The sequence below is a fragment of the Camellia sinensis genome, chromosome 3 (assembly GCF_055761805.1).
Source record: "Camellia sinensis isolate YWXY chromosome 3, ASM5576180v1, whole genome shotgun sequence".
Lineage (NCBI taxonomy): Eukaryota > Viridiplantae > Streptophyta > Magnoliopsida > Ericales > Theaceae > Camellia > Camellia sinensis.
Window position 1 is genome coordinate 24,462,190 of NC_138963.1, and position 72,089 is coordinate 24,534,278.

The 72,089-nt window shown below is 38.9% G+C and overlaps 1 protein-coding gene and 2 long non-coding RNA genes across 5 annotated transcripts; all 3 read right to left on the minus strand.

The window, feature by feature from the left end:
* Window positions 1-15,793: 15,793 nt before the first annotated feature.
* Window positions 15,794-46,216, minus strand: LOC145820841 (uncharacterized). The gene is made up of 3 exons (XR_014362867.1): window positions 45,838-46,216; window positions 45,532-45,681; window positions 15,794-16,143 (listed from the first exon to the last, which is right to left on the minus strand). It is a non-coding gene; the product is annotated as an uncharacterized LOC145820841 (long non-coding RNA).
* Window positions 46,217-54,196: 7,980 nt separating this feature from the next.
* LOC114274841 (WRKY transcription factor 44) lies at window positions 54,197-63,162 on the minus strand. Of its 3 annotated transcripts, none has more exons than XM_082917396.1 (7): window positions 62,690-63,162; window positions 62,486-62,549; window positions 60,469-60,915; window positions 60,219-60,359; window positions 55,884-56,620; window positions 55,578-55,727; window positions 54,197-54,638 (listed from the first exon to the last, which is right to left on the minus strand). In XM_082917396.1, the coding sequence occupies exons 3-7, from the start codon at window positions 60,679-60,681 to the stop codon at window positions 54,452-54,454; spliced, it is 1,428 nt and encodes a 475-aa protein (XP_082773522.1). In that variant the 5' UTR covers window positions 60,682-60,915; window positions 62,486-62,549; window positions 62,690-63,162; the 3' UTR covers window positions 54,197-54,451. The 3 variants fall into 3 exon arrangements, with proteins under 3 accessions (XP_082773522.1, XP_082773523.1, XP_082773521.1); XM_082917397.1 differs by lacking the exon at window positions 62,486-62,549 and adding an exon at window positions 61,112-61,324 and having other exon boundaries at window positions 62,690-62,888; XM_082917395.1 differs by lacking the exon at window positions 62,486-62,549 and having other exon boundaries at window positions 62,690-62,948.
* LOC145820842 (uncharacterized) lies at window positions 58,135-60,184 on the minus strand. The gene is made up of 2 exons (XR_014362868.1): window positions 59,997-60,184; window positions 58,135-59,940 (listed from the first exon to the last, which is right to left on the minus strand). It is a non-coding gene; the product is annotated as an uncharacterized LOC145820842 (long non-coding RNA).
* Window positions 63,163-72,089: the final 8,927 nt, after the last annotated feature.

A 72,089-nucleotide genomic window follows, 5' to 3' on the forward strand; every position in this document is an offset into this window, starting at 1 on the left:
TGACTCTAAACTGGCAATTGACCAAATACAGAACGGTCCCAATACCAATTCTCCATATAAAGCTCTGATTGAAGATGCTAGATTCCTGCTGAAAAGATGTGATTGCCTTCTGCGACATACACTAAGGGAGGGCAATAGATGTGCTGATAAGCTTGCAAACCTAGGTGTGGAGCAAGGTGAACATGTAGTGCTGCTGGAGGACCCTCCTGAAGAGGTGAAGAATCTGGTCATAGCAGATATGACTGGAGTTAGTGTCCTAAGAGACTAGTTCTTAGTTTAGCTGATGTATCTGTTCTTGTTCTTTCCTTTTTGTCTTTCTGAACTTCCTTTGAATCAAAAAAAAAAAAGAAACAGTGGTTTTTATGTTTCGGAAGATGATTCTCCCTAACACTTTTCTTTTTTTATTCTGGCATCATCTAAGTTTATTTTTATTCAACTATCAGAGTTAGCCAATCATTATTACCTGGTGTATCAACTGTTTGATAAAGAAGGTGTTAAATGAAATTACAACATTTAAGAGTTTTAGAGACTAAATATATTGATTTTTAAAAGGGAAAATTTTATTACAAAAGATATTTATAGACTAATTTCCATTGTTATGAAGATAGTTACTAAAAAGTCGTCTCAAAAAGTCAAAAATAAGATTTTTAGCGATAAAATTTTGAAAATATCACTAATAAATAGACTTTTAGAGACAAAATAATTTGGTCTCAAAATGATTTATTTTTTGAGACAAAAAATTTGGTCCCAAAAGGATAATAATTCATCACTAATATTTAATTTGTGTTGCTAAAAATATAATGACGACACTTTTTAAAATAAAATTATTTGGCCCTTAAAAATTAATTTTATCCCTAAATTTTAGTTTCTAAAACCTTAATTTGTTGTAGTGTGGGATCTAAATCCCCATATTTTAGGTTTTTAACACACTAAATAAGGGGAAATTATTTAATATTCTCAGAATATCACATGGCTATAGGAGTGCAACTCGGGCAGGTTCGGTCGGGTTGAGAGGTTGTCCAAGCCCAATTCAAGTTGTGCTAAGACCTGTCCAGGCCCTTTCAGGCTCGAATTGTAACCCGAGGTTGCATGTCCAAATCCGATCCGAGTTAAACCCGAATTGCCCGAATTACAAATGAATTTCAATTTATTTTTTTTTTGCAGCTACATTATTAAATTATTAAAATTTGGCTCTATTTACATTTTTTTTATTATAGAAAACAAATAATTTATATAATGTAAGAGAGATGTTACTATAGTAGTTCTTACAATTTATGAGTGAAAATAGAAAAAGTAAGATTTTATGTTATTTGTATGTATACTAATATACATTTAATATGATTTAATAATCTAAATTACTTTAATATCATGTAATGACTAATAATTTATATGTATATTTAATATTTTTATATATCTATATATGTATGATTCAGGTTGCTCAGGTTATTTGACATTTTTGCCCAAATTCGTCCAAATTTAATTCGGATTTTTGAATTTTTGCCCAAGCTCATACTGAATTTAAAAATATCTTGTCTAAGCCCTAAAAAAATTCGAGCTGGATTCGGGTTACTCGAGTTGAGTCTGCTCAAGTTGCACCCCTATATGGCTGTACTCTCTAACTAATTATCATTTACTATCCTCTCTCATATTCCCCAATCACCCAATACAATACCCCACTTATCCACATTCTTCACCAATCATAATACTATAGAATATCACGTATCCATATTCTAAAATTACCGAATAATTACTCATAATAAATAATAGTACTATATTTGTATCAATTTTGCAAGCATCGCAATTCCATGACACCACTTGACCGTGCCCCAAATGTAATAAATAATTTCCCTTAAAGTATAGACCTGTGCGGTATCATTTTATTTTTATTAACGTAATGCTATTTAAACATATTTTTTATCCAAAAAAATTCAAATAAAATGATATGTTATTTTATAATCTTTTCATTTTAAAGCAAAACATCTATCATTGTAGGGCTACAACACTAATACTCTTTCGCAATTTGGACACTTAAATTAAATTCACATATTTTTCGGTCAAAAAAAAAAAATTCACATACTTTGAATACCATCCACCAATTCTTGAATACCTAACTCACCCATCCCACAACTTACTCACAATCTTTTAAATTTTAAATACCTTCACCTAAAATTTATATGTATAGATTTAAAGTTGGGAGGAAGTGAGTCACACTCAAATTACATTTAGTTTATACATTTTATTTTCTAAATATTTTTCTTGATATGTAAAAATTCATATATTATTTTTAATTTTAATTTTTTGTATTAAAAGAATCAGTATGTTAAAAAAAATTGTTTGTGATTTGAAAAGTTTGAATTAGGTGAATTATTGAAAGTGATGATACTACTTGTCCCTGAGGAACGAGTCGGGCTAATCCACGTCTCCCACGCCGTTGTTCGATCGCTGGGCCCACTGAGAAACCTGCACAAGAGTCCAACGGGGAACGGGAGTCCCCCAGCGAACCCTCCAACGAGCAAGTTAGAAAAGAGAGATTAATGGAATGTAGAGATAGGATGATGATAAAGAACTTAACCTGCTTTTTGTCTTATAAACCTACTTATATCCTTTGTTCATCATTTCCTTGTCCACTCCGACTTGTCATCTTGTCCGAAAGTCTATGTTCTAGCTTGCCTTATTCATGGTGAGGCTATTCTGTTCTGACGTGAAGGGGTTATCGTATTAAATGCTGCAGAGAACCTCATTAATGGCTGATGTATGGTGTAATAACTCTGCAGGATCTTTGTCTGCTTACGTGGCTGGTTATTCTCTTGACAAGTGTTTAGATGCCATTGGTTCTTGGTGCAATGTTGGGTTCTAATAATGTTGGGCTCTAGTGTTTGAATCATGCACTGGGCTCTAAGTGGTGGGCCAAAACTCCTTATGGGCTTAGCCATGTCAATAGTCCCCCATTCCCAAGTGCAGCTTTAGTCTAACGAAGGGAATAAGGAAGAAGACGGGATTTATGGGTGGTCGAGTGAGAGAAGTCCGATAGGGAGGAGGGTCGACCGCGAAGGGTGACTGAGTGAGAAGACCGACTGGGAGGAAGGCCAACCGTGAAGGGTGACCGAGTGAGAAAACCGACTGGGAGGAGGACCGACCGTAAAGGGTGACTGAGTGAGAAGACCAACAGGGAGGAGGGTCGACTGCGAAAGGTGACCGAGTGAAAAGGCCGACTGGTAGAAGGGCCGACTGCGAAGGGTGACCGAGTGAAAAGAGGAAATGGCGGCGCACGGGGCTCGAAGGGCATCGGGGCACGTGGTGATGTGAAGTGGAGTAGACAGGGAAGGAGAAAAGAGTAGTGGATCGTGGTCATACACATGGCATAATCCCGTAATAAGGGAGGTAATGCATTAGCAGGAAGCGAAGGGATAGGCTAATATAGGGTGTTGAAAAGACGGGAGCGGAAGTTTTCAAAAATTTTCAAACTGGCGAAATTTAATCTCGACCCTTGGAATATAGGCAAACCGTGGACATTTTGAGTTATTCGTTTTACTTAACTTATCGCAAAAAACCAACACATCCCAGAGGTGAACTCATTTGTTTCGTGTGACATGCCTCTGTAACACTTTGCGAACTTCCTTATACCAGCGTCTAAAGCGATACGCAGACACGTAGGAGGAATGGCTCGAGATGAAGTGCCAGTCGTAAGGCTAGACTCATTGGGAGACGACGACGCAGTGGAGTTGGTGGAACAGTACCGAGCAAAGTGAAGAGAGGGAAGGGGAGATAGGCAAGCGATGCAGGCTCGCCCGGCGATGATGATCATAGCCGCTAGGCTAATTGGCCAAGTGAAGCTGGACTACTGGCACACTAAGGCGGACAAGTCTACATTTACGGCGAAGGAGTTGGAGGAGGTATGAAGAAAGTACCAAATTTTGGCGGAGGTAGAGCTGAGGTTGCCCACATCAAAGAAGAGGGCGTCGGATGCACGGCCGTCAGAATTCACGTTGTATGAGGAGGCACTGAGGGGGGGCTGAGGCTACCACTCCCCCAAATAGTGGTGGACGTACTTAACAAGTTGGAGGTGGTGCCAGGGCAGTTGATGTCGAACGCCTGGAAAATACTAATGGCTTGTGCGATCGCCTGGCCGCAGGCGACCGGAGGAGCGGTGATGACAGTAGAGGAGTTTTTCTCCTGCTACAAGGCCTTCAGTCAACAAGAGACGTGGATGACCTTGCAAGCGGTAACTGGTCGGGGTCTAGTGGCAGGCTTGTCATCTTCGATGAAGGGGTGACAGCTGAGATGGTTTTATGTATCAACGAACGGTGGGAGAGAAGTTCGCACCACATGGAAAGTCCCCACAAAATCGGTAGAGCCAAGGCTAGACGTGGAGGCTGAGAACAGGGTGAAAACGTAGAGAAAGAAGGAGGGGGTGAGGTGGGATAACCTGATCCTTCCTTCAACCCTGTTTACCCTGAGCCTGGGGCCGCAGCCGACGGAGGAGGATTTGGGAGAGGAGCTGGAGGCGCAGAAGAATGCGGAAGAGAGGAGAGCGTTCGCCAAAGCGTACAAGTATAAGGAGAGACAATTGGGGCCTGTGCCTAAACTGGTGATGAGAGAGTGGGTCCGACCGCATCCCAAACCGTTGGGAGACAAAGACCTGACTAACTTTGCTCCACTGCCGCCTCTAGTAGACCAGCTGAAGGAGAGGGGCAAACAGGAGGTGAAGGCAGTGCTAAAGAAATGGAAGAAAAAGAAGGCGGCGACAGAGGGTAGTAAGGACGCCCCTGCTTTAAAGAAGATGAAAGAGTGGAGTGCGGAGGAGGCGCCAGGAAGGGAAACTGCCCAAGTGGCGAAGGAAGGCATGGGCCCAAGAGCCCAAGTGCCAAAAGAAGACATGGGTCCAAGCGCCCAAGTGTCCAGGCGGAGGCAACGGTGGGCCCTGTAGGAGAAGTATCTCCCAGTCTTGGTGAAGGGAAGACTGGAAGTAACAAACCAGAGATAAGCGTCGCGCTGAAGACCGCCATGTACCATGCGGGCGTGTTGGCAGGTCGCTCTGCAGAACAAGGGCAGGAGGCCAAGGTAGCAACCGATCAACTTGTTAGAGTGATGAAGGATGCGACCGTGTGGTCGATGGCGCGGTTGACGGAGGCCAACCTTCTGAGAGGGGTTTGCTCAGCCTAGATGGAGGCAGCGACTTTGGCGGCTGCCCTGATGAATAAAGTAGTGTGCGCGAAGATGGAGGTAGAGCCGCTAAGGGCCCAGCTAGAAGGGGTGAAGGCGCAGCTGTAGAAACTAAAGGTAGAGATAGCGGGCTCGAAGAAGGCCGCTTGGAGTGCTTGCGCAAAGGGGTTGGAGTGTGCGCAAAGAGCAAAAAAGATGGAAGTATTGGTGGTGGTGCAGAGATATTCAGCAGAGTGTGCTGGTGTTGAGTTCCTCGCGAGCAAATCAAAGCTGGAAGCGGAACGCCGCAAGGCGGTATCGCTAGAGTTTGAGCTAGCGGGCGAGAAGAGGTAGCTAGAGCTGGTCCAACAAGCCTGCACCACCGCCAATGAGAGGTGGGAAGAGGCCCTTACCAACAACGAGGAACTGCGCGACTAGTCAATCAAAGACAAAGAAGAGATGGATCGTCGGATTGCAGAGTTGGAGAAGGCTCTAGCGGAATAAAGGGCCAAGTTGGCATCTGAGAGGGCGGCGTACCCCAAATTATGCATGGCAGCCGTAGAGGAGTTCAAGGGGTCCGCGGAATTCCAAATGGCCATTGATGCCGCGGTCCCTAGGAGTGTGGCAAAAGAGGGGGATGAGGGGGCTGGGCCGTCGGGAGCAGCCGCTAGAGGTAGGAGTGAGGAGGAAGTGATCTAAAGCTTCCAACGGTCTGGCTTTTACAAGCACGAGATGAGCCAGTTCTGGGACAGCGACTGGATGACTTTCAAGTATAAGGCGCAAGAGTTGTTCCCTGACGTGGACTTCAGCCTCGTGAAGGTAGGAAAAGACGACGTCGCCCAGACCCTCCTAGATGAGGGGGTTGAAGAGGAAGATCTCGCGTCAAGCGAGGGAGATTAGCTGTATAAAACTATTTGTTTTTGTTTGTTTGTTATTGTTATTGTTTTTTGTTAATCATGTTGTTTAATTTTAATAATGTCTAAAATATTAATTGAAAATTTGTAAATAATATACATATTTTATATTATTTGACACAAAATATTATCTATTTAAAATATATATTGTATGATACATTTGTTAAAAATTACTATTCACTTTTTGAATAATTAGGCTGATTACTTGTCATGACCTAAACCCGCCTCTATGGGTTTAGCACTGTAACCGGCTAGTAATCCGTGATTACCGAAAGCCTGTGTCATGACCCAAACCCGCCCCTATAGGTTTAGCATTGTAACCGGCCAGTAATCCTTGGATTACCGAAGGCCTCTGAACAGAATAACAAAATTAAAGGGGCTAGCGGAAGTAAATACATAAATATAGTTGTCCAATGAGCTGTGGTGACTTATATGAACAGAATATTTAAAACTTGATATACATAATCAAAAATCATTCATACATTATACCCACACACATTACAGTATTTTAAGTACAGCCAACGACATCAAATCAAGTCTTATAAACACAGAAACCACAGAACTTAAACACGGGACGCTTCGGGAACCTCCACGTGAGGCACAATGGTTGGCTGACAACGGAACACAGATCCAAACAAAATCCGTCAGGCTCGAACTCCAGAATGCTCACCTATACATATATATATACAAACAGTGAGCTAAAGCTCAGTGAATAACATTAAGGAAAAGGGGTTAGTGAACGAAATTCGAACATATCATAAGCAGAAAATTGATCATAGCATAATCATCATCCTTATATCAGAACATAATAATGGTACATCCCATAAAACACATCACAGAACGTCTTCCTGCTAGAGTAATCAGTTCCGGATACCGATTAAACACATATCACCACAATGAAGTGGCTAACGAGATCTTGTAATTTACTTGTATGTCATGGGCCCGCATTTTCATGCCGTCTCCCATGACTTGGGACTATCTATGGATGCCATAATAGATTTTAAACTTGGGATGTTCGTTCACGTAAACAGATATCATTTCAGAAATCATAGCTTATCACATTTCATTTGGAACATAATTTCATATAAACGTATCTTTACGATAACGTTACTCACAGTGGTTCTTGCAAACGGTCAATCAATCCCCGGACGTTGACCTACAAACACAAAGGCACGTAACACCAACAGATCTTATCATTACACAAGTACTTGGCAAACACGGCTTAGCTTACATTACGTTGGTTTTTGTTAATTCTTAGCTCATTGCTTAAAACACACCTACTTGCCTTCCCTTAACTTAGTACATTCATTCCTTAGTGTGTTTCTAATCCATAACCTCCTTAATATGGCTTAATTAAGGCTTAGGAATGCCTAAGATGCAATGAGGATGCCAAAACATGCCTTTGAACACTTGGTAAAATTTTCTGAAAATAAGGTCCCCGCTCGAGCGTAGACCTCCTCGCTCGAGCGGACATACAAAATGAGAGGGGACGCTCGAGCGTGACTTCCTATGCTCGAGCGACCTGCAAACTTGCAAAAAGTACTGGTTGGTCGAAATCCACGCTTGAGCTACAACTCCTACGCTCGAGCATATTGACAACATGCAAAGGGTTCGCTCGAGCGTCCAAGTGGTCACTCGAGCGGAGAGCTCATGTCTGAAAAAAAAAATACTGAGAGCTCGCATTCTCCGCTCGAGCGTAGGTTTCCTCGCTCGAGCGGATTGTAAAATTCTGGGTTTTTCAAAACAGGGTTTGAGCTTCAAAATGTGATTTTAATGGCTATACTCATGCAAAGCTTGATCAAAACACTTGGAAGGCCTTTCTAAAACACAATTACATGATCACTCTCAAACATTTAGCTCAAAACTCATAGATTTAGCAAATTTGAACTCCAAAGCTCATGTATGAAAGATTTTCAAACCATTTTCTTGATTTCTTCAAACATGCAAATGGTTGGCATGAAACCATGAATTTCCAAAACGTTATGCAATATATGAACTCACATGCTGGCAATGACTTCAAAACTCAAACTCAAAACGATAGAACCAAAGGTTAATCTCCAAGAATGCACATGCAAGTCATCTACAACCTTAAAGACCCACTTCTCTTGCCAATTTTATGAAATTGGCTTAAAGATGAGTTGAAATCATGATGCATGGGAGTTAACTGCAGAATTTAAACATAGAATCCTTACCCAAAGCTTGTTCCCAAATTATGAGAGGTGAATCTTCCTATTTCTCTTCTTCTTCTTCAAACTTTTGAGCTTTCTCACTCTCAAGCCAAACTCTCCCTCTTTATTGCTTGAATCCTCTCAGTATAAGGACTCAAATAAGCAGAAAGGAATGGTACAAGCATTCTCACACTCGGCTGAACAAACACAACTCACACTCTCACACTTTGAATACACTACACGTGCACACACATGCACTACTCCAACACACCCACAATGATTTAATCATCTACATTCAACACCACCAAGGCCTAGCACACCTTACTCTTTAATCACATCTTGGATCACTAATAGGTTTAGATTAGGCGCCAATCTTGCATTATTTAATCACACATAAGTAACCTTAATTTATTCAGGTTAGACCGAAATTCAATTAATCCAAAATAGTTCCCATCAAGGTTCAATTTAATAACATGTGATTTCCACTGAACTGAATCAATTTTTAATAAAATTCGCCACAGCATTCTAAAAATTCCAAATAACATATTAATGTAATCAATTCCAGTTTCAGATGCCGATGAGGCTTTCAATTTACATATTAAAGTGGAATTCCAAATAGATATTTCTACAAGTAACAGATAGAAAGCCAACTATTGTGCAAATTACATAATAAACCATAATTTATTTTAATTCTCTCATTAGCATCATTAATTACGGATTAGTAGCTAATTACGGATCAGGGTTATTACAGTCTCCCCACCTTAAAAAGTTTGGTCTTCCAAACACAAGTTATCTTATATCAAGGAAATGATGTCCAACAAAAATATAACTTTAACTCTACAAAACAGAAGCATAACCATATTCATGACCTAATCTCGATCTTAGCTTCGTACAGAAACAGAATCATAAATCATATACAGAGATTAGGGTTTGTAACAAAACAGAATCTTATACACATTCAGATTTTAGTCAAGAACAGATTCAGATACGTGTTCATATTCATATTCTTGTCCAGATCATACACAGATGTCACAAGTCTTGCTTAAACATACGTGGTGCATTTATTAGCACAACAGAGCAGATATAGAACAGATGCAGACATAGCAAATACAGAACAGATACAGACACGTGATGGTTATAAATAACCAGTTCCATAAAGGGACCTCCGAATCCGGGTAACAGAACAGAATAGAAGTTGAGCCTCCGTGACAGGGTCTCCGGTGCGGGTAACAGAGTGTAAACAGAAATAGGTTCCCTAAAGGAACCTCCGATACCGGGTAACAGCCAACAGATATCACATAATACCAAGAGTCACACGAATACATATCAGAGATTGGACAATTATTCATTGCACAACACATAATATTTCAGAAAACAGATCCCCTTTAGACACACAGAAAACAAAAACAGTTGAACACACTTTACTACGTTATTCTTCACATTACTAATATCAAGTACTTATTGGGGTCATAGATTTACATTATTTCCATTTTCATAAGTAATTTCCCCCGTTAAGTTACAGAGATTTGATTATTCGTTCTGAGTCATTCATCCGGTCTTTGTTCAACTTAGTTTTCAATTCGGTAATCCATTACAGTTATTCCAGGTCACCCAAAGTATAGCAGAAATACAAGGTAATTTCGTACATTAACCCCATAGCAGTAAACAAAATTCCGAAGTAATCATTCATCTGCTATTCATTAGCCTCAGTTTCCACAGATTCAATCGTACTATGTATCAATACAAAAGCAGTCATACTGATTGCGTATCCTTCCAGGTAGTCAGAGTTTATAATCAAACCAGGTTGTTGTCAACAAATTCCATTAGTTTGAAGTACAGCAACACCAAAGCAATCGTTCTCTAGTCAAACAAGTTCATAGTCATAACGATAATACCGGGCAATTAATCACATGTCATATCTACAGTATTCCAATATTCCCCGAGCACAAGTTACCAAATTTCATAATCTTATTCATATGTTTTCCCAATCAGTTATAGGCATATAGTAAGAAGCTATTCGTAATCACATAGTCTGCTGTTGACAGTTCACATTTTTCCTAAGGGTTCAAGATTGATTCTAATTCTCATTCAGTTAGTTCCCTTAGCAACACGGCCCTGTTATTCAAGCATAGCAATTCGCAATCCCTCATAATGTAATCAAATCAGATAGTAGCTCTCAATAAGGGTCTCCTCAGATCGAATCAATGAAAGTTCAATCGGGTCATATCAGATGAAAGTTCTACCCAGTCATATCAAATAAAAGTTCAAAGCATGAGTCATCAAACAGAAGTTCTCTCAGGTAAACAAAGGTCTCATCAAACCAAGGTTCTATCAAATCAGACAAAATATAAATTTTACCCCCATCATTTCAAACGAAACGCATTTGGTTCTATAGTTCATACTCCATTCACTTAGGTGCATAGTCAGTAGTTTCCACAATTAGTCTAAGTTCATCAATTCTCAAAGTTACATCAGAGTCATGTATCATAATAGTTCTAATCAAAGTATTTCAGATCATATACAATGTGGCATTCTCCAAATAAGTTTACATGTGGGTGCATAGGCATACAGTTGTCTATATCAAGAGGTAAGCGTCACAATCAATATAGAAATTTCCTAAATGAGTCTTTCATGTAGGCATAAGGTACACAACGGCGTATCACATAAAGTTTCTTGGTGGTACACAATAGCAGAGTGTTATGCAGAAGGTTCAAATCGGTCAGGTTATCAACAAATAATCATATCAATCAATCTGAGCAAAGGTATAATCATATATGTACTTGTCCAGAGTCTAATAACATTCTCAAGCAAAGGTATGCATATCCATACAAGTCCAAGCATTTTCTATAACATAGGTAATTGTTAAACATAGAGCTTCGCGGTGTCGCGCATATAGTCCGCATCAAACAGTAGATCTCAAAGGATTCATTAACCATAGTTCAACCCCATCAATTCTAATAGTACTGCAAGCATGGAAACATATATATACAAGTACGAGTCTAAAATCACTTATCATTTAGGCATTCGTTCACAATTCATAAGCAAAAGTTCGTTCCTCCAAACTGACATAGGTTCTCAATTTCAGAAATTTCGTAGGTGGCTGATTCATGTATATAATTTGAGATCACGGGTCTACTCATTCGATGATGTCAGCCAATATATAACAGTTCAGTTCAAGTCATGGCCATACAGATTTCCCAAACTATAGTCAATCATGATGTGTTCCCATGTTCAATAGTTCTAGCATAGATCAAATGGCCATACCTAACAGTTCATATTAAATTTTTGCAATACGGTACAAGGATTTAACCCAGCAAATTCTCATTATCCATAAGTCTCAACAATTCTCATAGCACAAGTAGTTCGTTATAGGGCTTCGGGCATCTCACATAAAGTTAACAAGTTTTCGAGGCAGTCAATACTAGGGCCTCATAATTCTAATAAGTCAATTGGTTCAATTAACATGTCCACAATCTATATCAAGTTGAGGAATGTACACTTTCCACACAAATTCCCATATAAACAATTGCACATAATTAAGGTAATACCTGCGTCAGTTGTTTCAGTATTCCGAGCATTTTCTAGAACTAGGGTGTAAACCCTTCCTTGCCTCTAGGTGTTGTTCGGATGAGTTCGCGAGCAAGATTTAGCCAAGTGCCATTTCTGACCAGATCTAAAACAAGCCCCTGACAAGCGGCGACAAATGCCCCAATGTTGTTTCCCACATTCTTTACAACTAGGTATACCATTGTTCACATTGCTTCCCCGGCTTTCTTTGTTCACAGTTTTTGCCCTAGATTTTTTATTCGCAGAAGTTATCGAATTACTAGTCATTTTAACCTTATGTTTCTTCTGTTTCTTCTATTTCGCTCTTTCTGATTCAGTTGATGATGTTGATTTTGATATTTTCAAGGCTACTATGTTTGCCTCGGACATTAAGGCCCTATCAAGAACATCCACGTATTTTGGCAATTTTAAGACGCCAACTCGATCAAACACATCTAAGTCAAGCCCACCTTAAAATTTCCTAGCCTTTTTGTAGTCAGTGTCTATCATGTGGGGTGCATAACGGGCTAACTCAGTAAATTTTGTTTCATATTCAGCCACAGTCATTTTGCCTTGTTTAAGTTGTTCAAACTCAGATACTTTTCTATCTCGGATGCATTGGGGAAAGTATTTTTCGAAAAAAATTTCTTTAAACCTATCCCATGTCACACCTTCAGTATCATTCCGCACTAACATCCACCATCTCCTAGCTTCTTCCTTGAGTGTGAATGTTGCCAACAAAACTTTCTGTGCCTCAGTACACGAAAATACTTCTAATATTTTCTCAGTTTCTAAAACCCAAGCCTCGGCTTTTAACAGTTCAATACCTCCCTGAAATTCCTGTGGTTTCATCTTATTGTATTTGTGTGTCAGTGTTATCATATCATAATTAGCTGGTTCAGGTACATGTATTTGCCCTTGTTGCTGTTGTTTCAGATTTTCGGTTAAGGCTTCAACCATTCTTTCTAACCGGCTAATTCTGGCGTCAGAAGATTCAGATTCATCTATATTCATTGTCCTTTCCATTAGCTACACACAACCAGGTTACTTATTAATATAAGGAAAGTTCTCACTGTTCTCACATTTTATTTCATATTAGACGCATTTATACTTTCATTTCAATTCAGATACAGTCACATGATCCTTTACTTTCATACGTTCATGCTCACATAGATTCCACATTCGGTATTGAAATTAACATTACATGTTATTTCACTTAACTTCTTTGATCATGCACAAAGGTTTCATTTCAATTCATTTTCAATAAGGATGTGTTCATAGTAGTTCACGCACTTAAACATGATGATGCAATGCCTCTATTTTCTTTTCTAGGACATCCTATAGCTCATATGGACACGTGTGTGTGGTATAACTCGTGCTCTGATACCACTCTGTCACGACCCAAACCCGCCCCTATAGGTTTAGCATCGTAACCGGCCAGTAATCCTTGGATTACCGAAGGCCTCTGAACAGAATAACAAAATTAAGGGGGCTAGCGGAAGCAAATACATAAATATAGTTATCCAATGAGCTGTGGTGACTTATATGAACAGAATATTTAAAACTTGATATATATAATCAAAAATCATTCATACATTATACCCATACATATTACAGTATTTTAAGTACAGCCAACGACATCAAATCAAGTCTTATAAAAACAGAAACCACAGAACTTAAACACGGGACGCTTCGGGAACCTCCACGTGAGGCACAATGGTTGGCTGACAACAGAACACAGATCCAAACAAAAGCCTTCAGGCTCGAACTCCAGAATGCTCACCTATACATACATATATACAAACAGTGAGCTAAAGCCCAGTGAATAATATTAAGGAAAAGGGGTTAGTAAACAAAATCCGAACATATCATAAGCAGAAAACAGATCATAGCATAATCATCATCCTCATATCAGAACATAATAATGGTACATCGCATAGAACACATCACAGAACGTCTTCCGACTAGAGTAATCGGTTCCGGATACCGATTAAACACATATCACCACAATGATGTGGCTAACGAGATCTCGTAATTTACTTGTATGTCATGGGCCCGCATTTTCATGTCGTCCCCCATGACTTGGGACTATCTATGGATGCCATAATAGATTTCAAACTTGGGATGTTCGTTCACGTAATCAGATATCATTTCAGAAATCATAGCTTATCACATTTCATTTGGAACATAATTTCATATAAACGTATCTTTACGATAACGTTACTCACAGTGGTTCTTGCAAACGGTCAATCAATCCTCCGACGTTGACCTACAAACACAAAGGCACGTAACACCAACAGATCTTATCATTACACAAGTACTTGGCAAACACGGCTTAGCTTACATTACGCTGGTCTTTGTTAATTCTTAGCTCATTGCTTAAAACACACCTACTTGCCTTCCCTTAACTTAGTACATTCATTCCTTAGTGTGTTTCTAATCCATAACCTCCTTAATATGACTTAATTACGGTTTAGGAATGCCTAAGATGCAATGAGGATGCCAAAACATACCTTTGAACACTTGGTAAAATTTTCTGAAAATAAGGTCCCCGCTCGAGCGTAGACCTCCTCGCTCGAGCGAACATGCAAAATGAGAGGGGACGCTCGAGCGTGACTTCCTACGCTTGAGCGACCTGCAAACTTGGAAAAAGTACTGGTTGGTTGAAATCCACGCTCGAGCTACAACTCTCACGCTCGAGCGTATTGACAACATGCAAAGGGTTCGCTTGAGCGTCCAAGTGGTCGCTCGAGCGGAGAGCTCATGTCTGAAAAAAAAATACTGAGAGCTCGCATTCTCCGCTCGAGCGTAGGTTTCCTTGCTCGTGCAGACTGTAAAATTCTGGATTTTTCAAAACAGGGTTTGAGCTTCAAAATGTGATTTTAATGGCTATACTCATGCAAAGCTTGATCAAAACACTTAGAAGGCCTTTCTAAAACACAATTACATGATCACTCTCAAACATTTAGCTCAAAACTCATGGATTTAGCAAATTTGAACTCCAAAGCTCATGCATGAAAGATTTTCAAACTATTTTCTTGATTTCTTCAAACATGCAAATGGTTGGTATAAAACCATGAATTTCCAGAACGTTATGCAATATATGAACTCACATGCTGGCAATGACTTCAAAACTCAAACTCAAAACGATGAAACCAAAGGTTAATCTCCAAGAATGCACATGCAAGTCATTTACAACCTTAAAGACCCACTTCTCTTGCCAATTTTATGAAATTGGCTCAAAGATGAGTTAAAATCATAATACATGGGAGTTAACTGCAGAATTTAAACATAAAATCCTTACCCAAAGCTTGTTCCCAAATTATGAGAGGTGAATCTTCCTATTTCTCTTCTTCTTCTTCAAAATTTTGAGCTTTCTTACTCTCAAGCCAAACTCTCTCTCTTTCTAGCTTGAATCCTCTCAGTATAAGGACTCAAATAAGCAGAAAGGAATGGTACAAACATTCTCACACTCGACTGAACAAACACAACTCACACTCTTACATTTTGAATACACTACACGTGCACACACATGCACTACTCTAACACACCCACAAGGATTTAATCCTCTACATTCAACACTACCAAGGCCTAGCACACCTTACTCTTTAATCACATCTTGGATCACTAATAGGTTTAGATTAGGCACCAATCTTGCATTATTTAATCACACATAAGTAACCTTAATTTATTCAGGTTAGATCAAAATTCAATTAATCCAAAATAGTTCCCATCAAGGTTCAATTTAATCACATGTGATTTCCACTAAACTGAATCAATTTTTAATAAAATTCGCCATAGCATTCTAAACATTCCAAATAACATATTAATGTAATCAATTCCGGTTTCGGATGCCGATGAAGCTTTCAATTTACATATTAAAGTGAAATTCCAAACAGATATTTCTACAAGTAACAGATAGAAAGCCAATTATCGTGCAAATTACATAATAAACCATAATTTATTTTAATTCCCTCATTAGCATCATTAATTACGAATTAGTAGCTAATTACGGATCGGGGTTATTACAGCCTGCTTGACAGTAAAGACAGTAATACAGAGTATAGGGGCTGGCAGAAGCCAAAACAGTAATAAAAGATGTCCAATGAGCTGTGACAGTCTGAATGTAAAAAAACTTTTTCGAACATATTCACATTCATAAGCAAAACATATGTACACCATATGTACAAACATTCAGAGTACAGTACAAGTCTTAAACAGTGTTACAAAACAGAGACGGAAGGATGAAACTGAGACACCCTAAAGCAGCCTTAGCTCGGTCAGACTTGGAAGCTCGAGGTGAGACACAATGGTTGGCTTGACAAAAAAGGAGTTAACCCGACTCTCCTAGCATCGATCCGGTGCCTGAACACCTACATATAAATATAAACAATAAGCTAAAGCCCAATGAATAACAAATGCGTAAAAGGGTTAAGAATGAATGTCCTTTCCGTCATTAAGCAGTCATATCAGTCATTTAGAAACCATAGCAAGTATATGTGGTACATCCAATAGCAAACAGTACAGCAGGTCTTAACAGACCGAACAGTCAGTTGATTGCCATCATAACTGTGAACAGTAATGGTTCCAAACATGGGAACCGACAGAGATCTCTGTAACAGTAGTAGTAACAATAAATTGCTATGGATACCACGGATACAGTTTACAAATAGGACAAACATTCGTTCATTAACCAATAGCGTTTCAGTAAACAGAACAGTTGATCATTCTGAAAATATTCATAATTGAACATATCTTTACAACATTATTACTCACAGAGCACTGGGCTAATAGCAGCTAATGAGCGTCCTCGAATGCCAACCCTACACAGTTACAGAACGAACACACACTAAGTTACACACTTGGGAGTCAACAACTTAGCTCCTATCTTGACTCAGTGTGGTTCTACATCAATATCCTCATTAAGATGCCTTAAACTAGGCCTAGGAATGCCTAGGATGAAATAAGGATACAAAGATGTACTTTAAAACACTTTTCAAAATTTTTAGAAAACAGGGGTCTCGCTCGAGCATGGATCTCTACGCTCGAGCGGACTGTAAACTTCATGAAAAGTACTGGATGCTTGCAATTCACGCTCGATGGACGCTCGACCTCCGCTCGAGCGTGAGACTCAGGTTCTCGCTCGAGCGGATTGTAAAACACAAGAACTTCTGGGTACATGCATTTCACGCTTGAGCGCAACTTTCCACGCTCGAAGGGAAGTGCACGACTCAGAGGGTACGCTCGAGCGTGAAGTCCTACGCTCGAGCGTGGGTCCAAAATCTGGAATTTCCAAATTCATCCCCAAGTACAAAACTCAACTTTAAAAGCCTCAAATTCGATCCTTTTGGGCCAATTTTCTGGAAAAACACTTTAAACCCATAATATAACATGTTTTGAAGATCAATTTGAGAAATCAAAGCCCAATGATGAGTCAATTGAACACCGTTTCAACTCAAAATTCAAGAACATGAAGAACAATGCAAAAATCATACATGCATGAGTTCCCATGGACTCTAATGTTTCAAAACATGACCAAATGCAAGTTTTAGCTCAAGAACATGGTGAATTCATGGGCCTCTACTAAAATATGGACATGCATGTAAGGAATTCATACAAAACAACTTCAATTTCAAGAATACGTACATGCGTGCATGAATTAAGCCTTAATTTCAACTCTTTACTTTAATTCTTGACTTAGATCACCAATTTACCATGAACCATGCAAGAAATAACTCAAATGTACAAATGAGAGGATGAAATATCTACCTTAGGTCTTGAATTCAAGGTATACAAGCTCAAATATGCAATCTCTCTTCAATTTCTTCTAGTTCCCAAGCTAAATTTGATGAACTCAAGTTCTTTCTCTCACTCTCCCCTTTCATACGGCTTGTCTAAGGAAATGGCTGAAGGAATGATGCCTCAAATACATAAATTAAGTCCTAAACAAGTTTTATAGGAAATGGCCACTCAATGCAATTTGGTAAAAAGTGCAAACTAATGTGATACAACTTTATTTAATCTAATTTAATCATTCCCAATCAAATTTAAATTAAACCTACCATAAAATCAAATAAATTCTAACTAGCATATAATACAAATCAATTTCAGGTTCGGTCGCCGATAAGGCCTTGAATTTGTAGTTCGAAACTTAAAACACGAACAGATCATTTAGCAGTCAAATAGATAGAAATGCATTCAAGCAACATACTTATGCAATCAGTTTTGGATTTCATCCAAATCAGTTACGTATCATATTCAGTCACAGTTTAGCAGTAATCAGAGGTGAGGGTTGTCACATTATTATTAATCTTTTGACAAATTTGATATTGATTGGTTGTATTATTTTGACAAATTTGGTATTAATGGGCTGTCTTCTTTTGACAAAATTGATATGGAGTGGAAGGTTATATTTAATTTAAAATGTCTACAACATATACAAAAAAAATAGTATATATGATCAGATATATTATAAATATTACTTAAAGGAATTTTACTATATATGCAAATATTTGATTAGAATATTATATAGAATGCATATAATATAAATAGAATACATCACGTGAGCAATTAAATTTTTCACACTACATTGATTATATCATATTATAATAAAACAAGAAGAAAAAGATGGAGTTATATATTATAATAAAACAAGATGGAACAAATCATTTACTTGTTTGAAAGTTGTGAACTTCGTATTAAATTGTTTACAAAAATGGTGGCTCCATGTTTGAAAAAACAAAAAAGGAAAAGAAAAAATTAGTTTTACTTTTATCTTTTTAATTATTAACATTTGCTGACTATTTAAAATTAAGGAGCGTGCTTATGTAAGCCATGACGTCAGCAGCGTGTTTATGTAAGCCATGACATCAGCAACGTGCTTATGTAACCATGACGTCAGCAAGGAGCGTCCAACGGGTATATTTTTGTATATAAATAGAAGTGTTGTGTGTGGAGAAAAATCAAGAACTTGAAGAGAAAATTTTTTGTGAGCTCCAAAATTCTGAGTATATTGTATTCTGCTCTTTCACTTTCAAATCTAAGTCTAGCCTTTGTTCTTACACTTTCATATCTACTCTTTGTGAGAGAATTATTGTAAAAGAGGGTTTAAGTACCACTTATTCTTATTCCTCATTTTTGTGAGAGATTTTGTAAGGGTAGGCATTTATTGTTAAGTGAGGCTTAATAGATAATAGGCCTATTCAAAAATCCGTTCAAACCAGTAATCCGGACCGAACTAGACCAAATCGTACGGTTTGGTTCGGTTCTATTAAGAATTGGTTCGGTTTCGAATTAAGAAATATGAGAACTGTAAAAACGGTTCGGTTAATGGATTTTACGAAAAAACCGCGGTTCGAACCAAACCGAACCGAATTTTAAAAGATATATATATATAATATCAAGTTTTATTTTTATTAATTGATTTTTTATAATTTTAATGATATTAGGATGGTATAGATATGTAATATTAAGTAATGCCTTAATATTATTAGTTTTTATCATGAGTTAAATGTAATTAGTTTGAGTAATTATTTTGCTAATATTAATAATTTATTCTTGTAAATAGAAATTTTTGGAACCGTAAACCAAATCGAAATCGAACCGTTTTTTCGGTTTGGTTCTGGTCCAGTTTTACAATTGTAACGGTCTGGTCTGGTTCTCAAAATCACATAACCGTTAGGATCAGTTCGGTTCTTGGATTTTCTCATAACCGAACCAATCCGGACCGTGTACACTTCTAATAGATAAGAGTAAGTCCTATGTCAAATCCACAAGCTTGGTGGTATATTTATTCAATTGATAGTAACGAAATTCTCAAGGAGGTTCCTTAGAGAGTGGACGTAGGCCTGGCGTGCCGAACCACTATAAATCTCAGTGCTTGATTCTCTCCCTATCTCTCTTACTTTTGATAATTATTATTTTGTTTTTATTTATTTATTAAAATTCTGAATATTGTGTTAATTTTAATATTTTGAAATTTTTAATGACCCAATTCACCCCCCTCTTGGGTTGCCTACCTGGGATAACATTTTTTTTTATTGTAATAGAGGTAGTTTCTGTAATAAATTTGTGTAAAAATGCAAGTTTGTTAATAAAACAACGAGTTTTCTTATGTATTGTTGTTGTCTTTATTGCTTTGATTTGTAAATTTGGGATGGTGAAAATAGCTGAGCGGAATTCAATAGAAAGTAGGTGTAAAATTGAAACTTGTGCGTAAATTGTGAAACTTGTAAGTAAATTGTGATGTAAAAATGGTCAAAATGGGCAATCAGGCTGACTTGTATGTTCACTAGTGAAAATGGATGACTAATGGAAATGTTAAAAATGGGCAAACCACGATGTAATATCAAATTTCGTAACAGCTGAGTAATATGAAATTTCGTAAGTAAACCATGATGTAAAAATGTTAAAAATGGGCAAACAAGCTAACTTGTATGACTAGTGAAAATGGATGGTCATGAACTTGGAGGGCTGGGACTAGCTTTGATTCAGACCGGTCGAATTCTTCATACGAGTTCTGACTAAGACTTTGAGGGCTCTGTCGCACTGAGGCTTAAGTTAACTCGGTTTGGCTGAGCTCTTCGTGCTCAGTCTGGCTGAGACTTAAGTTAACTCAGTCTAGCTGAGCTCTTTCTGCTTAGTTTGGCTGAGGCTTTAGTTAACTTAGTCTGGCTGAGACTTAAGTTAACTCAGTTTGGCTGAACTCTTTGTGCTCAGTCTGGTTGAGACTTTAGTTAACAAGTTGTTATTAAAACACGATGCAAATAATGGAGATATAAAGTCATTATCATTTAAGGCACAGCCTGTTGATCACAAGTTTACACCAATGGAATAGTACAAAAAGGAACACATAACAATGGAATAGTACAAAAACAGGAGACACCATTTCACTGGAAATAACGCTTCAAGTGCTCGGCGTTCCATGGATGGGAGAGGTCTCTACCCTCCATATCTTGGAGTCGGTAAGTTCCCGAGTGGGGTTTGGCTTTGACAACGTATGGTCTTTCCCAATTGGCCGCTAGCTTGCCCGTGGTAGGATTTTTAGTGGCAAGGGTTGCTTCACGCAAGACTAGGTCCTCTACCGCGAACTCTTGCGGTCGAACTTTGCAGTTATAATGTGTTCTCATTTTCTGCTGATACGACGCCCATCTGACAGTGGTTGTCTCTCGGAGCTCTTCAATTAGGTCTAAGTTAGCCTGACGCAATTCTTCGTTGAGTTCTGTATCCGGGTGCAAAACCCGAGGGGTCGGTAGGCCGATCTCCATTGGAATGACCGCCTCTGCACCGTACGTTAGGTGAAAAGGGGTCTCCCTAGTAGGGGTGCGAGCAGTAGTTCGATAAACCCAGAGTACGTTTGGTAGCTCCTCAGCCCAGAGCCCTTTAGCGGCTTCCAACTTATTTTTGATGATCTTTAGGAGGGAGCGATTGGTGACTTTGATTTGGCCATTGGCTTGGGGATGACTTGGGGAAGAGAAACATGGTGTAATGTGGAGCTCTGCACAGAATTTCCTACACTTGGCATTGTCAAATTGTTTGCCATTGTCCAAGACAATGGCTTGGGAGATTCCAAATCGGCACACGTTCGACTACCAGATAAACCTGGTTGTGTTTCGCTCAGTGATTGTCTCGAGGGTTCCGCTTCCACCCATTTAGTGAAGTAGTCAATTATAACTACAGTGAACTTGGTTTGGCCCCTTCCGGTAGGCAATGGACCAACTAAGTCGATGCCCTACTTGGCGAAGGGGTAGGGACTGCAGAGCGTAATCAGTTCTGTTGGTGGGGCATGAGGGATGTTGGCAAAGCGCTAACACTTATCGCACTTAAGCACAAAATCGGTAACATTTTCGTGAAGAGTAGGCCAGAAATAATCGGTATGGAGGATTTTGTGAGCCAGAGATCTTGCACCCGAATGATTACCACACATACCCTCATGGACTTACCTCATTACGTAGATCGCTTGAGCAGGACTGAGACACTTGAGGTATGGACGCAAAAATCCGTTTTTGTATAGTAGGCCGCTGATGAGGATGTAATTGGACGACCGGGCTCTGACTTTGGTGGCTTGTTGTTTATCGGCTAGCAACTTCTCACTTGTAAAAAACAGAATGATGTCTGCAGCTCATGGGATAGGTTCGTTTTGGACGAAGTGAACCTCCTGTTGGTTTGGCGAAGTAGTCGGATGGGCCAGGTATTCAAGGCAGACGCCATGGCTGAGGTCTGACTGGTCGGCCGAGGCTAACTGGGCCATTTCGTCTGCCTTGGAGTTTTCTAACCGATGGATGTGTTTGATATGGAAAGTATTGAAAAGGCAAACGAGAGGGAGTGTAATGTCCCTGTAGGCTCTCATTGTGTCTTTCTTCGCGTTGAATTCCCCCATGATCTGCTCGATGATCAATTGGGAGTCACTGAACACTTGGATATGGCTTACGCCAATGTTTCTGGCTAGGCGAAGACCTGCTACCAAGGTCTCATATTCGGCTTCATTATTGCTTGCGTCGAACAGGAAACGGAGGGCACACTTGAAGTAACTACCCTCGGGAGTGGTGAGGATGAGACTAACCCCACTGCCTTCTTTGTGGGATGATCCATCGACATTGAGGGTCCAGGAGTGGGGGTCTTCTGGCTCAGTATTGAATTGCCTTGGCGGAGGGGGCACGGTTGGAGTGGGATTGGTGAATTCCAAGATAAAATTAGCGACGACCTGTCCTTTGATTGCCGTTCGAGGTCGGTAAGAGATTTCAAATTGGCTGAGCTCGACAGACCATTGTATAAGTCTACCGGACAGCTCTAGCTGCTGCATTACCTTCTTCAAAGGTTGATCAGTGAGGACCACTATGGAGTGAGTTTGGAAATAAGGTCGGAATCGTCTTAAGGCTATGACCAAGGTAAGGGCCATTTTTTCCAACTGAGGGTAGTTTTGTTCTGCCCCCCTGAGAGCTCTCGACTAATGTAATAAACCGGACGCTGTACTGAGCTGTCCTCCCTGATGAGGGCCGCACTGACTGTGGTGTTTGATACGGCTAAGTAGAGAAAGAGGGTCTCGCTTGAGAGCGCTTGAGAGAGTAGGGAGGGTTAACCATGCACTGCTTCAATTGTTGAAAGACCTCTTGGGATTCGGTGGTCCACTCAAAGGCCTGTCGAAGGACTTTGAAAAAGGGGAGGCACTTGTCTGTTGCACGGGAAATAAAACGGTTGAGGGCGGTGACTCTGCCGGTAAGCCATTGAACCTCTTTAACCGTTCTGGGAGACTACATTTCTATCAGGGCCTTGATCTTTTCAGGGTTGGCCTCGATGCCTGCTAACTGACCATAAAACCCAAGAATTTCCAGATCCTACGCCGAAGGCGCACTTCTCTAGATTCAGCTTCGTTTGATACTTGCGTAGGGTTTCGAAGGTCTCTCGCAGGTTTGTCAGATGATCAGAGGAGAGTTTGCTCTTGACAAGCATGTCATCGACGTAGACTTCCATGTTCCGACCTATCTGGTGGTAAAAGACAACATTGACCAACCGTTGGTAAGTTGCTCCACCATTTTTCAATCCGAATGGCATAATACGATAGTGGTAAGTTCTTCTGTTTGTGATGCAGGAGGTGTGTTCCTGGTAAGCCGGGTGCATCAGAATTTGATTGTAGCCGGAGAAGGCATCCATGAAACTGAGCATCTGATGTCCGGCAGTGGCGTCGACAAGCAGATCTATGCGGGGGAGGGGATAACTATCTTTGGGGCATGCTCTATTAAGGTTGGAGTAGTCGACGCAGAATCTCCATTTGCCGTTGTTTTTATGGACCAGGACCACATTTGACAGCCATCTGGGATAGTCTACGTTCTTAATGAATCGTGCCTCGAGTAGTTTGTCTACCTCAGAAGCAATAAGGGCATTGCGTTCCGGGTGAAAGACATGCTGCTTCTGGCGGAAAGGTCAGAAGTGGGGCTCGATACTGAGATGATTAGCGATAAAGGAGGGATCGATACCCGGCATGTCGGAATGGGTCCAGGCAAATGCATCATTGTGCTCGGTTAGGAGGGCTGTGAGGTAGCCTTGGCTTGGGAGGATAGTTGGCTGCTGATCTTGGCTGTTTTTGTTGGGTTGGTAGGGTCGATGGGGACTTCAACAAGTTCTTCCACTGGTTCCCCTCTGACTAACTCGTCTTCGTCTCTGATGTCAAGTCCTTCGATGATCATAGCCTTCTTCAGCTTGACCTCTTTGAGTGAAGTGACGTAGCATTCTCTGGCCATTGTCTGTTCTCCCTTTACGGTGTCGACCCCGAGGTCGGTAGGAAATTTCATGGCCAGATGATATGTGGATGTGACAGCTTGAAAAGCGTTAAAAGACTGTGCTGCCGAGGATGATGTTATAAGCAGAGGAATAGTCAACGACAAGGAAAGTGAGTAACTTGGTGGTCTGCCGGGGATACTCTCCGATGGTGATGGGAAGATCGATGGACCCTATGGAGGTCACCCGATCCCCCGTGAAGCCGACTAGTGGGGTTTGGAGAGGGGACAATCTTTCTTCCCCGACCTTGAGCTGGCGATAAGCGTTCAGGAAGATGATGTCTGAAGAGCTGCCATTGTCGACAAGCACTCGTCTAACTTTGTAGTTGGATAGGAGAGTAGAGATGACGAGGGGGTCGTCATGAGGGTAACGGATGCCTGTGCAATTGGCTTCCGTAAAGGTGAAGGTTTCATCCACTGTTTGGGTTGTTTGAAGGGGTAATCCAATGTTGTGACTTCTTTGTTGGAGCCCTGCCAGATTTTTCTGAGTTCGGCTCGTTGGGCCGAACGGGATGGTCCTCCGCATGCAAGTCCGCCAGCAATGACTCTGATCTCTCCAACCGGGGGAGTAGGGTTGCCTTGTGCTCGGGGTTGTGGTAGAGGTTGATCATTGCCTTGGTTAGGTTACACGGGTTGTCGGGGAGGGGTATGTCGGCGGTTGCCCCTAGTAGATTCAGTCCTTGGCGTTGCTGGGGACGGGCTGCCGTGAACCGACTGAGGCGTCCCTGGCATATCAAGCTCTTTACCTGGTCTTTAAGGTTAACACATTCCTTGGTGTTGTGGCCGTGGTCCTGATGGAAACGACAATATTTTGATTGGTCTCGCCGGTTACAAGGAGACCGCGAGGGTTGTGGCCATTTCAAGTTGTAATCTCGTTGGATCTGGTTCAAGACTTGTTCCATGGAGGAATTGAGGGGAGTGTACCATTCGAACCGACCAGGCGGTCGGGTAGGTATTGATTGGTTGGCTCGAGTAGTTTGGTCGGTATACTGAGGTGCTTGCTGTGTGTATTGGGTGGTTCAAGTTTTAGATTCCTTTCTCTTCTCTCTGAGGGTTGGGTTTTTAGTTGTAGAATCTTGGCAGGCAGCCAGAGAATCTTCAGCGTTCATGTATTTTTGGGCTTTGGAAAGAAGGGTTGCCATGGAGGTTGGAGGGTTTTTGGAGAAGGAGAAAAGGAAGTCGGATGATCGTAAACCAGCCATGAAAGCCGTGAGAATGACCTTGTCGTCATTTTCCGCCACTTGCAAGGCCTCGGTGTTGAAACAGGTGACGAAGCTACATAGCGATTCCCTCTCCGTCTGACGGATGTTGAGGAGTTGAGTTACCAAGCGCCGCTGGCGCTGGGCACCAATGAAATGACTAAGAAAGGAATCACTTAGGTGTTGGAAAGTAGAGATGAAGTCTGTTGACAACTGATTAAACCAGAGTCGAGCCGACCCCTTGAGTGTTACGGGGAAAGCCCGACACATGATCTCATCCGGAAAAAGCATAGAGGATCATTAGGGTCCTATAAGTCTCCAAGTGGTCGATTGGGTCCGTTGTTCCATCGAAAGAGTCGATCAAGGGCATTTTGAACTTAGGAGGTAGGGGTTTGTCCCTGATAGAGGCGACAAATAGTAAATTGGCTGTTATGGAGGGTTTATTCTGTATGTTCTGCATGAGTCCTTGGAGCTGGAGTTTCATGGCTCGGAGTTCCGCATCCCAGATAGGAACGTTGTCACCACCAGAATACAATGGAGGCTGGACACTACTGGCCTCTCCCTCGAGAGCAATTGCTTGGACTGATGGATCTAGACCCCGAGGTAACGGGTTCATATCTTGGGGTGGGGGTCGCAAACCCTCAAAGTTAGAGGGGTGGGCTTGTTGGAAGCGATGGCTCGGGGTTCGTTTTCGGTTAGGTGGGATATCTTGTGGTGGTGGAGGAGGCACGTGGAGGTCTCGCTGAAGCAAAGCATTGATCAAGGCTTGGTTTTGTTCGGCTAGGCGGTTGATGCTATTGGTGAGTTCTGTGAAATACTGAGGTGGATTGTTTGGGTTGGGAGGGTTGGCTTGGGGGTCGGCAACGTTGTGTTGAGAAGCCATGATCTCATTGTGACCATCCACCTTGGTGGGTGGCAATGAGGAATTATCGGGAATGGGTCTCTGACAACAATGAGCACAATTGTCACACAGAGTGAAAGATTCCCACAAACGGTGCCAACTAATGATACTACTTGTCTCGGAGGAACGGGTCGAGCTGATCCACGCCTCCCACACCGTTGTCCGGTCGCTGGGCCCACTGAGAAACTTGCACAAAAGTTCAACGGGGAACGGGAGTCTTCCAGCGAACTCTCCGACGAGCAAGTTAGAAAAAAGAGATTAATGGAATGTAGAGATAGGGTGATGATAAAAAACTTAACATTCTTTTTGTTTTAGAAACCTACTTATATCCTTTGTTCATCGGCCTTGTTTGGTAGGGCTGTGGGAAAGTGCTTGTAGCTTATACCTCAACAGTTTATAGCTTATAACTATGAACATAAGCTGATTTCTGACTTATAAATTAAGCTTCTCCTACCCCACTCAAAGAATAAGCTGATTTCTAACTTACAAAAAGCTATAAGCTGCATTGTTAAGCTAAACCAAACACATCAAAATAGCTTAAATTAAGCTGAAAGCTGAAATAAGCTGAAAAAAAAGTTGTACCAAATAGGGCCATCATTTCCTTGTCTACTCCGACCTATCATGTTGGCTGAAAGTCTATGTTCTAACTTGCCTTGTTCATGGTGAGACAATTCTGTTCCGACGTGAAGGAGTTATCGTATTAAATGCTACAGGGAATTTCATTAATGACTGATATGTGGTACAATAACTCTGTATAATCTTTGTCTGCTTACGTGGCTGGTTCTTCTCTTGACAAGTGTTTAGATGCCATTGGTTCTTGGTGCAACGTTAGATTCCAGTAATGTTGGGCTCTGGTGTTTGAATCGTGTGTTGGGGTCTAAGTGGTGGGCCAAAAGCCCCCTATGGGCCCAGCTATGTCAGAAAGTGACTTAAAAACTAACTTATTGACTTTTAATTTATTTGAATCACATCACTTCTATGTTTACACGTCTTTTCGTAATGAATAAAAAAGTCAATTTATGTAACATTTTCATAGACAAATGTAACATTTTCATAGACAAATGTGATTTATTTTATATAAATTCTAATTTAAAATTTTAAATACCCTAATCGAAATTCCTAGAACGGCCACAGGTCATAACAACTTAAAATTGCAAAAACACGTTATATTATTCTATATGATATTTATGTATAAAATTCTATCTGTGATTCTGTAGATCATTTTTCTTCTTGTATTGGTTCATGTTAGATTCTGAACAATTTTACCGATCTTAACAAATTTGAAACAAGCGCTCCATTGGGAGTTCACTTATCTGTTTGGAAAATACTTTATAAATTAATAATTTGTTCAAACTTTTCTCGTGTTATGCAATAATAAAATTTAAAAACTGAAATAGGAATTAAACACTCCTAAAAGGAATTAATTGATGTTAGCTTATGAATTCTTGGCTCATTGGATTTGTCAAGGAAATGAATAAAAATAAAAGTAAAATAATTAAATTTTCTTTTTGCGCTTTTTTGGCTGGCCTAGAACTGGAAGTGGGAATGCTGCTGTGCAACCAGCGTAGCAGCGGCTGCTGTGCAGTAAAATGGACTTATTTCGGAGTCTATTTTAATAATTCGAACCGTTTAAATTTTAAAATATATCAAGTAGAAGATGCCTGCATAAAATCAAGTTAATAAGGTTGGATATTTATATGTCAAGAATAATGAGCCAATAAAATGCAAACATTCACCATGAAACTTTACCTCTTTTATGTTTCCTCTTGCATCCTTCTTCTGTTACATTTGCGCTATATTTGAATCTTGAATTTATCAAAGAAAAAGCAGATGCAAAAAATTTAGCTTTTTTCACTTTATTTTCTTCTATATCTTATCCATTTTGTTTTTCTTTTTCTTCACAAATTCTTAATCCAAACATAATCATTTAAAAAAAATTAAAAATTGAGTTGTTGACCAGCCTTTAGCATTTGTGTGATTTTAGCACTAGTTATGCTCCCCAAAATCTTACTTTCGTAGTATTGAAAATTGTTATTTTATAGACATTAAAATCTTGTCTTTATTAAAAATCCTATGCGTGTGTTGGTGTCCATTGATATTGGTAGATCTTAAATTAAAAGAATTGATATCCAAAAACATGAATTGAATTTTGGTTTGGTATATAGTATTGAATTTTGTAGAGGAAACCATTATAATAATTAGATATGCATGGTTCTTTAGATGGAGGGTTTTTTTTTTTTTTTTTTTTTTGGCGGTAGGTAATCAATAATTCATTGACAAATATATACAAAAAGAAAAAAGATATTTTTTACTAACATCCGTTCACTTTCTTCTTATTTCGGAGGTGGATCACTTTCTTCTTATTTCGGAGGTGGAGGCGCTGCTGCGCTGGCGGTTGCTATGTAGTAAAATAGACTTATTTTAGGACTCATTTTGATAATTCGAACCGCTCACATTTTAGAATATATTGTGTATTTGTTTGGACGGACTGGATAAGGGGGGATTGTAATCTATCAGATTGTTGGTCCTGAGATACATTGTTCCGAGACTATTTGGTTTAATTGGATTTGTATCTTATGTTTGTTTAGTCGTGGGATTAGATATCTAGATTGGACTATTTTTAGTGAATCCAATGTTTGGTTAGACGGACTGGATAAGGATAAATGTTCAAAAGACTATTTTACCCTTGTAATTTATAATTTTTATTTAATATATAATTTTAAATTTGTAATCTATAATTTATAATTTATAATTTATATTTTTTAATTTATATTTATATAATTTGTAATCTATAATTTATAATTTATATTTTTTATTTAATATATAATTTTAAATTAACGACAATAAAAAATAATTTTATTTAATATATAAATTAAATTTTCAACAACACTAAAAAAATTAATTTATAAGGCCATAATTTATAATTTATTATTTTTAAATAAATTTAATTTATAATTTATATTTTTTATTTAATATATAATTTTAAATTAACAACACTAAAAAAATAATTTAATTTAATATGTAAATTTAATTTTTTAACAACACTAAAAAAATTTAATTTATAAGGCCATAATTTTTAATTTATTATTTTTAATTAAATTTAATTTATAATTTATAATTTTTATTTAATATATAATTTTAAATTAACAACACTAAAAAAATAATTTATAAATGTTCAAAAGATTATTTTACCATTTTTCTAATTGTTTACTAAGTAATAGCATGGGGTAAAATGGACATTTCAGAGCCCACTCTCATGGGATACCAATCCCATGGAAACAATCTCACTCCCCCCATGGGATAGGATAGTCTCATATTTGTGAGACTAATAGTCCATTGTTTGTTTCATTTTTTTTGCTTCAGACTAATAGTCCCCCAGGACTATTAGTCCCACAAATATGGGACTATCCTATCCCATGGGAGGTGGGATAGAAACCATGGGATTGGTATTCCATGAGATTATTTTGTGAAATGTCCATTTTACCCTCCATGCTATTACTTAGCAAACAATTAGAAAATGATAAAATAGTCTTTTGAACATTTATAAATTATTTTTTTAGTCTTGTTAATTTAAAATTATATATTAAATAAAAATTTTAATTATAAATTATAAATTAAATTTAATTAAAAATAATAAATTATAAATTATGGCCTTATAAATTAAATTTTTTAGTGTTGTTAAAAAATTAAATTTACATGTTAAATTAAATTATTTTTTTAGTGTTGTTAATTTAAAATTATATATTAAATAAAAAATATAAATTATAAATTATGGCCTTATAAATTAATTTTTTTTAGTGTTGTTGAAAATTTAAATAAAATTATTTTTTATTGTCGTTAATTTAAAATTATATATTAAATAAAAAATATAAATTATAAACTATAAATTTAATTTAATTGAAAATAAGAAATTAAAATAATTAAAATATTGTGCAAAAAATAAAATAAAAAATTCTTTTATTTAATCTAGCTAAAAATAATTAAAATATTAAAGCTATGTTTAATATTGCTATTACTTAGTAAATAATTAAAAAGGATAAAATAGTCATTTGAGCATTTATCATTCTCCATAATATCTCAAACAAAGATTGGATAACTAAAAATAGTCTAATCCAGACATCTAATCCCATGACTAAACAAACATAGGATACAAACTTAGCCAAACCAAACAATCCCGGGACAATGTATCCCAGGACAAATAGTTCGATGGATTACAATCCCCTCTTATCCAGTCCGTCCAAACAAACGCACCGCCTGTAAAAAATCAAGTTAATCGGATATCATTTACCTATTCATCCACTCACATTTGTATTTACTTTAATACTTTAAATCACATTTATGATGAATAGGTAAATGATATCCAATTAATTTGATTTTTTACAAGCATCTTCTACTTGATGTATTCTAATATGCAAACGGTTTGAATTATTAAAATGGGTTCTAAAATAGGCTGCGTAGGCTGCGTAGCTATGTAGGCTATGTAGGCTGCGTTGCTATGTAGGCTGCGTAAAATGGGTTTTAAAATAACCGTTGCTATGTAGGCTGCGTAGCAGCGTCCCCACTTCTAAAATAAGAAGAAAGTGAAAAGATGTTAGTAAAAAATATCTTTCTTTTTCTTTTTGTATATATTTGTCAATGAATTATTGATTACCTATCAAAAAAACAAAAAAAAAAAACTCCATCTAAAGAACCATGTATATCTAATTATTATAATGGTTTCCTCTACAGAATTCAATACTATATACCGAACCAAAAATTCAATTCATATTTTTGGTTATCAATTCTTTTAATTTAATATCTACCACTATCAATCGACACCAACACACACATACGATTTTTAATAAAGACAAGATTTTAATGTCTATAAAATAACAATTTTCAATACTACGAAAGTAAGATGTGGAGGAGCATAACTAGTGCTAAAATCACACAAATGCTGAAGGTTGGTCAACAACTCAATTTTTAATTTTTTTTTTTAAATGTAAATACTATACGAGTATGAAATAATGTTCTCGTATAATCTTGTTGATCAAGTTTGCACTCCTCTAAACGTAGTCGCTTTATTTCTTGAGAACACAAATGTGAGCTAGCCGGCGGGTGTGTGCCGGATACCTCTCCGATGCCTAAGTCAGCAAAATAGACAAATAGACAAATAGACAAAAGCTCTGTGTATTTCGAAAATCAAAGTTGTGTTACCTCATCATGGGTTCTGTTGTGAGCTTTTATAGTTTTTGCCTGGCACAATCCTAGTAGGACTCTTACTCCTCAATGTAGAGTCCTCCTAGGAATCACACTCCTGAAAGATAATGTTTATCCTTCAACACCCTCATCACTGCTTTAACCAAGTGAGATGGTTCTACCACGGTTGGATAACAGTATGACCAAGCTAACATTAGCCCTTTGTCATACTTAATCTAGTGCCTTCATATGCAACACATAGCTCGGCTCTTGTTACTTGTACCTCGGTTTTGTCTGTTTAGACCGAGCTAATTGCAGCAAGCCTTGATCGAGCTAACAAAGGGCAAGGTCCACCTTAAGAAGCCCAAACACCTCGGCTCCGACTTCTATGACCGAGCTAATTATCACCACTTCGACTGTGGTGACTGTAACCATACTTGGACCGAGCTAAGAGCAAGGTACACCTTGCTAAGCCCTTTTCACCACAGCCCATAGAACAGCCTATTACTACGCCTGGGCCTAGCTCGGCCTTAATGCACTTAAAAACTCCTTCTCAATTGCCCCTTAATTCTATCTGCGTAGCATGATTGGGATTATTTGTTATCGGCCGAGCTAAAACTTCATACCTTCAACCGAGCTAAATTGTCACCGGGCTACCAATTTGTCCAGTCAAAAAAAAGTCTCTTCAGTCACGCTGTACATCTGAATCGCTTGTTATTCCCATAGAAACGTGGCTGGCCCTTATTAGTTGAGTATAGCTGTCAACGCTGTCCTCGTACCTCGCGAATTTTGAACAGTCCCGCCCAAATATAAGTTTTATACAAAAACCCTATCTTTTCAAATCAAAACATTTCTGTTCATCTTCTCTCTCTTGCCCTCGGAGCCTCCATCTTTCCAAACACAGCACCTGCGAAGCTCATCCTTGCAGTCTTGATCTTCATCCTTTCGACTCAAAGCTGTAAGTGATTCCAGCCTTCTTTCTTTCCCCTTATTTCGTATAGTATAGCAATATATAGCATAGTATATGTATGTTTTTCAAAACATACTAGCACAGTTTTCACTTAAATGAGAAATAACCTCTTGGTCCCAAAAACCATGTGATAGATCCTCCACTGGATTCTCACTCAATTTGTAACATGATGTATTTGATCTGAAATAAGATTACGACCGAACTAGGAATCTGTTTGCTCCAAGGTGCGCACAAAACTGGACTAGAAAACTCCACCCACTGACCGAACTAAGATTTTGCGCCACTCTTTCTATTACAACCGGTCTAAAATTCTTCCTCTTTATGTAGCCGAGCTAAAGAGTTTCGCTCCAACAGAACTAAAAACGGGTTGCACCCCACGTAACCGAACTAGGGTTATATTTATTTTGCCTTTGTACTTAGCATGGTCCAATGGTCTAGGCTTAACACTTTTTATCTCCACTTTGCAGACTCTGAGTAGGTTGGCCAGGCACACATTTGCACGCTCAATCGAGATGCTCAACATCATCTCAACACCGAGCTAGGACTCCGGGCTAAGTTATACATAATTTAAGTCATAAATGGGTAAATATCGATTCCTAGTAAACTCACCAGGGGCTATTGCCGAATTCCGCAAGGAATACCAAATTCCAGACGACGTCCATCTTTTCCTAGCCGAACTAGACACCATGCCCTGGAGAAAACAAGGTTTCGTTCCATTTACTGTACTATCCATTGTTAAAGTCAGTCTCTGATTCCCAGTTCAGCCACTCCTTTGTGAATTCCTTAGGCATACTAGAATATGCCCAACCCAACTTAGCACTAATTCTTACAGAATAATAAATGACATCGCCGAGCTAAATCGCCGGCTTGGCCTCAACCTCAGTTTAGCCGAGCTATTTCACCAATATTCACTTGGCAGAATGAAGATGGCTGGGTATACTATTTAAGAATAAGAAGACGTCGAGAGAAAATAATAAAAAACACACTAGACAAAGACGTAAATGACGATGACTTTTCTGAGTCTCGGGCAACTTCGAAGACTAGGAAGCCCAGTTACCGGGCAACCGAATTAACTGGAATAAAAGAGTAGCCGATATGAATACCTCGGCTTAGCTTGTGCGTTCTTTACCCTGTTTATAAGTTTTGCACCGTGCTAACCGTTTCCTTTTTCTTTATGCAGACTTGAACCAACTAAAGTTGTAGTACCAATACCCCAATCTTGACGCACTCCGTGCCGCACTTTGGTACCGCGATTGAGGTTGGGCCGAGCTACTCAATTTTGAACCGACATACAGATACAGTAGTAGGAGGAAGACCAGGGTGACAGATTTCCTCCTGGAACCTTCACCAGAACCAGATCCAATATTACCTCAAATCAATCTCATTCCACTAACCAAAGAACAAGAGATAGCCAAACGCCGAGCTGTCCGAGCATTGATTACCGAGACGACCCAAGCCGAGGTACCACAAGTCGGCCAAACAAATGAGGCCGTGGTGACCCTTCCAACCTCCCGAGCCTCATCATCTCGGTCGAGCAAGCGTGCTCGCACATCTACTACCGAACCACAACACCTCATTGACAAAGATGATACCGTACTTCCTCAATCCACCCAGCTGAGCCCAGAACCAGTGCGTCCCGACCAGGCTAGCCCTTCAGAGTGGGCACCAAAAGTGACGTATAAGAACCGAGCCATAACAAGTACAGATTCAGTGGTCGTTGAAAAAGACCACTCGCTCGCCTTCAACCTTGCCAAGAGCGTGTGCTTGCCAACCGACATGGAGCATCATGATCATCTGACCGAGTTGAAGGCCATCCGCTCGGCGACAAAGTCGATGGTGCTAGTAAGTTTCTCTGCTTGTCTTTCCAGTTTGTACATCTATCTGCACAGTTTTAACTATACTATCTCTTCTTTTGCAGGCCATGCAGAAGAATTATGTCGCTCACAAGCGCGTGTTAGAGCTGCGTAAGACCACACGGCTGGCCGTGGCAGAGGCCAATGCTAAGACGGCCGAGCTAGAAGAGTCCAAGCAGAAAATGGCCGAGCTATACAGCGAAATAGCCCGCCTCACCGGACTAGTCAACTCGGCTGAAGTAGATAAGCAGAAGGCTTTGGCCGAGCGGAAAGATAAATATCTGCGCGAGCTGGCCAAGCTCGAGAAGAAGAAGGATGCAGAGATCGCCGAGCTGAAGAAGAGCACAGAAGATGCGGAAGACCGTGGCTACAAGGAAGGGGAGGTCACCTACATCCTGCAATGTGAGGTTGTAAAGGACATTTTCTTCAAATGCGGATGGAAGGCGGCTTTGTCACAGCTTGGTTATGGCAACGAAACCGAGGTCTTCCAGAGCCCTCCTCCCCACTTCATTCTGAGCTATATGGCGGACTACGCCAATGCTATTCAACAAAAACTGCTCCGTGTGGGGAAGGACGGGGAGGCATCTCCAGAACCAAACAACGCCCCGGCTACCAACAATGATTGCGGTCTCCATACTGCTCCATCAACTCAGGTTGAGCCACCGGTGGAAGACTTGGTTAAAAATGTGGTCGAGCTACCCTCTGACACCGGGTTACCGAGTGGTGCAGCTCGAGTTGACCTGGATGCAGATTTGGACGACCTTTTTGCTTAATCCCGTAATTTCTTCTTTTTACTTTTGGAAAGAAATTGTAACCGGGCTAAAGTCCCACTTCTTGTAACTTTGTTTTGAATCTTGAATGAAATCTGCTTCTTTTTGCTCGGTGTATTCCATACCTGCATTTATGTTTCAACTATGATTTGCATGAAGTGTAGCATTTTCTAGCCGAGATACTTATCTTGGTCTACCCGCCAACTCTCTTCGGCCTAGATCCTTATCTAAGCTGAAGAAAACTCATAGTTGGTTATTCGTGCTAACCTCTCTTCAGCCTAGATCCTTATCTCGGCTCGGCTGAAAAGAACTCAAAGTTGGTTATTCCTGCTAACCACTCTTCAGCCTAGATCCTTACCTTGGCTGAATAGAGATAAGTGTTGGTTTTTTCAGCCAACCTCTTCAGCCTAGATCCGGGTCTCGGCTGAAGAGAGATAAGTGTTGGTTTTTCCAGCCAACCTCTTCAGCCTGGATCCTGATCTCGGCTGAAAAGAGATAAGTGTTTGGTTATTCCTACCAAACTTCTTCAACCTAGATCCTGATCTCGGCTGAAGAAAACTCAAAGTTGGTTATTCCTGCCAACCTAGAGCAAAGTGTTTGGTTACCCTGATCTCGGCTGAAGAGAGCTCAAAGTTGGTTATTCCTGCCAACCTAGAGCGGAGTATTTCGTTATTCCTGCCAAACTTCTTCAGCATAGATCCTGATCTCGGCTGAAGAGAGCTCAAAGTTGGTTATTCCTGCCAACCTAGAGCGAAGTGTTGGTTTATTCCGGCCAACTCTGCTTTCATTGCCCCTAGCTCACTAAACACAACTTTTACAGAAGAAAAGAATTATGCTGAAAAGGGAACTACTTGTTCTATAAAAAAGAAAAATTACAAGTACTTTAATGAAAAGATAAAAATAATATAATTTGAGATTGACAGTGTTCCATGGCCTGGGAATGGCCTTGCTGTCTCCATCTGCCAAGTGATATGCCCATTTTCTTGCCAAGCCAACCACTTTGTATGGTCCTTCCCAATTAGGCCCTAACTTGCCATTTTCGGGTACCAGAGTGTTTCTCATTAATTTGCGCAGCACCCAATCTCTAATCTTGAATTGCCTCGGATGTACTGTTTTGTTATATTTTCTGGATAACTCTTGCTGGTATGAGGCAATGTGAACCAATGCTCTTTTTCTTCTCTCTTCTACAAGGTCGAGTTCCAAGGTTATGGCTTCTCCATTTAAGTCTGGGTCAAAATTTTCACTTCTAATAGTGGAGAGGCCAACTTCTAGTGGGATTACTGCTTCCATGCCATAGGCCAAGGAAAAAGGTATTTCTTTAGTTGACCGCCGAGGTGTGGTACGGTAAGCCCATAAAACATGAGGAAGCTCCTCAGCCCACTTGCCTTTTGCTTTCTCCAGCCTTTTCTTCAATCCATCTAAGACGACTTTGTTTGATGCTTCCGCCTGGCCATTTGCTTGGGGGTATGCTGGTGTAGAATTATAGAATTCTATCTTGTACTCCTTACAAAAGCCTCTAAAAATTTTGCCATCGAACTGAGTACCGTTGTCAGATATTAGAGCCTTGGGTATGCCAAACCGAGTGATGATATTCTGCCAGACAAACTTCTTCACACTTTCCTTTATTGATGCAAGTGCTTCTGCTTCTACCCACTTTGTGAAGTAGTCTGCTGCTGCATGAAAGAAATTTCTGTTGCCGGGTGTTGTTGGAAGTGGTCCTACTATGTCCAAACCCCACATTGCGAAAGACCAATGGCTAGTTAATGGTAGAAGCTCTCTGGCTGGTTGATGTATTTGGTGTGCAAACTTTTGGCATTTCTCGCACCTCTTGACATACTTTTCTGAATCTGCTTGCATGTATGGCCACCAATATCCTTGTAAAATTACTCTGTATGCCAATGATCTTCCCCCTTGGTGGCTTCCGCATACGCCTTCGTGTATCTCGAACAAGAATGTTTCGATCTTGCTGGGATGAACACATTTCAGGTAAGGTCTTGTGACGGATTTTTTATACAAGGCCATTGATGGGGAGAGCCAAAATCGCTATGACTTTGCTCTTATTTTGTTGGCCTCTTTCTTCTTTTCGGGTAAGACGCCGTCTTTTAAGAACAATAAATTGGGATCCATCTATGAAGGGCCTAGTTCAGTGCAACATACCTCAGCAACTTCTGGTTCTTCAATGCTTGGTCTTGGTAGGAAGTCGATCAATAATAGATGTGGGATGGAGGTGTCTGCTATTGAAGCAAAGCCTGCTAGTTCATCTGCTCTACTGTTTTCTTCCCAGCCGATCTGCTCTATCCGCACTACTTCGAATTTCATGATTTCCCTTCTGACTAACTCTTGATGCTTTGTCATCCTCTCATCTTTTGCTTCGTAGTCGCCTGAAATCTGGTTTACTACCAGCTGGGAGTCACTGTAAACCATTAGCTCGGTGGCCTGCATGAAAAGTGTTGATTTTAGGCCTGCTAAGAGTGTTTCATACTCCTTCTCATTGTTTGATGCTCGGAAGCCAAGGTTGACTGCTTGTTCCACTATTAGGCCATTTGGTGAGATGAGGACTATGCCAAGTCATGCACCATGCCTATTGTGTGCTCCATCCACGAAGAGCTTCAACATCTCTCCAACGAATAGTTTCCAACAAGTAGAAGGGTCGGATGATGTCTTGGGGTCATGAGTGTTGCTGATGTTTTCTTCCAAGTCCATGCCTACTGTTGGGGTTTGCTCTTCACTATTTGACTGTACCGAGTTTTTACTTGTTGATGAGTCTTTGCTGGGTGTAGCACGGTTTGCCTCTTCCTCTCTTTCTTCAATCCAGTATGCCTTGGGATGTGGCTAGGCATCTTGTTTTGGGGGTTGCGCAGTTCCTGCGGCACTTTCCATCCCCTTTTTTGTTGTACCAGTCAAGTCAACTGGGCAGATGTGATGACTTCCTGGTGTGAACTCTGTCACAAAATCTGCCAAAGCTTGGGCTTTTATTGCGGTTCTGGGTTGAAACTTGATATTAAATTGTCCCAATTCCACCGCCCACTTCAAAATTCGCCCAGAAAAGTTCGTTCTCTCAAACAAAGCTTTTAATGGAAAAGCTATTAGGACGATTATGGTGTGGGCGTAGAAGTAATGCGACAGCTTTGTTGAGGCCATCATCAAGGCTAAGGCCAGTTTTTCCAATGGTAGGTATCTGGTTTCTGCGCCCAGCAAGGTTTTGCTAACATAAAAGATGGGCAGGTGTTGGATTCCTTCCGCTCTAACCAATACTGCGCTGACTGCGTGCTGTGAAACTGCTAAGTACAAAAAGAGCTCCTCTCCAGGTATTGGGGTTACTAGCAACGGTGGAGAAGACGTGCACTCTTTCAAGCTTTCTAAGGCGCGGTCGCATTCTTCATCCCACTCAAACTTAGCCTTTAATGCTTGGAAGAATGGTCAACATTTGTCTGATGACCGACTTATGAACCGGTTGAGCGCGACTGCTTGGCCAGTGAGATGCTGCACCTCTTTGACTGTGTTGGGCCTCTCAAGATCCTGGATTGTTTTGATCTGAGAAGGGTCTGCTTCTATACCTCAGCTGGTCACTAGAAAGCCTAGGAATTTGCCTGATCCTACGCCGAATGCACATTTGGAGGCATTTAGGCGCAACTTGTTGTTCTTCAGAATCTGGAACATTTCACCTAGGTCCTTGAGATGGTCCTTCTCATCCTTGCTTTTGACCACTATGTCATCTATGTAAGCCTCCATTGTTCTGCCTAACAATGGTTCAAACATCTTAGTGACCATCCATTGGAATGTTGCCCCTGCGTTTTTTAGGCCAAAGGGCATGACCTTGTAACAATACAATCCGCTAGGCGTTGTAAAGGATGTGACCTCCTGGTCTGGTTCATACATAGCGATCTGATGGTAACCTCTGTACGCATCAAGGAAGCTAAGTCGATTGTATCCTGCCGTCAGGTCTACCAGTTGGTCTATCCGTGATAGGGGAAAACTGTCCTTTGGGCATGCCTTGTTGACTGTTTTGTAGTCCACGCAAACACGCCATTTTCTGTTCTTCTTTGGCACTACTACGGTATTGGAGATCCACCTGGGATAATGCACTTCTCTGATAGCTCCTGCCTCCCGCAAGTTTCTCACTTCTTCCGCCACTATCTAGGTATGGTGGAGTGCTAATCTGCAAGTGTGCTGTATAATTGGTCTGGTAGTTGGGTGGACGTTCAGTTGGTGACAGATGAATTTTGGGTCAATGCCAGACATGTCATACGGTGTCCAGGAAAACACTTCGATGTTAGAGGTTAAGAATTCCATGACCTCTATTCTCTCAGTGCTGGACAAAGATGAGCCGAGCAAAAAGAGCTTTTCTGGGTTCTTTTCATCTATCCTCACCTATACCAAGTTTTCTACTGCCTTCTGTTCAGCTGTCTTGCCAACATCCGCAAACAGTTCATTGCTCTCAAGCGCTTCCACCATCTGTACATACCCTTTTGCAGCGCGACTGCCATTTACTGTGACGAAGCATTGTTTTGACATAATTTGGTCTCCAGAGACCTCTTCAATTACTTCGGCTTCGTTGGGGAACCGCAATACTTGATGGTAGGTTGACGCTATCGATCGCATAGCGTGCAACCATGTCTTCCCCAAGATGATGTTGTAAGTAGAAGGAACTTTCAATACCCAGAATTCCACTTGTTTCGTCATGGTTCCTGCATTGACTGGGAGGATTATCTTGCCCACTGGCCACTCTAGCATTAAGTTGAATTCAATTATGGGAGATGTTGCAGGTGCTAGGTCTTTGTCCTCCAATTTCAGTTGTTTGAAGGTTTCGTAATACATTATCTCACATGAGCTTCCTTGGTCAATCAAAATCCACTTGATATCGAAATTCTTGACGCGTAGAGCGACAACCAGTGCATCATTGTGAAGGCAGTATATCCTTGCTAAATCTTTTTTCGAAAAAGATATGACATTTGTGGCCTCTGGGTTTTTGGTCGTTCCGCTCGAGCGGGCATTGTTGCGCTCGAGCGAAGGTTGCACGCTCCCAGTTTTTCGTGTCCTTGCAAAACTTCTGCAGGTGTGATTTTTACGCTCGAGCGGGTTTCTTTACGCTCGAGCGGTCGCACTCGAGCGGGTACTCTGGCGCTCGAGTGGGTAGCACTTTTTGCGTGTAAGTTCTGGGAGGGGGAAATCTACGCTCGAGCGGACTGGTTTTCGCGCTCGAACGGATGTACTTTATTCTTGTATCTTGGCGCTCGAGCGGGCCTTCTTGCACTCGAGCGTACCTAGCTTTTTGTTCTTGACACTCGAGCGTTGTGTTCTCCGCTCGAGCGGAAATGTCGTATATCAGTTGGCAGCTGGGCATTTTAAAATCACTTTTTACATTCTCTCTCTCTCTTACTTTCTGAAAAGCTATTTTGAGAGCTCCTCTCTCTAGAAACTCCCTTCTCTCTAGGGTTTGATCTAGTTAGAGTGTCTCTCTATCCTCTGGCCTTTGTAAAAAGTGTGTTGATTGTTAAGGGCTTCGTGTTGATCCGAGAATCGTAGTGTTTGGAGCATTTTCACTTTCTTCTCCTTCTCCGTTTGAGCTCTAACTTTGAGTTAGGGATATCCTACTCCTTCTCATGAGTTTTGTCTTTGAGTTTTAGTATTTTGATGAGTTGGGGGTTATTGGGTAATTTTGAGAAAGTTTGGGCCTTTGTGTAATTTTACAAAAGTTGGGGTTTTGTTTCTATAAACTTGTATGCATGTTTGGCATAGAGAAATGAGATCAATATTGGGTTATTGGTAAAAATGGAACCTTGGGGTTATGATGTTAATTATGGGAAATGCTCTAATTACATTGATAAATTAATTAGGATAATTAATTTGAAGGGAAGAAGAATTAAATTGAGAATGTTGGAATTGGATGTGTATGGGATTAAAGGGTGTAGTTTGATTCGTTCATAGCTCACCTAGGTGAAATGTTGATTATATATCCATTTGGTGCATTTATTTTCAGTATAGAAATAACTGCTTTGGGCTATCGGTGGAGGATAGTCTTGATTGTTGTAGACACTGCATGATGATTAGGCAAACTAAAACTAATCGATTGAGTATGCTATTGAGTATAGCAACTGGAATAATACATTAATTCTATGTATTGATTGAATGTATATGACCTATGTTTATATACATGTGTTGTGTGGGAGGAGATAGGGGATGTACTCCACGGTTTATGGGAAGATAGGGGATGGACATCTAAACCGGATTTTGTGTGACATTGATACAGCACTACAATGTGTATCAAGTGTTGATTATGAGAGTGTTTAAATTGATTTGATATAGCACTAAAATGTATATCGTTATCAATTGTAAAGTGTAGAAGTGATTCTATGTTATGTTGATACAGCACCAAAATGTGTATCTTTCGCAAAGTGTGGGAATGGTTTAAGTGTTATTCATACAACATTAAAATGTGTATCCCTTAGGAATTCTGAAAGTATTTTAAGAATGAGTCTTATTCTCATCAAGTTATTTGGCTAAGTTTTGAGCCTTGTTTTCAAACTCAAAGTTGAAAAAGAAATGAGAAATGAAATGTAACATGAACTTAATGTCATGAAATCGAAATGTGATATGTGTAGATGTATCTGTGTTGACCATCTATCAACTGCTAATCTTTTAGTCATTGTTCATGGTTGGTTTAGTGTATCTCTACTGGGCTGTGGCTCACCCTTTATGGGACATCATTTTCAGGTACAAGTAGCATGCCGCCTCCAAGGACATAGTTTGGGAGGCTAGAGGCAGACTGACTGCTTGTTATTTATTTTCTTTTTGATGCATTACATGTAAATTCAAGCCAAGGGCTTAATATGTATTGAGTTAGCACTCTTCTTTTTGTAACCAAGTGTTAACTTGGAAAGCTGTAAGCCCGTAGGGCATTTGCTTTTGTTGTTAACATGTAATACTTTTGTAAGAACTGTTCTGATTTAATGGAAAAGTGGTTGGTTTCTTTGTATCAATGCATGTCTAATGAGATGGGTTTTATTTATTATTTTGAGGGCGTTACATCTGTTCTCCCCTTTTTGATGGTAGGTTGTACACTTAATACCTCCCTTAAGTGCTCAGCCTTTTTGATCATCCTCTTGAGCTCACATATCCGCTCAGGTTTGAATATCCCATGTATTACGTTAATTACGCCTTAAGGTGGAGCGTCGTCTGGCATCCCGTTTGGGTTGTTGTGGTTCTGGGGGGTTGGTTGTGTCCCTCCTTCTATGTACTGGTCTAGGGGCCCAGCTGCCACTGACTCCTCCAAATGCTGCCTCAACGGCGTGCAATTCTCAGTGCGGTGCCCCTTTTCATCATGGAAGGTGCACCGGGACCTCTCGTCATAGTCTTTTTGTGCTTCTCCCAACTTAGCTAGCCATCGGACGAAAGGTTCATTGCGTATCTCACTGAGAATCTGGTAGATTGGTTTTTTGAACACTGTGGTAATGGCAGTGCGAACTCTTAACCTCCTTTTGTCTGCGTTCTCTCTGTTGGCCCACCTGTCTCACCCATTCCTGCTTAATTGTTCTACCGTGTTGACTTTTGCTGTAGTCTTTTTATCTGGCATTGTTGTTGTGCCAGATTTTGCTTTAGCACGGGCGCTATCTTCCTCCACGCGAATATGTTGGTGCACTCTCTCCATTATGGCCTTCATCGTAAGGGGTGGCGTCACAGTAATTGAGTCCCTCAATTTGTTACCGACTGGCAAGCCCCGTTTGTATTGTGCAATGGCGAGGTTTGTAGGGCAATCCCCAATCTAGTTGAAGGTTTCCCAGTAGCGACTGTTGTAGGATCTCAACGTCTCCTTGTCGCCCATGTCAATGGAGAGTAGCTGATCGATCTCCACTGCTGTCTTGGTGTTCGTTCTGAACCTAGTCACGAACGCCTCTGCCAATTATGCCCAGGAGGCGATACTGCTTTCTGGTAGCCTTTCGAACCAAGTTAGACTTAGGTCGCTAAGGCTGGATGGGAACATGATACACATCAGGGCCTCATTTCGTCGATATACTGCCATAACTTGGCGAAAGTGGCTTAAATGCATGTAGGGGTCTGTTTTCCCCTCATAAGTGGTGAATTTGGACTGGTGGAAGCCTGATGGTAGTGGCGCGTTCTTAATTGCCGGAATCAACGATGAGCTCTATAACCTTGCTAACACGTTGTCTGTTGGTTCGTAAGCAAGGCGCGGCATTGGCATTCCTACTTCGACACTCCCATGCGTCCGAGGGGCCAACCGCTGAAGGGATGAAACTCTGTGAGGGTCGTGAGCCCTGGTGGCCCTTTCCTCAAGTACTGTTCGCAAGTCAGATAATCTAGGCATCTCCGTGTGCCTAGACATCGTTTGGTGCGTGTGCGATGGCCGATAAGTGCTTCCCTCAATATATGACCTCTCGGTTCTCGTTCTCTCAAACCTCGAGTAACGAGTCCTGGAAGTCCGTGATTGAGTGTCGCCCGTTCTAAGGCTCCTACTTTGCGCTTGTGATAGTGTGGTATGCCTATTACGATCCTCCGAGTGGCGATGGGGCGTGTTGCCTTTGCGCCCTTCTCCTGTCGCCACGCCTTTCCCTTTTATCTGGCGCTTCATTAACACCATATCTGCCGCCATCCTCCTTATTAACTCGCCCTGCTCCCTTACGCGATCCTCCAGAACTTGAGGATCTAGTCTCCGCCTCTGTCTATCAGGACTTTGAGAGCGATGGAGGCTGTCGCCTCGTCTCCCCCTTGCATCCCTCCGGGGGGTTCTGTCGCTGGGGTTGTAAATCCGCCATGGGAGGGATAGAAGGCAAACCTTTGTGCCTCCCACCCCCCTCCGGGGTTTGCCCGTCAACAGCCAATTGCGGCAAGTTTTCATTGTGCGTCATTGCTTCCAACCAGAAAGGAAAGCTTGATCAAGAGATTTTGTTCTTTGTGAAATTCTCACAGACAGCGCCAATTGTACGAGCACGAAATAATGTTCTTGTATAATCCTGTTGATCAAGTTTGCGCTCCTCCAAACGTCGTCGCTTTATTCCTTGAGAACACAAACGTGAGCTAGCCGGCGGGTGTGTGCCGGATACCTCTCCGATGCCTAAGTCAGCAAAATAGACAAATAGACAAAAGCTCTGTGTATTCCGAAAATCAAAGTTGTGTTACCTTATCATGGGTTCTGTTGTGAGCTTTTATAGTTTTTTCCTGGCACAATCCTACTAGGACTCTTACTCCTCAATGTAGAGTCCTCCTATGAATCACACTCCTGAAAGATAATGCTTATCCTTCAACACCCTCCTCACTGCTTAAACCAAGTGAGATGGTTCTACCACGGTTGGATAACAGTATGACCGAGCTAACACTAGCCCTTTGTCATACTTAATCCAGCGTCTTCATATGCAACACATAGCTTGGCTCTTGTTACTTGTACCTCGGTTTTGTCTGTTTAGACTGAGCTAATTGCAACAAGCCTTGACCGAGCTAACAAAGGGCAAGGTCCACCTTAAGAAGCCTAAACACCTCGGCTCCGACTTCTATGACCGAGCTAATTATCACCACTTCGACCGTGGTGACTGTAACCATACATGGACCGAGCTAAGAGCAAGGTCCACCTTGCTAAGCCTTTTTCACCACGGCCCATAGAACGGCCTATTACTACGCCTGGGCCTAACTCGGTCGTAATGCACTTAAAGACTCCCTCTCAAATGCCTATAAGATTATGTTTGGATTATGAATTTGTGAAGAAAAAGAAAAACAAAATGGAAAAGATATAGAAGAAAATAAAGTGAAAGAAGCTAAATTTTTTGCATTTGCCTTTTCTTTGATAAATTTAATATTCAAACATAGCGTAAATGTACCAGAAGATGGATACAAGAGGAAACATAAAAGAGATAAAGTTTCATCGTGAATGCTTCCATTTTATTGGCTCATTATTCTCTACATGTATATATATAAGCTCAGAAATGGTGTGTTTGTCTATAAAGAATAAAAATGATACCACTAACTAGAAAAAATTAGGGTGTCCTAAATAAGTGTATTTTTTTGTCTTTTTAGATTAAAAAATATAGGAAAAAATATGAATATTTGGGTTAATTTTTTAACTTTTTACGAAAAAATGTGTATTAAAATATTGTATAAAATTGTAAAATTATGAAATTACCCATTGCTGACACAAGCAGCAGTACTGCGCAGTGCACTTTTTGTCTCTTTTCAATTTATTTATTTATTTATTTTTATGGCATGTGTGGCTACAAGTGTGCCACATTTTCAAACCACTTGGGATGTGTGGCTGCACAGCTTTTGTGCAGTGCGGTTTTACTCTTTTTTTTTTTTTTTTTTCAATTGATAGATTTTCCACCAAAAAAAAAAAAAAAGATAAATAGTATGAACTTTTTGTTTTTTAATGACTTTTTGAATTTTTTTGATGGTGGCAAACCAACCCTATAAAGAGCTAACAATGTTCAATGCTCATATGTCATGAAAAAATCAAGAGGGGAGGTAGGTTATTTTATAGCCTCAAATTATTCCAAGAACCTCTAAACAATTTGCGTTATTTAGATCGTGAAATTATGTTGCTTTCAAGAGAAATATCAAGAGGCATCATTTAACATCAACAATGGACAAAAAGGAACAAGTATGGAAGACCAACCTGGGATATGGATTTCCCTTCACAACTTTCTGCCCATATTTTCTCCAGCGAAAACCATCACCTATAATCTCAGTATCTGTGGAACCCTGCACCGGAACATGTGGCTCTTGTACTACCTCCCCTGATATGCCCTGTTCATTCTCATTTTTCCTGTGGGAAAGATAGCACAAATCAGCATTAACTAATCCAAGATCCAAATGCAGCCTAAATAGGCACAAGACCGAGTTCTATTGATTCTTGTTTGAATTAGTATAAAACATGGTGAACCCATGGCTGCTTCATATTGAAAATTAGTAGGTCTCTTACCTTCTCTTACTTTTCGGTTCATCATCCTCTGCCTCCAACACCTTGCTTCACTCCTCACAATCCCCACTAAGACCACAAGAATTCTCCGGAGTTCCAACGCCAGCATTGACAACTCCGGCACCATAAGATAATGGCGTTTTGCCTGAATAAGTTGTATTATGGGCTGCTAATCCAACTTCATTCTGATTCTCTATTCTACCCTCAAAACCCTCATTTCTCTCATTGAGTTGGTTATTCCATGACGGGTTGTTTGTTTCTTGAGCACTCCCACCAGATACGAATCCTTGCTGTCCCCCCGATGTGTTGCGCTTGGGAGGCTGAGGCTTTGAATGGTTGTGCTCCCCCTTGTACACAATTTCTGCTCTGAAGGTGCATTCATAATTTAGGTTTGATTTTGATTATAAATTTATAATTTTATTTTAATTTGGTTCAATTAATTATAATTCTTAATTCTTTTTTAAAAAAAATGCTCACATAAACGACATGTGTCAAACTTTTATAAGTAAAATTATAAATTTGTTCAACTTAGTGAATTAATATCAACCAATTCGGTGACTATTTTTTCTAAAAATCTTAATCAATAATATCAATTGAATTAAATTGACACAACATTTAAAATTAAAAGTCAAATCAAACTAATTAAAATGACAATGACCAAAATAACACAAAAAAAATAAAATATAGAAACTACCCATATAATTTGTCTTAACTTTTATATATAGTACACATCAATAATGTCCTCTTATAAATATCAATGTAAATGGGTTTTAAAAAAAATATTTCAAAGAAAGACAAACACACAAGTCATTCCAAATTCATAGATTTTTTTTTCACTTAGTCATGTTTTTTTGGGGGGAAATTACAATTAAGTTGAATTTTTTTTTTTTTAACTTAGTGATAAATTTGATCAATTTTAATAATTAAATTTATAAATATTTTATGAAAAAACCCATTAATTTGTAATTTCCTCATATTTTTTAAAGCATATGGCAATGTTGCGGTTAGAAATTTATAGCCACCTAAATAGAAAATCACAAAATTTAAAATCAAAATATTTACAGAAGGATGAATTAACTTCATAAAATAAGAATTGTGGTAATATTTTTGGGGTATGTGTTGGGCTAATTTAGAAAAAAATTTAGAGAATGAATTCAAGAGAAATTGGCTTCAAAGTAAAATGGGGAGAGCAAATAGTGCTATTTATATAATTTGAAAAACATGACCGTTAGACTATTGAAAAAATAACCGTTGTTGTTTGAAGTGTTGCTACAATTTGAGTGGCTGCCCCATTGCCTGAACTGAAATTAATGACATTATTGTTTGAAGAATTCCAAAATTTGAGCAGGAGCCTAATGCCTGAAATTGTAGAGTCGGTTGGCATGTGTTTTCATTATTTTATTATTAAAAAAAATCAAATTTAAAAGCAATTGAAAAGATTATTTTAATAGAATAAAGTTGAGAGAAATAAATGAAAAAGTGATTTCTAAAATAGGGAATGAATTTTTTAATAATATTTTAAGATAAAATATAAGCAGACTGATAAGGATGCTCTTAGTGTCCAACTCTTCCACAATCAATTTTATAGAATTTTTATTTTTTTAATACAAATAATAGAATGCTAGTAGGTTAGTAAGTTAAATTATAATAAATTGACTGCAATTGATCCATCAACTAAAATCCTGAACTTTTGACTTTCTCATTGTTCTAAGGAGCAACTACATAGGTCATTGGATCAACTACTATGTCACTCTCATAAATCATTAGCAGAACTTTAATTACTATGAATAAAAACCTCATTAATGAGTGACGTAGATTCAAATATATTAATGTAGATTTGGGGTTGGCTTTTTTCAGTATTTCTATAATTTTTTAGTGATTTTTTTATTTAATGCATTTGGAAATATTTTTGTAAGTAAAAAAAAATTGATGTAATTTTTGAATTCCCAAAACGGTGATCGGTTTTTAGGTTCAGATTTTTGTTTCATTTATCTTATTGTGCGGCTATCATATTAATGGTCTGGTAACTAATTTCATGCCCCCTGCATGCTTTAATTAATATGTCTGTTTGACATGGAAAAAAAAAAAAAAATCCAATAAATCTTGCTTCTTCTTTTTCATAATATTTTCATTGAATTAGCGTGACAAATATTTTAGTATGATTCATATGCTCATTAATCGTTTAGGGGTTAACTTTTACTACAAAAATAAAAATAAAAGTAAAAAAGTCATTAAATTATTTATTATCAGCTAAAAAAAAAGTTAAGTATCACATTAAACTTGTTTACTGAAAAAAAAAAATTAGCATTTTTATTTTCTTAAAAAATGAAAAATAAAAATGTTTTAAGTTAACCCCAAACCAACCCCAAATTTGGGTGCCAAATAAAACGCGCTCACTAGTACACATTTGCTCGCCATCATGTTTTAATTATGTAAGAAAGTAAAAATGTGAAATAAAAATATGAAACTTTTTTCCTTTTATATTTGATGAGTAATTTTGGTATTAAGAAAAACATATAAAACCAATCAGTTTCATTTTCACAAAGCCTCATATTTTTTAGGACAAATTACACTAACGGTCCCTATAGTTTGGGACTTGTACCACTTTAATCCTTGATTTTTTAATTGTAATACATTTGATTTTGAATTTTGAATATTATTCCACATAAAGACAATTAAAAATACCATTACTCAATTTCAAGGACAAAATCGTTAATTTGATAAAATATAAACGAATTTGACAAAAATAAATGTCAAAAAAATGTTTTTGAATTTTAAAAATTATTTCTACTCACCGAAGATAAAATTATGTAAAATTGATAAATTTTTTACACATTTTTTTTTACCAAATTAATTTTAATTATATGTTTGGATGATGAACATGTAATGAGTAGTTGTTAGGATTTTAATGTGTAATTGATATACAGTATTTAATATATAAAATATTTTTAGTTTTGAATTTTTTTATTTAATGGATTCATTTAATAATGATATAAAAGTTGTTGTCATATTTAACTTTTGAAAAAATAGAAACTAATTTAATGAAAATAAAAATAAGCATCCATTACATGATAATCATCTAAACACATAATAAAAATTAATTTGGTAAAAAAAATAAATAAATGTATAAAAGATTTATCAATTTTACATAATTTTAACTTTGGTGAGTATACATAATTTTTTTAAATTCAAAAATATCTTTTTGACATTTATTTTTATTAAATTAATTTATATTTTATCAAATTGATTATTTTGCCCTTAAAATTAATCAATGGTATCTTCAATTGTCTTTATTTGAAACAAGATTTAAAATTCAAAGGCAAATATGTTACAATTAAAAAGTTAAGAATCAAAGTGACACAAGATTTAAATTATAGAGATTGTTAGTATAATTCGCCCTATCTTTTACCGAGAAATGAACGAAATAGGAAGGAAAAAAATTGAGTAGCAAGCACATGAGGGAGTTAAACTCTTACTCTTTTCTTACAAAAATACTTAGGCCAAGTTTGGTAAGTTGAAAAAAAATTAAAAAGTCAAAAAATTACTCAAAAAGTTAAAAAGTTATCACTATTCACCAAAAGTCAACAAGTACGGTTGCACAACTCCTAATCTTAATTTTTCCCTATATACTAATTTATACAATTTTTTAATACACATTTTTCCATAAAAAGTCAAAAAGTTAACTCAAACAATCATATTTTTTTCCTCAACTTTTTAGTCTAAAAAGTCAAAAAGTACACTTATTTAAGACATCCCAAACAACCCCTTAATTAAATCTTACTGTAAGACCTTTTCTTAATGAGACTTGATAGCCAAAGGGTCAAGTCACTTATATTAAAATTCTTTAAATTGTGTTTGGTTTGAGAATTTAATAAGAGAAATAAAAAGAAAATGAGAAAAAATTGATAAGATTTGAATTCCAAGTTATGTTTAGGATTCGTTTGATTTTTTAACTATTTGAAATGTGGATTGATCTTTTGATTTTTTAACTATTTTAGCCTAGCTAAAAAGTCTTATTTGAGATAGGCTTTTTGACTTTTTTGATTTTTGTGAGAGAAAAAATAAAATGATCATGATTTGAATACTTACTAATTTTTTAACTTATTTTATCTTTTTATGATTAAAATATCTCCAAAATTTACTATGTCAAACAAGTGCTTAGTTAAGTTGGAAATAGAGAAAGAAAAGAGGCTAAATGAACCAAAAAAACAAAAGGGGGTATTGTATTTCTCTATTACTTTTCTTTTTCTTGTATTTTTCATTATAATCAAACAAAAAATGAGATTGTATTTATTTTTTTTCTTTTCATTTCTCTCATCAAATCCTCCAACCAAACACAACCTAAGAGTTATTTGCATGAAAACTCTCTAAACTATTAAGAAGTATCATTTGACCCCTTAAATTATAAAAAATACAAATGAACCCCCTAAACCTTTGGCATGTTTCACTTTGACCATTTCTATTAGGGAATCAATTTGTACACTTTCATAATTTAGAAAGTCAATTTGTACATTTTTATAGTTTAAGGAACAAAATGATATTTCTCAATAATATATGGAGTCAATTTATGTACTGTTATAGTTTAAAAGGTTAAAGTCACATTTTTCAATAATTTAGAAGAGGTTTTTGTGTATTGATAACTTAAAAGGGGAATTTTCTTTCTCTTTTGTTTCTTATCATTTCTCATGATTTTTTTTTTTAATTTCTTAGCAAATCATTATATCCAAATTGACACTTCAAAAAATAAAAATAAATAAATAAATAAGGGCTTAGATAGCATTAAAGTGATGGCCAGAAAATTGGATTGAAAAGGCACTTTCATGTTACAGAATCCATTTACCATAGCACCCTTTTCTTCATGGCCTCTCTCTCTCTCTCACTCTCTCACTCTCTCTCTGTCTTAGCAGTGACCTGTGTGGGCAGTGCCGTGTTCCAGAATCCATTCTTCATTGAATCTCTCTAAATGTTGTGTGAGCTTCATCTTCCATCTTCATCCATAACCAAAATTCGAAAGTTATATCAGAGAGCATCATCATATCATATGTATAAATAATGGTGGCCTTTAAATGTTTGCGTGAACCCCCTCCCCTCCCACTGTACCTGCCTGCTTCTTCTTCATTTCGGAATTGAGAATGTTTCACCATCATCAGCATCTCTCAATTCGAGTCACGCAAATAGTCTCTTTAAAAATAAAGATAAACTCATATATATTTTTATTAAAATCTCATTTTAATAATGTCTCATCAATCAAGTCATCATCTTTTATTTTTTTATTTTGTATGGTATGAGCATGTATTAAGAAGTAATATGAATGATGAAAATTATTATATAATAAAATAAATAAATTGTGATACGAAATAATCGTCATCTAAACTTATTGAGAGGAGCAATGCTAGAGATTTGTGGAAAAAAAAAATTATCAAAATTTTTATGCAATACCCACATAAGTGTAAAACCTAGACTATGTGGGATTTACACTCATGTTAATGTTATATAAATTTTTTGTTAATTTTTTAAAAGTTCTTATAACATTTGTGTATTGAGAGACCTGTTATGTTATTGAAGTGGGTTATATTTTAAATTGTAAAATTTTAATATTACATAATACATCAGTTACTAAAAAAATTATAAATTTATTAATTTAAATAATATTATACATTTTCTTTATTTGATAATATCTCCGTCCTGATGGATTTGTCATGTACTTAATAAATTTTTTGTATGTGAATATTGTGCAATAGGTGCATGCAAAGACAGTAATTTTTATGTTTAAAAAGATGATTTTCTCTAACACCTTTTATTTATTTATTCCGGCATCATCTAAGTTTATTTTTAGACGTCATTTTGGCAGTTTTGAGCCATTTGAGCCACACAAATTTTGACTCTCAAACATTATTCTTATTTTTATTCAACAATCACAGTTAGTCAATCATTATTACTACGTGTGTGGCATTTGAATTAACTGTTTGATAAAGAAAGTGTTAGATGGGATCTGAATCCCTTTATTTTAGGTGTTAAACACACTAGTATACTATTTTTGTATCAATCTTGCAAGCACCGCAATTTCATGACACCACTTGGCCGTGTCCTAAATTTAATAAATAATTTCTCTTGTATTGTGTTTGGTTAGGAGATTTAGGAAGAGATTTGAAAAGAAAAAAAGGAAAAAAAGTGAAATATAGGTAAGTTTTATTCACATTTTACTTATATTTTTTATTTCTCTCTCCAAATCCCTACTCAAATCTCCCAACTAAACACAGCATTAAAATATAGACCTATACAATATCATTTTTTTTTTATTAACATATTTAAAAAGAATTTTTATACAAAAAAATTCAAATAAAATGATATGACATTTTATAATCTTTTCATTTTAAGGCAAGACATCTAGGGCGGCAACACTAGTACTCTTTCGCAATTTGGACACTTAAATTCACATAAATTTCAGTCATATATAAATAAATAAATAATTCACATATTTTGAATACCATCCTCCAATTCTTGAATACCCAACTCACCCAGTTCACAACTCTCCCACAACCTACTCACAATCTTTTTTAATTTTAAATACCTTCATCCAAAATTTATGTATATAGACAAAGTTGGGATGAAGTGAGTCACGCTCAAATTACATTTAGTTTATACATTTTATTTTCTAAATATTTTTCTTGATATGTAAAAATTCATATATTATTTTTAATTTTAATTTTTTATATTAAAAAAATCAGTATGTTAGATTTGAAAAGTTTGAATTAGGTGAATTATTGAAAGTGACTTATAAACCGACTTATTCGCTTTTTCGTTTATTTGAATCGCATCACCTCTATGATTGTGCGTATTTTTATAATAAACAAAAAAATCAACTTATTTAACATTTTCATAGGCAAATATGATTTATTTTATATAAATTCTAATTTTAAATTTTAAATACCCTAATCAAAATTCCTAGACCCGCCACAGGTCATAACAACTTAAAATTGCAAAAGCACGTTATATTATTCTATATGATATTTATATATATAATTCTATCTATAGATCATTTTTCTTCTTGTATTGGTTCATGTTAGATTCTGAACAATTTTACTGATCTTAACAAATTTGAAACAAGCTCCTTTGGGAGATCACTTATCAGTTTGGAAAATACTTTATAAATTAATAATTTGTACAAACTTTTCTCGTGTTATGCAATAATAAAATTTAAAAACTGAAATAGGAATTAATTGACTCCTAACACTCCTAAAAGGAATTAATTGATGTTAGCTTATGAATTCTTGGCTCATTGGTTTTGCCAAGGAAATGGGGAGGGAAAAAAAGTAAAATAATTAAAATTTCTTTTTGCACTTCCTTGGCTGGCCTAGAAATAAGAAGAAAGTGAATAGATGTTAGTAAAAAAAATCTTTCTTTTTTTTTTTTTTTGTATATATTTGTCAATGAATTATTGATTACCTACACACACACACACACACACAACAACAACAACAACAAAAAAAAAAAAAAAATCTCCATCTAAAAAACCATGTATATCTAATTATTATAATGGTTTCATCTACAAAATTCAATACTATGACCAAACCAAAAATTCAATTCATATTTTTGGTTATCAATTCTTTTAATTTAAGATCTACCAATATCGATTGACATCAACACACACATTTAATAAAGACAAGATTTTAATGTCTATAAAATAACATTTTTCAATACTACGAAAGTAAGATGTGGGGGAGCATAACTAGTGTTAAAATCATACAAATGCTAAAGGTTGGTCAACAACTCAATTTTTAAATTTTTTTAAATGTAAATACCTATAAGATTATGTTTGGATTATGAATTTGTGAAAAAAAAGAAAAACAAAATGAAAAAGATATTGACGAAAATAAAGTGAAAGAAGCTAAATTTTTTTCATTTACGTTTTCTTTGATAAATTCAAGATTCAAACATAATGTAAACGTAACAAAAGGGTGCAAGAGGAAACATGAAAGAGGTAAAGTTTCATGGTGAATGTTTCCATTTTATTGGCTCATTATTCTCAACATGTAATATCCAACCTTATTCTCATCATGTATATATATAGGCTCAGAAATGGTGTGTTTGTCTATAAAGAACAAAAATGATGCCACTAACTAGAAAAAACTAGGGAACCAACAAAAAAAAAATATATATATATATATATATATAGTCCAAGAAGTTGCCAGAAAATGAAGTGTGTTGTATAAATTCAAACTTATTTGTATGATGTGGGCAATACCTCATTTTCTAACAACTTTTCCAGTAACTTTTCCAACCTCCCTAGCATACTAAATAGAATGGGAAACAAATACAAGGGATGAAAACAATATGCATAAGCTAAACAACAAGCAACAAGTGGTAAAGCAACAAAATTTCCCATTAGACAATTCTAATTATCCACAAAAATAAATAAATAAATAAAAATAAGCACTATCTTCATGAAGAATCCTTCACTTAAAAATTACAGAAAATAGGACATACTGGATGAGCCCACCATCGCAGTGGGAGTGAGAAAATACTCTGGTCATTGTTTCAGATGCTCTTGAACTCTTTCCGGTGTTCTTCATCAGATAAATTCTTGAGTTGGCATTGCATTCTTCCACCGAACCAGTCATGGTTTGTCCTTTGAAGTTGCAGCCTGTGAATCTGGTTCAGATGCCACTGAATTTGTGTTCTTGACAGGCATGCCATGGTTATGTCTTCCCTCATATGTTGTGAGAAATGCTGTTGGATCATCCGATGCTCTTTCAACATGCTTGCGGACATTGCACTTGAGATTCGTGCATCTATAGTAACTTCTGCATTACCAGTTAAAGCCTTGGTGTGAGAGAGTGCTCAATTATCTAGAGATAATAAGAACTAATAAGAACAAAAATAGAGAAAATCCAGAACTTGAAGTTGGATAGCGGGAAGAAAAATAAAACAGTAAGATTACTTAATTAGCTTACCCCCTTTCGGATTGTGAGAGGATGATTACTTACTTTCGGGTTGTGAGAGTTCATTTTTAGAACCTAGGTCTTTTGAGGTTTTTTCAATTGATGCCTCTTGGAATTAATGGCTTTGCCTCGTGTGTGCGACCCTTAGGCTGTGCTTAATTGATGCATTTGGAGAGGGATTTGGAAAAAGAAAGAAAAAAGGTAGGTAAAATGTGAATGAAATATATAACTAGATTTCACCTAGATTTTACACACCTTTCCCTTTCCCTTTCCAAATCTCTCTCCAAATCCATGAATCAAACACAGCCTTAAGGGCTTTGTATTGAGCTTCGTTGTATATATTCTCTTTTTGGTAGAAATGCTCACTTACCCAAAAAAAAAAAAAAAAAAGAACAGAAATATTTTCTGACTTCACCTTTTCATTGCAGTGGTGTAGTAATTCTATCACAAACCTAATAGGGCAAATTACTTATACTTGACTTTTATTTATTGAAGTATTTATAACGCTCACCTCATTTCAGTTCATTCCAACATTTGCAAGTGCCCAAAATATTTGAGAACTATTTTGCACCAACTTTGTTAATTATTTTGTGATTATAAAGAGCTAATAATTTTCAATGCTCGTATGTCATGAAAAATCAAGAGGGGAGGTACGTTATTTTATAGCCTCAAATTATTCCAAGAACCTCTAAACAATTTGGGTTATTTAGATCATGAAATTATGTTGTTTTCAAGAGAAATATCAAGAGGCATCATTTAACATCAACAATGGACAAAAAGGAACAAGTATAGAAGACCAACCTGGGATATGGATTTCCCTTCACAACTTTCTGCCCATATTTTCTCCAGCGAAAACCATCACCTATAATCTCAGTATCTGTGGAACCCTGCACCGGAACATGTGGCTCTTGTACTACCTCCCCTGATATGCCCCGTTCATTCTCATTTTTCCTGTAAGAAAGATAGCACAAATCAGCATTAACTAATCCAAGATCCAAACGCAGCCTAAATAGGCACAAGACCGAGTTCTATCAATTCTTGTTTGAATTAGTATAAAATATGGTGAATCCATGGCTGCTTCATATTGAAAATTAGTCAGTCTCTTACCTTCTCTTACTTTTCGGTTCATCATCCTCTGCCTCCAACACCTTGCTTCCCTCCTCACAATCCCCACTAAGACCGCAAGAATTCTCCGGAGTTCCAACACCAGCATTGACAGCTCTGGCACCAACAGGATCATAAGATAATGGTGTTTTGCCAGAATAAGTTGTATTATGGTCTGCTAATCCAACTTCATTCTGATTCTCTATTCTACCCTCAAAACCCTCATTTCTCTCATTGAGTTGGTTATTCCATGACGGGTTGTTTGTTTCTTGTGCACTCCCATCAGATACGAATCCTTGCTGTCCCCCCGATGTGTTGCGCTTGGGAGGCTGAGGCTTCGAATGGTTGTGCTCCCCCTTGTACACAATTTCTGCTATTTGGCCATCTAATGATCTCTCAACTTTCTTTTTTACTGGGCAATTTGGGTGCGTGCACTTATAGTAACTTCTTGGGTACTCACTTCCTTTAACCTGCTTTTGGCCGTATTTCCTCCAATTATATCCATCGTAAGAAGGTCGATCCACATTACTAGTGAGTGGCAAAGATTTTTGATCATTTTCCAGAGTCTCCGACACCATCTTTGAAGACTCGATTGTCTTCTCTCTTTCTGATTGTGATGGAAAATTCTGGTGAAAGTTCGAGTTAAGTTCAGATCTGAAACGGTACTTAAATTGGTTTAGAGGTTCATCACGGGCCCCAACCTGAGCTAGAGCTTGTTGATGACTAATGTCCGAGTTTCCCTAGAGAAAACAAAAAAATAGAACAAATGTTTTAACATTGAGAACACAGATTTAGACAGATATATAGCAAACTCAAGTATGGCCCTGTTTGGTGCTCATAGCTGCTTCTTCTTTTTTTTCTTCTTTTTTTCTACTTATAGCTTATGACCAAAAAAATAGCTTATACAAGTTGAAAAAATGCTGATTATTGGGAAAATAGATACTTTTAGCTTCTTCTTTCTTATTATCAGCTTTTAGTAGAAAGAAATTGCACCAAACATTGGTTTGGCACAGGAAATATGTGAGAGATCAATTGATATCATATAACTGTTAAAATTTTCACTTCACCTACCACCACTACCACTCACCTACTCCACTAAACCTAACCCACTACACCACTACCACCTCCACTTCACCTACTCCACCTCTCCACTAAACCTAACCCACTACACCACTACCACCTCCACTTCACCTACTCTACCTCTCCACCTACTCCCAAACACACTCCTATATAATAGGAATCCTTGTAATTGTAATATACACAATTCAATACAATCTATCAATAATACAATTCTCTCTATATTTTTATAGATTAAATCTTACATGGTATCAGAGCAAGGTTAAACAACTTAGTAATTCCGCTTCACCGGCGGGCGGCAATCTCGCCTTGGCCGCCCGCCGGACAAACTCAAATTTCCTTCATTTCTTCTTCACTAGTAGTTCTGTATTTGGTTCTTCGACAACTCCTAATGTGTTTGGCTCAAGCACTGTTTTTGGTCTCAGTTCTTCAGCTTCCTCTTCGGAGACGAACTCCATTAGCACCAGTGGTGCCACTTCAAGCTTATTTAATTCCACTTGGCAGCCCACCAAGCCTTCATTTAACTCAACATTTAGTTCTGCGTCTCTGTCAACTGGGTTCTCCTTTGGAGCATCCTCGGTTTCTGTTGCTGCTACCAACAGTGCCCCTATGATGTTTGGTTCAACCGCTCCATCGCCAGGGCTCGCCTTTCAATTTGGTAGCCAACAACCAAATCAGAGCGCTCCGCAAAATCCATCTCTATTTCAGTCATCGGGTAGTCTAGAATTTGGTGCTGGAGACAGCTTTTCATTGGGTTCTGGTGCGACCACTGACAAGTCTGGTCGAAAAATTGTCAAAGTAAAACACAAGAACCGGAAGGAGTAAGACATTAATGTTGCAGGTAATTGGTTTCTTGGCCATCACCCACGGTTATATGGGTTAATGTGAAGATTATTGTTATTCTCAGTCTCAGGGTTCTCTTTTTGGCACCAGTGGTGGAACTGGGGTTGCAACTGTTACGCAGAGCATGCCAATTCACTTTGGGTCATCCACCACCCACTTTTGCCCCACCAGTGCATGATTCTCGGACAGGGTGCTAGGCACCAATACATGCCACTCTGCACCATATCATCCACCCACTTTTATTTTATTATATAATCCACATACCCATCATTCTTTTTCCCACTCAAATATATTATACTAGCCTTCATTGATTCCACTGGCTTCCAACACTTCATTTTATTTTTATTTTTTTTTTATTATTATTATTTTCAAAAAAAAAAAAAAAAAAAAAAAAAAAGGCAGAGGAAGATCTGCACACCAAACTCATTTTATTCATGTCGGGACTCATCCCAATCACCATGTTTCCACATACAAAAAAAAAAAAAAAAAAAAAAAAAAAAATATATATATATATATATATATATAAAGAAACAACCACATTCACAGGTGGGATTTTTCTTCTCTACTCTGCCGCCGGTCTTTTCTTCTTGCCTCCGTCCTGGGCGGCCCTTGCCGGTGCTGCCTCCGTGTTTCCCACTCCACTGGGCACGATCACTACTCCCTGCTCCTCCACTGCAGTATATGGCGGCCCTCCAAATCGGAACATCACGGTGGCCTTCCGCTTCAGCTCCTTGTTTTCTGCCCTTAGCACGCTTATCTCTGCTCGCGCATCCTTATACATGCGTTGGAGCAGAGCCAGCTGGGAGTTTAAATGCTGCACCTCATTTGTCCTACTCTGCAGCCGGTTCGACAAATTTGTGACCGCCGTCATGCTTTCCACACATGCCTTCAGAGTATACTGATTTGCTTCCACATCCGACTGCACTGCCATTCTTTGCTCCACAGACCGCATCGGAAAGTTCAGCGGAGTAAACTCCGGGGCACTCGGTTGAGGTTCCAGTGCTACCACTCCAGTTCTCTCTCTTGTTGACTCGTTGAGGTCGGGAAAGAGGGTGAGCAGACTCCGGGAAGACGAGGCCATTTTCTGGGCAACAAAGTGTTACAGACTATTTTCTGGGCAACAGAGTATTACAGACTATCTCTCTCCGCAAACGGAACTATCTTTCTCAGCAACACGAAGGATTTTTCAGAGGTTTCTCTCAGTTTTTTCTCTGCCCCAGCCTCTGCCTTCGTCTTGGTTAAATAGCCGAGGCTGCCACGCGCATCGCGCGCCTCTTGACGCCCGACAAACTGGCACGCCTTTTCATGGCACATCTTTTGATAAAGTGGACACGCCTTTTGATGGCACGTCTTTTGATGGCACGCCTTTTGATGGCACGCCTTTTTATGAATTGGGCGCACCTTTTGAGGATGCGATTTTTTAAGGGGTCCGACAAGACTCTGTAAACTGTCCCGACATTGATTCCGGTTAGCTCCTTTGTGGGTCCGACAAGACTCTGTAAACTGTCCCGACATTGATTCCGGTTAGTTTCTACAAGGGTCCGACAAGACTCTGTAAACTGTCCCGACATAGATTCCGGTTAGTTTCTACAAGGGTCCGACAAGACTCTGTAAACTGTCCCGACATAGATTCCGGTTAGTTTCTACAAGGGTCCGACAAGACTCTGTAAACTGTCCCGACATTGATTCCGGTTAGTTTCTACAAGGGTCCAGCAAGACTCCGTAAACTGTCCCAACAACTGTCACAACATTGTCTGCTACAACGGTCCGACATGACCCCGTAAACTGTCTTCTACAACGGTCCGACATGACCCCATAAACTGTCTTCTACATCGGTCTGACACCGCCATCCAGTGTCCTCTACACCGTTATGACACCACCATACAGTGTCCTCTACAAAGTTATGACACCCCCATACAGTGTCCTCTACAACGTTATGACACCACCATTCAGTGTCTTCACCAATGGTCTGACACGACCATACAGTGTCCCCTATCCTTTTTTATTTTTATGTATTTTCTTGTTTTGTAACTCTCTCCAAACTCAAGTTGGTTAGTTTCTATCCTCCTTGAGTTTGCGGGGGGCTGTTAAAATTTTCACTTCACCTACCACCACTACCACCTCACCTACTCCACTAAACCTAACCCACTACACCACTACCACCTCCACTTCACCTACTCCACCTCTCCACTAAACCTAACCCACTACACCACTACCACCTCCACTTCACCTACTCTACCTCTCCACCTACTCCCAAACACACTCCTATATAATAGGAATCCTTGTAATTGTAATATACACAATTCAATACAATCTATCAATAATACAATTCTCTCTATATTTTTATAGATTAAATCTTACAATTAAATCTTACAATAACAATATTTAATCAATTACATGCAAGGGATCAATACTAACCAGATTTGCCAAGAGAGACAATGTTGTCTTTGATACAACCTTTGCCAACGGTTTGTAAACCACAGTGGATTTTCCATCTGAATTCAAACCCTTATCCACCTTCTCGGATGGACAACAAGCTGCAGATCCAGATAGCTTGGCCTGAAATTGTTTGAAAACACAAAGATAAAAAAGAACGTCCAAAAAAGAAGTCCTTGAAATATGAGATCAGAAGGCCTAAAACAGAAGAAAAGGGGAGGGGGCCGATTACCTGGGAAGAAAGTATAGGAGGATGGTTCACCATTGGCTTGAACCTCACAGTTTTTGGTCTAATGGCACTGACTGCAGCGTCAGAACATGCATTAGAGGGTGAGGAATCAATAGCACCAGCTAGGAGCTCGGAAAAGGACCTAAAAGTGGAGCAAGAAGGCCTTGAAGGAACCGGTTTAGCTATAACTATCCTTTCTGTCTCTTTAACCTCCATTATGAATCAATATAGGAAGTTCTAGTCAATTGTTTTGGCTCATAATATGTTGATGGATATTAAACGTTGATTTGGTATTTTGGCTATCTTAAGATCGATCTGAATTTTATTTATGTCTCCAATAGCAGAAAATAGAGGGCAAAGATGAGGTGATAAGCAGAATGGCGACGGCTACTTGGAAGTGTTGGCTTTAACTATTCAAAGAATGAAAAGTGAAATTCAAATTCTTCAAACCTGCATGAATTGTTTTAATGTCAATATGTAAATAACTTAGAAGGATAGAATGACAGACAGGAAAAAGGAAAAAGAAAATCATCTTTTCACAAAGAAGTGATTGATGAAGTAAACTGTGTAATGAAATGGCCTTAAATTGTGAAACCAAATGGTAGCTTCTCTGCAATTTCAGAATACTAAAGCGGGCCTTTTATACCATGACAAATGCTCATCCAACAAAACATTCTTTTTTCTTTCTTTCTTTCTTTTTTCGCAATTAACAAACAATCAAAACAGAGCTTAGGGCTCGTTTGGGAATTCAGAAAGGCAGCACTGAGGAAATGGTCCTAGAAAATTTATCACTGTTCTTCACAGCTGTTTGATGATGGCATTATTTATGTAGTGCACTACATAACATGGAAGGTGGCACCTACAATAAAGAGATTCGTTTGGATTTTAGCTTTGGCATTTGAAGAATTAGGTTTAACATTAATCTCCTTCTACTATTAGGACAAAACACAAGGAACATTTTACCAATTCCTAGACCTATGCACCAGCATTGCCTAAAGAAACAATATTTCACAGATTATGTGTAAAGAAACCAACTATAATACCCATATGAAAAAACACCTCAACAGCACGACACTCAGATGACCATGCTGTCTTCAAAGAAGGGAGGATGAAAATTAAAGTGACGAAAGCATATTGTGTGTGGAACAAACAATGGCCAAATGCATCTTCTGTACCTCTAGTTTTTTTCTTGACCGTTGCTACTCCCTTAGAAAAGTTTAGCCATACTTGAATAATCCAATGTATAATCCAGAAAAAGAATCTCTTCTTGTAATATTGAATGATAAATAAAAGTCTCGTCTCCATTAAGGTATAAGATACTTATCTGCTTCCTACTCAGTAACAAGCTAAACTTTCATTGCAACCATAATTTAGAAGCACCTTAAATTTTTTCAGAGGCCTAAGATACCTTTCTACAGCAAAGATTGCAAAACATAAAACAAAGGGACTGTAGATTGTTATGGCATACCATATAACCATTCTTAAAATAATAACATTTCATTAGCCATATCATTTTTTTAATTCAGAGAAGCTGCCTAACCCACAACTAAAGAACAAAACACATCATTCTGCATATGGTAGATCTAATTTAATGAAGTCGACGATGCTTCAACCTCACATAAAAAACCCACATTACATAAAAATAAAGATTAAATGGGTAGGATTGTCACTTTCCATAAGCAATTTTACACCAATTTATTGACAATGTCAATATGAATAGTAGAAGCCCAAACAAACCAATATGCTTTTTCCCTATCACCAAACAACAAATTCTTTATCCAAATAATGGAACTATGCATTTCCACCAAGGAAGAAAAGAAAAGCAGAAGAAAATTGCATGATTAAATAGAATCAGAAAGTTGACCAAAAAAATCAAAATTAAAAGAGAAACCCTAAGATGTAGAAACACAACACATGAAAACAAACCATAGATCAAATGCGAAAAAAGCATTCACAAAAAATAGAAATATAGAGACATAGAAGAAGAAGGAACTAACTAGAAAGGCAAACAACTAACAACCTATGAAATTGATTTGCTCCACTCAAATCTCATTTACTACCCATTTTACAGCCCTCAACTCTACCTGCATTCCAGAACCTAGGATTTTAATATGAATAAATTAAGAAAAAATAGTAGCCAATGGAATAAAAAAATGATATGTATGTCAGAGAAACAAGATTAGCCCAAAATAGAGAAACTTTAACAACTTCAATCTTTGCATACCATGCTAGATGAGCTTTATCTCTTTTTGAGCCAAAGTTAACCTAGATGAAGAAAAAGTTTCATTTGGGTTTTCCAAGCCATGAGTCCCTTAGGGTGAGGCTTCCACACTGTGCCTCTTTTATATCAGAGAGAGAGAGAGAGAGAGAAAGTGAGAATTGCAGAAGAAAATTTTGGAAATCCAAATGGATATTGTTTATTTTGACTACATTCGTCAGTAAGTAACAATAATGATTTATCCTACTAAAAATATCATCACTGATAGCACTAATGCATTAAAAAAGTAAAAAAAAAAAAAAATACACAACTCCAAGATCAAAACATCACATCATTAATGACGGGACCCATTGCCACCTAATTAGTGAGAGCCCTAATTAGTACTCCCAAGCATTTTTCAGTAAATAATATGGTTTTTTTGCCTTTTGCCTACAAATTTTGGTATTTTGTTTTTGCGTTTTGTGTGGAAATGTGTGATTGGGGGGGGGGGGGGGGGGGGGGGGGGGGGGGGGTTGGAACATGGCTATGCTAATATACCCAACTACCTGTCTCTTTTTATCTTTGACTCTATCTCTCTCTCTCTCTCTCTATCTCTCTCTCTGCTATCGTCTTAGCCCCTTATAACTTTACATCAAAAAAGACAAATACATACGTCTTAGCCCCTTATAAGTTATAACCAATGATTATAAAATACATCAAAAAAGACAAATACATACGTGAATGCACAGAAATTGGAGAAAAGAACCAGACAACTCATGGGCTTGTGCAGAGCACTTTCCAAGACGTTCAGATCACTGTGGCTTGTAACCATGTATGTTGGCATGTGATTTATGGATTTAGTGATATTAATAACGACAATGCTACATAGTTTAAATTTTGTGATTCAAAAGTGACTCAAATGGTTAAAACGACGTCGTTTTGAGTACAGAACAACATAAAAATGGTCAAAACGATGTCGTTTTGGCCATTTAAGTCACTTTTGAGCCACAAAATTTGAGTTACAAGACATTTTTTTATTAATAAACTTTATTTTAAATTAGTAAATAGTTATAGAGAAAATGTAAAACATAAGTGGCGAAATCTGAGTAAAATATCTTTTATGATAGGCTTCACTACGTGATATGCATGGTTAAAAAAAAATTATGTAATTAATTTCGTGGCTAATTTGGTCAGGTTAGTTGAAAGATGTTTATACTTTGATTGAATGTACAATAAAATCTGTGGAGAAGTGGTTTGAAAATACTCTTTAAATTTAGTAGGACGCTCGTGATTCTCAGTTAGTTACCTGAAAAGGAATGAACACTCCAGTCAGGGGTGCCGGAATTAGCACTCTGACGGATCAGTCAGTGTACACTCTCTTGGTTGCTTATAACTCAAGTTAAACTTATTTATTTTCACATACTTTTTTTTTGCTGATACACCTCTATTTATATTTTTCTTTTGGGCCTCAGGATCGGGCCCACCCTTAATCCATTGTACGTTTATGTATTCGGTCTTAGTTTGACTTGTTCCTCGGCCGATTAATATATTCGGCTTTGGGATCATCCAGGATGAAGCCGAGTACAAATTTCGTCCGTGACTGTCCTTATACCTTTATTCGGCTTTATTGCCCCCATAATATCCGGCTCCCACAATTGCCCCCAAAACATCCTATTAACGCCAGCTAGTCGGCTTGTTTGGTTTTGAACTTGAAAAGTCAAGGAAGGAACGGCGGTTAACCTCATTCCAACGCATGTCAGAACACGCTTCTCAGGCATCATTACATCTTTTCGCCTCTTCGTATGCTTCCTTCATTTAATGCAATTTGAAACTATGTTGTCCCTTCGAGTGTAAGTTTTTTGAATACTCAAAGCTTCTGGTTTGCTTCTCGATATACTTCCATTTCGTGGCCTTTGCAACTTCCTCCTATTTCTTACTGTCTCTTCTACTTTTTGTAAGTTCTCTTCTCCTTTATTTCGAATCTCATTTCCTTGTTTATTTTTGGTTTCGCATAATCCTTAGGTTGGTTAGGATGACCAAACACTTGAAAGAACTCCTTTCGCCAGAACGAATTTCCGGTTTTCGACGCCATTATTCCATCTCCGACAATGTCCATCTGTCACTCGTGGCAGACAGCACCACTGATATAGAGAGGACTGACGAAAGTACAATCATCTTTCCTCTCTTATCAATTGCTGAGGGCGGAGTCCATTTTCCCCTTCACCCATTTTTAAGGGTCATCCTTCGATACTGGGGTCTAATCCCTTCCCAGCCTAATGTAAATTTCTTCCGAATCAGAATAGGGATTATAGAGTTGAACCGACGCCTTAGGAATAATCTTGGTATACCTGTGATTCGGCATTGCTATGTCTTAGCCAAATCTACTGGCCGGTTGGGACGCTATTTTCTCAAGGCCAAGGACACCGATCATCACTTAGTGACTATGCTTGCCAGCTTTGGCAAACGTGTTGACGATGTAATGGTCGTTGTCCGAGACAACTGAGAATTTGGCAAGGGTGAAGATTGCCTAGATCCCGTGCTAAGACGAAAAGGTGAACCAAGTGGCCGTATAGCTAATTTTTTATTTTTTATTGTTATATATTTATTCGGCTTTCCTTCTATGTATTTACCGTTTGGTTTATGCAGGAAACGATTTAAAAAAGTTTTGGTTTCAGCCTACGACGCCGTACTTGCGGAAATTAAAACTGCGCTCCAATTCTTTGGACGTTCGAATCTTCAGAAGCAAGGCAGGGCGGCCCACATACTTTTAAGATACGAGCCGACCTACTCCATGTTTTCGGTTACAGATAACATTTCGATTTTGAGGGATGAGTAGCAGCTTACGGCGCTTATTTTTCCAAACTTCAAGAATCTGAGGCAAATTGGTCTTGAAGCTTCAAATTTGGAGCCAGAGGCTGAACAAGTAGCCGAAGTTGCTGAGCAGCCAAATCGACCCTCAGACAGCTCTGAAAGGCTAGAGTTTGATGCGGCACTGAATTTGGCTTTTGAGGAAGCCAGCCTCGACCCTCCATCGACTTCGAGACCGAACGTCTCCTCCGAAGACATTTTCACCGACTTAGGGGACCTACCCGGCTCATATCCTGATAACATGGCTGGTGAGTCGATTACTCAGTTGGCCAGGAAGAAAAATGCCGACAGGATGGCTGCACGCAAGAAAGCCAAAGCTGAACGATCTCAGCCTCCACCCCCTCCACCTGAAGTTAGGACTGAGTCTACACCACCTGCTCCTGTTGAGATGGCTCATGCTGATACGGCTGAAACTGAGCTTCTTGTCGATCAACCAAATGACCAGGTGTCGAAGCAACGGAGGGAAAAGCGTCTGGCCGAGGCCGAAATTTACTCGGAAAACCTGGTTGATAAACGGCCGTGGATAGAAGAATCGGACCTGGTTGTGCCGTTTACAATACAACCCAGGATAAAGAACGTGTCGATTGCTTCTGATGCATCGGTCGCGAAAGATGCTGCAGTTGCATTGAGCTTGGCCTCCTCAGTTTCGTTGCTGGTTGACAAGGCGACCTTTCGGGAAGAGCCTGATCTGTTGTCCATGGCACTAGCCGCTCAATCGATAATATTGGTATGTGTCTTAATCCTTGGTTCTGCATCAAAAAATAAAAAGTTTTGTATATCACCTATCTTTTTGGTTCATTAGTTTGTAGGTGGCGGAGAGGATAGCCGAGATTGGTCGTCGCCAACATGACGCAATTGAGCAAATCGACTTTCTGAGAGCTGAAGTGGAAGTTGAAAAGAACAATGCAGTAGAGGCCTTTCGCCAAGCGGCGGAAGAAAAAGCGAAGGCCGATGCCAAAGCTAACAAGGCCAAGAATTTTGACCAATTGAGATCGGTCGCTGAAGGAAGAGCGAACGCGAGAAGAAGTGCTCGAATTGGCCAACGAGAGGATATCCAAGCTGGAGGTCGACTTAGAAGATTTAAAGAAGGCGAAGGAAGAAGCCGAATCCAAGACATCCAAGGCCTTCAAAGCCGGCAAGGACGCAGCCTTAGAGTGCTATGTTAAGAAGTGCCTAAGTTCGAAAATAGGGGCTTCAAGCACGGCTGGCTCAAAGCCTTAGCTGCCACTAACGTGATATCGGAACTGTCGATTTCGTACGAGTAGGTAGACGTTGAGCTGCTGGAGTCTGACCCTGAAAACTAACCTAAGCTCAGTGATTTTCGTTTTGTTTTGGTATCCGAATGTATTTAGGTTTTGTTAGATTTTGACTGTATTTTGGTTAGAAGTTTTAGGGTAGCTTTCATGTGTAAATTGACTTCTGTTTGTACTCAATTTATGAATGAAAATTGCCTTTGCTTTTCAGCTTATTGAATGTGCGTGCTAACAGCCAAGTAAAATGTAAAATCATGAAATAAGTTTTAACGGAACTATTAAATTAATTTGGCGCTAAATTAACTGCTTAGCTTCCAGCCTATCTTTTCTGAATGTACGTGTTAACAGCCAAGTAAAATGTAAAATCATGAAATAAGTTTTAATGAAACTATTAAATTAATTCGGCGCTAAATTAATTGCTTAGCTTCCAGCCTATCTTTTCAGCAGAAAGGATTGATGTTAGGCCGAATAGATTAATTAATCTGCCCTTGCCCCAGCGGATTGGTGAACGTGGTCAAGGATTATCGGCCATTCATGAATTGGCTGGGGCAGCCTATCTTTTCGGCAGAAAGGATTGATGTTCAGCCAAATAAATTAATTAATCTGCTCTTGCCCCAGCGGATTGGTGAACGTGGTCAAGGATTATTGGCCATTCATGAATTGGCTAGTGCAGCCTATCTTTTCGGCACAAAGGATTAATGTTCGACCGAATAAATTAATTAATCTGCCTTTGCCCCAGCGGATTAGTGAACGCAGTCAAGGATTATCGGCTATTCATGAATTGGCTGGGGCAGCATATCTTTTCGGCACAAAGGATTGATGTTCGGCTAAATAAATTAATTAATCTACCCTTGCCCCAGCGGATTAGTGAACGTGGCCAACGATAATCGGCCATTCATGAATTGGCTGGGGCAACTTATCTTTTCGGCACAAAGGATTGATGTTCGGCCGAATAGATTAATTAATCTGCCCTTGCCCCAGCGGATTAGTGAACGTGGTCAAGGATTATCGGTCATTCATGAATTGGCTCGGGCAGCCTATCTTTTCGGCACAAAGGATTGATGTTCGGCCGAATAGATTAATTAATCTGCCCTTGCCCCAGCGGATTAGTGAACGTGGCCGCCAATTATCAGCTATTTATGAATTGGCTGGGGCAGTATTGAAGAGATGGCTTTGGGAGCGGTGCACCCGTAGGTAATAAAAATGGTGGTTGCTTCGTGCGCGTAGGTCCCATTAGTGTGTTCAAAAGCAACTCAAACTAATCTGTCGAAGAAGGTTAGATAAGTGTAAATGTCAAGCAGACTATGCTTCAACAGCAGATGAGAAGGTAGGTGTAGACGTCCCCGAACGCCCTGGGGAGGAACAAGTCCCCCGTTCCGTTCGATATTGGGCTCACTACAGTTCGGACTCTCAATTTGTCACGGTTCTAAATCTGAACCAAAGAGTCCAAATCCGGCAAATCGTTTTGAGAAAACAGATTTTTGAAAGAAGTGTCAAACATGGATTGCTTTGCCAGATACAGAGTCGCCACCTAAATGTTTTATTTTGGAAAAATTTAGGAAACCCTGACTCGTTTGCCTAAGGCCACGTGTCCGTCATCACCAAAGTTGCCTCGGCTCGGGAACTTGGGTACGATTGGGGAAGGTCACTTCGTGAGCACCCCCGCTTGCCCGATCAAAGATCGGCCTCTACTAACCATGATATCTAGTTTTGAAAATATTATGCGTTCTTATTCCGGTTATTAGCCTAGATTTACTATGTGATGCGCACAGCATACAAGTATAGACTGGATCGTCTGAATTGGAACAAAACATTTCATGTTTATTTTTTAAAGTGGTTTGATGGTGCTACCCGCAAGTAGGCTAAGACGTGGATTTGCCACCCTCGGGTGGGCTTAGAAAAACATGATTTTGCCACTATCTAGTGGGCTTAAAACACACATTTGATGAATTGTTCCAATTCAAATAACCCAACCTTCACCCATAGGTATTCAGGCAGTTATATCACATAAGCATATAGCCTCATGGTAAGCATGCTATTCATGGCAGTCACTCACACGCATTCAAGGATGCTAAAGCATAAAACTTACCGAGTACTCCAAGCCAAAACAGAAGCTAATTAGAAATCCATGCATAATCCTAATTATACGGAAATGCCTAATGCAACACATGTAAAAATGCAACTATAGCAAGCTCGGCTATTCTAAACATGGCAGATGAAATGTTACAGCTAACATGTATTCAACTTGGAATTGAAAATACAATGCAGTTAGTAGGATACGACGAGCCCGGTGCATGCAAAACAGATGAATGAATGCAAACATGCTATCATACTGTATGCTAATTGAAACATGCCCTAATCTAACCATCATAAGCGGGTAAATAAAAGGGAGAAAGACGTGGGGTTGGAAGACATACATCACACACACGCACACTTATTACAGTTGTGCCCTCGCTCGGAGGGTCCGAATAAAATAATATACAGTCCCAAATGAATAGTACAATCCAAATAAATAATACAGTCCAAATATGTACAAAAATCCTAATTAATTACCAAATTAACTAAGAAAACAATAAACTGGCATGCAAGCTAGGGACTGCCTTGACTCTTCTTCAGATGATGAATAATGCACATCCGGGTTACTTTTGCACGGAAATCCACTGTGATGCCCCAATTAGCCTCTGTTTTGTAATAATTTTTTGGAAAGCGCGCCAAGCCCCGAAAGACTGCTGATTCTTGATTTGCTGCAATAGAGAGCAGGAAAAGGGCATGGCAATGTATTTTCACAAATATATGCATGCTTCGATCCTCGTGCCACCAATCACGCATCTCGATGCATGATGGCCGAGGAGTCGAATTGTGTAACTCAATATAGAATGAATGCAGATATGGACACAACAAGGCCTAGACTCCATCATGGATAATCTGGAGTGCCGGCGACCGAGGAATTGAGACACGTTCCGTCACTCGGAGTACGAAACGCCCCTCGTTTCCCATGCTCGGGCTAACTCCTATCCCCAACACAATGCAATATGCATGACATGCATGAAATGCAACTAAGATACAACCTATCATGCACAATGCTAGGAAATGGCATACACGATGCACGAGATAACATGGCATACACAATGCCCTAACATACGGCCTAGCATACACAATGCTATGAAATGAAATGGCATACACAATGCAATATGGGCTTACACCAACATGAGTGGACCTTAGCCACACTCACATAAGAGGCCATTAGATGAAAATGAGACACTCGAGATGCGTGCACACGTGCACGCAAACCGAGGACCGAACCTAAGGCACAAATGCCACTCTAACAAAGCATGGCAAGGTATGAAACATGATATGCAAACATGAAAATTTCAGTACCAAAATATGATGCAAAACAGCCCCGAAACATGGAAACATGGCACCCGATGCATGAAATGAGACCCGAAACTCGAAACTAGGCGCATGGAATGACTTATAGCTATACAAAGCATGCATTATTTGAATATGAAGCATAAAGACAGAATCAAGGCAGTCCCAAAACATGCATATTTCCAGCTTTAAGCAAGGCCAAAAAGTGAACACAAATAGGGCTAAGTTAACATGCAAAAATGGCCCCAAAAGAGAGATAAAGAAGCAAGTAGCAGCTTCTGGCCCCAAACAATGAAGAGCCCTTCAACAAAGTTGAATAGGGGCTCAAAACAAGGTATTTTACAGTTTATGGCCGAGCCCAAAACACTGCACAAGTAAGCTTAAAATACTATGCAAGAAATAGGCCTAAAAGAAGGTTTAAACACAAAGAGCAAAAAGGGAGCTTCAAACAGTAAAAGTCCCTTGATCAAACATGAATAGGGAGTCAAAATAAGGCTATTTATAGTTTGGACCAGAACCCAAAAACACGAGCACAAGGGGCTAACAAAACATGCAAAAGTAAGGCCAAAAGAGGGATGAAGAGGCAAGTGACAAAAGGAAACCTCAAACAGTGAATAGCCCTTCAACAATGTTGAAGAAGGGCTCAAAATAAGCCACTTTTAAGTTTATAACCAAGCTCAAAACAATTTAAAAATGAGCCTAAAATACTATGCAAGAAAGAGGCATACAAGAGAGGTAAAGAAGAAAGTGTAAAAAGGAAGCCTCAAACAGGGAGAGGCCCTTAAACAAACATGAAAAATAGCTCAAAATAATGCTATTTTTAGTTAGGGTCGGAGCCCAAATATGCAATCAAGAGGAGTTAATATATTGAGCAAAAATAGGGCCAAAGAGCGGGATAGAAGACTTACCCTTGAAGACCAATGCTTCAACAACTCTTGGCTTGAGAAAAGGTGCTCCTTGCCTCTGGAAAACCAGCTCCAAGTGTTTAAATGGATGGTGGTGGGGTGTATACCAAAAACCGGAGCAAATGGAGGTGGTTAAGTGGTCCCGAACCGAGGCACACGGCCGTCGGCTCCGAAACACCGGAAATCGGGCTCCAAACGGGAAAAATGGCCTACGACCATGAAACGTAGCCTACGGCCACTGAGAGATGATCTACAAGACCTCTCCCTCCCTTCGGGAAGAGAAAACAGAGAAAAGGGAGCCTGGTTCGCAAACCAAGGCAAGACACGAAAGAGCCCGGAAGTTCGAAGGCAAGGCTCGCAGCCGAGACTCTGAAACTTCTGAACGAGCACAATATGCACCATCACCGAGCGCTCAATCGGTGACGTCTGAGTCTTAAGGTCGGTCAAAAATGGGGTGTCTACAGTAGGACATTGGCTAAGCTAGACGCAGTGATGAATCGAGGTGGGGAACCTTCACGAACGGGGAGTAGGACTTCTGGGGAGCGAGAAAGGCGTCACTCTCCATGTCGTCGAAATAGGTCACCTAGGAGGGAGAAGCGACAGCAGGAGAGCTCCCCTCATTCGCGAAGTGAGGCTAGTGGGCCACCGCGCCCGTTGAGTTTTTCAGTCTTTATAGGAAACAAACCAATGACGGAAGCAAATTCGATCATCCGAGATCCAAGCGTGGAAGTTGAATTTGCACGACAGATTTTTCCTCCAAAAGTCCAGCAGTCGATGATTGGTCGACCAGATTTCGAAGTGTTTCGAGAGGGTGTTCACAGAGCGGTGAAAGGACTATACACCGCCTATGAGATCAGCATGCGCCTTCGTGCCGCACGGCGGGAAATCGAACAGAAAGATGAACGCATTCGTAATTTAGAAGCTCGCACGGAGAAAGTCAAGCGAGAGTTAAGAAAAGTCAAAACGGCCGAGACTCAGTCGGCTGGCCGAGCTAACCCGATTGTGGATAAAAGGGTGACCCAACGGCTTATA

Coding starts and splice junctions, on each gene's coding strand:
- LOC114274841 (XM_082917396.1), bottom strand. CDS start 60,681: ATGGAGGTTAAAGAGACAGAAAGGATAGTTATAGCTAAACCGGTTCCT. Junction 56,621..60,218: donor TGTCTCTCTTGGCAAATCTG/GTTAGTATTGAT, acceptor TGTTTTCTCTAG/GGAAACTCGGACATTAGTCA. Junction 54,639..55,577: donor AAGGGAAATCCATATCCCAG/GTTGGTCTTCTA, acceptor CTGGTAATGCAG/AAGTTACTATAGATGCACGA.